Raw genomic sequence first — 72,089 nt, 5'->3', positions numbered from 1 at the left:
TGTCTCCCATATCCTCCCAGCCGTCCGCATGCATCACAAAGCTCCCGGCTCTTCCCTCCTTCCGCGTTCAAGATCCACCGCATCCGTGACCCGCCTCTGCACCCACGGATCCATCTCATCCCGTGATCCCGTTCTTCTCGCGATCAGCCCAGAAGCAACCTTCCATCCGCGACCCAGCCGCTCGTGAAGCCCGTGATCAGCGTCTCCTCCGTGATCCAAGCTCCCAGAAGCTTCACAGCATCCAGCGCCTCCTTCCTTCCGCATCAGCCCGCCATCTTCGAGCATCCACCGGCTCCCTCTGTTGGCAAGCCATTGACCGGATCCGCCTCCCAAATCACCGGAAGAAGGAAATAGGAAGCAAATCCCATCGATCCCGCTTCCAATCAAAGAAGGGAAGATCAGCGACTCCCCTCACGCGTCCGTGATCTTCTCCTCCGCATCCAAGCATCCGTGCCAGCAGCACCCTCGGATCAGCCCCTCCTCCCAGCGCCCGGATCCATCTCCTTCCTCTACGCCATCAAAATCCCAGCATCACGCAGCCATCTCCCTCTTCCGCAATCACCGGCGATCCCGCATCCCCAGCCGATCCCACTGATCCCGCCTCTTCCACATCTCCAAGCCTATAAGAAGAGGGGAGAGGCCATCGGCTGGAGGGTGTGCTCGGTTGGGGGTTGAGGCCGAGAGTCGGAGGAGAAGGAGAGCTCGGTTGGGGTGGTGGCTGGCTGGTCGAAGGAAGAAGAAGGAGTTTGGCTCCTTCGGTTTGTCCAAAGAAACAGGGGAAGGAGTGTTCGGGCGTGCCAAGATTAGAGTGCTGTTCAAAAGAAAAACAGAGCCTCCTCTGTTTTGGGGAAGAAAAGAAAAAAAAAAAGAGAGTATTTTATTTGTTTTAGTTTGAGTTTATGTATTGAATTTTTTTAGTTGTACTTTAACTGAAAGTTTTAATTGAGAAGTCATGTTTTGAGTTTCAGAGCATGTTGTTCTTATTTTTAGTTTTATTTTAGGTTTTGTTTTGAGTTTTAATTTTTGAGAGTTTATTTGGGTAGAAAGTTATATTTATTCTGCAATTTTAATTTTTCTTTCATGCAATATATAAAATCTTCTCTTATGCAATTTATGTTTCAGGTTTCAATCTCTTTAGCACTGTTTTCATCCATTTTAATCCATGCCAACGTTTTCCTTTGAATACTAAAATATTTTATTAAATTTATAAATGCTCTTCTATTCCAAGTATTTGTCTTTTCGTTATTTTCAAATGAAAAACCTTCTCTGGTAGACTAGAGAATCATTTAACATCCTCAAAGTAATGTTTTTATTCTATCATTCAAAAAATTGATTTTGAATCCGAGTGATCGTTTTAATTTTTATGCAACTCCAATCGCCTCCCTGTGGATCGACCTCTTACAACCACTATTCTTCGAGTAGAACAGGTAAGAGTAAATTAAATTAAACTGTTGTTCGTCGGTTCTAACAACGATCTGTCTAGCATATTTTTAAGTAGGCAGGAACAGGACGAACAGGACTCATTCCTCCTCTTCCCCACCAGGGGAGGGGACTGCCCCCTTTCTCCCACCGATCTCTTCTCAGGAGGGAATACCAGAGAAATAAAAAAGGAATCAGGAGAGGAAGGGAGGAAGGAATCAGGAAAGGAAGGGAGGAAGAAGATGGAAGCTCTTCGTGCTGCTGCTATTATCCACAACTATATGCAGGGCTGATTTCTTCTCTTTAGGGCTGGATGCAGCCCTAACAAAGGGACACGGGTTTTATATTTTATTTTATGTTCTTGGAGTTGTATGAACTTATTGTTTTTAATGGGAATCTTCTTTTGAATCATATTTAATTTCTGTGATTTTAAGTATGATGTTCGTACAACTGTTCTTCATGATCACTAGGTAAATATAAGATAGTCCATGCTTAGGGAAGATGCGATGTGCTACCACCTTAGATTAGGGTAGACATTTCATGCCAACCGAAGATGGATTATGCCCAAATTACTTTTGTGAATTTTTTATTTAAATGCTTATTAAGCTTGTAGCCAATTTGCATGTTTATCCAAGAATAAATTAAAATATAAATAACCCTTGTTTCGATGTTAGTGGTGAATTCCTTGCCCTAGGTTCTCCCAAACTGATATCCTTTTAATTGCATTTCTTATTATATTTCTGAGTTTAATTTTCTTCACAAACTTTTTCTTTTAAATATTTTTTTTAAAGAAAACAACTATACCCCAATCCCTGTGGATCGATACCCGTAATCACTATCCTACCAGATACGTGCTATTGCGTGGTCTTTAAAGTTGACTATCATCTGGGCTTGGGCTGTATTGGTCTGTTGTTGTTGCTTGATAAAATCTTGTTGTTGTTTCATCATATTAGCCATCATGGTTTCTAATTGTGAAGGTTGCTGTGGGATAGGGGCATTATAAGGCGGTACAGATGGAACCAAAGTTTGGTTCATTTGTGGTGGACCTATCCTGGGGAAGTTGTTCTAAAAACCTGGTGGACCACCTTGATGCTGAATAGGTTTATTTTGCTTGTATGAGAAATTTGGGTGGAACCTATTATCAGGGTGGTAAACTGGGCTGAACGAGTTGGGAGTGGGCTTCTTAAAGGCACTATATGAATTTAGAGCATTTGCTTGCTCGGCCTTTATGGTGGGTAAACTAGGACAACACTCCACTAGATGCTCAGAACTGTTACACAAGATACATAAACTTTGTAACTCATGATCCACTTTCATGATGGGATTTAACTCTTTATATGAACTTGAGCTAGTGGAAACAGTGAAAGCATCAAACTTTTTGCTTAAGTTGTTCATTCCAGTCACCAGATTGGACATGACATTTTTGAGTTCTGGGTCTGCTTTCATTTCATAATTACCCGGTTTTCTAGACCCGAACTCATCTCTATTTACTTCCTCACCATAGCTACTCCAATTTTGGGCGTTCTCGGCTAAGTCAACAAGAAATTCATAGGCTTGATCCGGGGTTTGGTCCATGAACCTACCCTTGTGCATGGACTCGATCATGTTTCTATGTGCCGGAGGTAGTCCTTTATAAAAGAAATGTACTAGATCAGCCTTATCAAGCCCATGGTGCGGGCATTTGACCAAAAGATCATGAAATCTTTCCCAAAGTTGGGAAAATTCCTCCTCTGATTTTCCTCTAAAAGTTCTTATAGCATCCTTAATTTTTTCTGTTTTAATCATGGGGTAAAATTTTGCCATGAACTTCCTAGATAGTTGTTCCCATGATGTGATAGAATTTGAAGCAAGAGAATACAGCCATGCAGCAGCACGATCCTCTAAAGTCATTGGAAACAATCTTAATTTAATACCCTCTTCATCTAAGTTTTGATTTCTAAACGTTTGACAGATTGTCAAAAATTTGTTTAGATGAATGTAGGGTTGTTCACTCTCGAACCCATGAAACTTGGGTAACATATTTATTGTTGCAGCCCGAATCTCGAATTGGGCTGCATTATTAATTGGTAAAACTATGCAAGTAGGGGGACTAGCGGATGCGGGTGCGAATAATTCATTCAAAGTTCTAATATGTTCACCCATTGTAGAGATTGACAGTTGGTTTACACTTCGCAAGTTGTGATGAAAAGTTCTGTCAATCTCAGGATCAAATGGGGTTAACTTATCCCTTAATGACCTTCTACCATGCATACATTTTCCACAACTTAATTAGACTCAATTTTTAAACGAAATCCTAAATGATAAGAAGAAGGGCTAGACCAAGATGACCACAATCAACACCACACAATAGATTGGCTCTTTAATCTTGAGGTTAAAGAAGGTTTAGTAGCTTTTAATCTAGTTGCACAGAGATTTATCAGGTTAAAAAGTTCCTGAAATTCTCTCCTAGATTAGACAGCTCCTAATCTCCCTTTCAGATTAAGCTTGAGCTTACCAGTTAAGCGATCCAGTAATCAGTGACCAGGAAAGTCCCGGGGTGTGTGGTGGTGCCAGAAGGGATACACCAATACCACAATACCCGTAACAGTTCTCACTGTTGTAAAACTTTCCTAGACATCACCAATTACTAAATCCTCACTGGAGTGGCTTTCAGCCGCTTCTTTCCAAGAGCCTAATTGAGCTCGAAAACCCTAAGGCCAACGTCTAATTTGATTTTAATTTAATTTGGGTTAGGATAAGTATGCAAGGTGGTGATTTTTGGGCTAAGGACAGGTAATGACTTCCCGACCTTATCTTTTTAGTGGGTTTTGCCCTTAAATTATTTTATGCAAATGCTTGATGCAACAAATAATCAATAATTTTTTTAAAGTTTATGCAATGTCATTAGGTTGTATTGATTAAATGAGCAAGCAAAATATATTTTTTTTACTTTTACTTTTTTTTTTATTTTTATTATTTTTATTTTTTTTTATTTTTTTTTATTTTTTTAGCAATAACTTGAATGTAAACTAAAACTAATCCTTATGCGTCACTCAATCTCCGAATGCCCGTTGAATAAGCTCTGGAGATTACTCCGTGAGAAGCCCCAATAGAGGTATGATCACCTCGGGGGATTGCACCTTATTAACTACTAGCAAAAATAATATTTTTTTTTTTGAAATTTTTTTTTTAATTTTTTTTTGAATATTTTTTATAATTTTTTAAAAAATTTAAATTTAAATTTCAAATTTCGAATTTCAAAATTCAAATTTTGAATTTAAATTTTTGAATTTTTGAATTTTGAAATATTTTTTATATTTATTTTTTTTTTGAAATTTTTTTTTTTTCGAATTTCAAATTTCAGAATTTAATAACTACGAAATTATTAACTGAAAATAATCAAAATAATAAAAATAAAAACTTACTACCGGAGTGCGTTCACTCCGGGCATCCAAAATCCAATTTGATCTTCGTGATCGTTCTTGCTTCTCGATTTGCCTCCCCGGCAACGGCGCCAAAATTCTGTTCGTCCGATTCCTGTCTACCTAAAAATATGCTAGACAGATCGTTGTTAGAACCGACGGACAAAAGTTAAATTTAATTCTACTCTTACCTGTTCTACCCAAAGAATAGTGGTTGTAAGAGGTCGATCCACAGGGAGGCGATTGGAGTTGCATAAAAATTAGAACATTCACTCGGATTTGAAATCAATTTTTGAATGATTAAAGAAAAACATTATTTTGAAGATGTTGATGGATTCCCTGGTCTACCGGAGAATGTTTTCTAATTGAAATTAATTGAAAGACAGGTACTTAAATTCGAGGATCATTTATATATTTAATGAAAAAGAAAATTCTGGCATAAAATGGATGAAAACAGTGCTAGGGATATTGAAGACTAGAACATCGATTGCATGAAGGAAAATTAAATATATTGCATCAAAGAAAAATTAAAAGATTGCATAATTTGAAGAACGTAGATTAAAAACAGAAATTACAACTTTAGCATGAATAAAACTAAAAATCCCAAAACACTTGCTCTTAAATAAAAACTCTTAATAAAACAAAAAAAAGAAAACTAAAGAAAAAAAAAACAAACAGAATATGCTCTGTTTTCAAAAGAGAAAACAGAGCATTTTTCTTCTTTTTCCTTGGACCAGCCCCAACCGAGCACTCTTCTCTATCCCATCTTGGATTCCCCCCGAGCACACCCCCTTCCCTCTTCTCTTCTTATAGCCGCGGACGGACGCCTGATGCGGAAAGGAGATGGCAGACGCGGTGAGGACGCGGTGCGGGATCGCCGGAGATTGGATCACGGCTGGGGCTTCCTTCTTCGGGTGCTGGGATTTCGGGATCACCGGATTGGAAGCTGGGACGGATGCCACGGCTGTGAAGGAAGGTGGGCTGCTGAGATCTTCCTTGCTGGGAGGCGAATCGTCCGGGATTGCACGCGGAAGAGGAAGGATGTTGGGGCTTCTTTCACGGACGCGAGATTGCTGGGAGGAGCCGACCACGGCCGCGGTGGAGACTGGGATCACGGGAAGGATTGACTGAAGATCATGGTTTGGATTCGGCTGGAGGAGAAACGGACGCGTGATCCTCTCTTCTCCCCTGTTTCCGCACGGGCTGGGATTTGCGGGATCCGTGGGGCACTGCGGATCATTTGGAGGCTGCCGCGGGATGCTGTGAGGAGGCGATGACCCGTGGGCTGGTGGGAGGAGCGGACGTGGGAGGCTGGATTACGGCTTGCATCATACTTGCAGTCCGGGTGTGGGAGGCTGGATCATGGAATGAGCTGGGGTCTCTGTGATCGCATGGACTGGCCGGACTTGAATTGAGCTCGGGCTGCCGCGCATTGGACTCAAACCCAATGTTATTGGGTCTTTTGGACTCCTTGCACTCAAACACAAATACAATGTTAATTAATTAATTTTATTATTAAAAATTAACTATAATACTAATTATGGTGGTACGATGATTGCACTTTTGTGCTCTCATCATGATCCATTAAGTATGGTGGTCCACATCTCATAGTCTTGTGCTTGGATAAATATTCTCATCCTAGCCTTCCAATATGAGTAGTCGGATCCATTGAAGAATGGTGGTCTATGGGTGGACTGGCCCTCAATATGAGAAGATCCAAATGGGGTTGTCATTTTGATCTTTTACTCTTTTGGTAAAAGAGTTCCGGCTCTGATACCACTTGTTGCCCAGATAGACAAACCAAAAGGGGGGGTGAATTGGGTTTTAAAATAATTATTGCAATTAAAAGACTTTGTGAGTAACTAATTAAAACTTTTGCAAGTGGATTAATTAGTTGCTATATGCAGTGGATGAAGGAAAAGGAAGAGACAATGAAACAATCACAAACACAAGCAATTTTATAGTGGTTCGGAGCTAACCCTTGCTCCTATGTCCACTCCCCAAGCCTCACTTGGGAGTTCACTATAATCCCTCGGATTACAGCCGATTGTTTTACAAGTTCACAACCCAACTTGTTGTTTTACGAGATCACAACGAACTCGGTCGGTTTTCACAGGCTCACCGACTAGAACCACCCGATTGTTTTCTCGGGATCACAATCAAACCCTTACACCGTTGGTTTTAACCTTGGCTCACCAACAAACCTTAACACCCTTGATTCAATCCCCTGATTGAATCAAGTAAGTAACAAATAGTTTGACACAAACAGAAAGGAAGCTTCTCAAAAGCGTATTTAAACAATTTAAGCAAGGAAGAGTAAGAAGCCCTCAAACTGATTTTGGAGATGGAGGAAGGGGCTTTTCAAACTCTTTGACTCCTCTTGAATTTGATGTAGACTTGCTGTCAGGAGGAGAGCCTTGAATGTGAGGAAGACAATTGGAGAGTCGACTTCAATGCATTTCTTCCTTCTTTTTCGTGTAATCACTCTAGAGAGCTTTTGGTTGGTGGAAATTCCTTTAGCTTCGAATGGAGTCTCCCTTTTTTTTACTCTATTACTGTTCACTCCAGCTATTTAAGCCATTTTCAAAGAAAAATAGCCGTTAGACACAGATTCAAGGCCGTTCTGCACATTCTGCAACTCCTGACAAAATGCCCGTTGGGATCGGAGTCGACTCGCTCGATCAGGAGTCGACTCGAGTGTTGCTGGAGTCGACTCATGCTTTACTGGAGACGACTCGCCCACTGTTCAAAATTTGAAATCGAGTGCCGTCCCGTTCTGGAGTCGACTCGGCTGAACCTGGAGTCGACTCGCCAATTGTCCGGAGATGACTTTCTCTTTTGGAGACGACTCGATCTTCAGGGCTTCAAAACTCATCCTCTCGATTTTACTTCCTCGAGTCGACTCGGATTTCCTTGGAGTCGACTCGGCTCTCAGAGCCGGAGAGACAGGTCTTCTATCTTTGAACTTGAACTGTCTCGGAGTCGACTCGGACTTTGCGGGAGTCGACTCGGCTCTCAGACACGAAATACCGATCTTCTGTCTTTGGAGTTGAACTGCCTCGGAGTCGACTCGGACTTTGCGGGAGTCGACTCGGCTCTCAGACATCGAAGTTGGCTCTCTGACTTTTAGCCTTGCATTTCTCTGGGAGTCGACTCTTGCTTCCTTAGGAGTCGACCTGCCAACCGTCGGAGTCGACTCGAGTTCTTCGGGAGTCGACTCGGCTCTCAGAGTCCAAAATGGCTTCTCTGTCTTTCTGTCTGTTACTCCATGGAGTCGACTCGTACTATGCTGGAGTCGACTCGGCAAGCATTGGAGTCGACTCGAATTCTTCAGGAGTCGACTCGTTGACAGGTTCTGAGATGAATCTTTCTGTCCGGCTGTCTGTTCTCAGTCGGAGTCGACTCGTAATGTGCAGGAGTCGACTCAAGCTTGTGCCAGAGCTTCTGATACGCTTGGAGTCGACTCGTAATATTCCGGAGTCGACTCGAGATTCAGACTTTGGTTCAAATTGAATTCCTTACTTATCCAAAGTGTATTAAACCAAAGCTAGAGACACTTGAACATAAATTTACAAATATTTGACTGAAACACTAGATTGAATTCATTAGTATAACATAAGATATACTCAAATGCTTTGAGCTCATCAAAATCAAATAGGGTTATAATCAATCACTCCACAGGCGTCTTGCAGTGTCGACCACGAGCCAAAGAGGCTCCCTCGACCGCAGGCAATAATGTTCTAGCCCGGGGCGCCCTGCAATGTCGACCGCGAGTCGAAGAGGCTCCTTCGACCGCAAGTACAATGATGCCTCGATCCAAGCTCGGGGCGCCCTATAGTGTCGACCGCGAGCCGAAGAGGCTCCCTCGACTACAGGTATAATGACGCCCCAATCCGAGCTCGAAGGGTCCTATAGTGTCGACTGCGAGCCAGAGAGGCTTCCTCGACCGTAGGTAAAATGACGCCCTGACCTGAGCTCGGGGTGCCCTGCAGTATCGACCGCGAGCCGAAAAGGCTCCCTCGATGACCGGTATAATGACGCCCCGACCCGAGCTCAGCGCGCCCTGTAGGGTCGACCATGAGCTGAAGAGGCCCCTTTGACCATAGGAACTTGCAACGACGCCCTGGCCCGAGCTCAAGGGGCCTTGCTGCGTCGATCGTGAGCCGAAGAGGCTCCCTCGATCTCAAGAAAAATTTGAGGGCACCTCAACCTTAGTTCGAGTGCTCAAATTAAAGCCTAAAAAGATCTACAAGGCCAAAAGCCGAGTACAAAAGGTGCCGACCTTGAGATCAGATTGAATGTAAAAATGGTCGACTACAAAAAGGCGTAAGTGGCCGACCATACAAATATGACAAAAAAAGAAAAAGAAAACAGGACAATCGACAACTCAGTTACTTCCTTTGCTCAAGCCAAAGAGCGACTCGAACTTGGAAGTTGGGGGGCAAATGATGGAAGGCAAAATGGATCGTCCTGCTCTAGCGTGGAACCACCCAATTCTTGCCGAGCAGACCTCAGAGCCGAGCAGACCAGGCCTCAGTCCCGCTAAAAGCCAGGCCGACCTTGGACCTCACCGAAGGTCGAGCCGACCTCGACCATAGGCTAGGCCGACCTCAGCCCCTGCCGAAGGCCGAGCCGACCTCGCCCGCAGCTGCACTGTTGAGGACCCCCGCAACCATGCCGCAAGCAAGCAACAACCAAGCGCCAACCAGGTGCCAAGGTGGCTAATTGATATGTCTTGTGGCTGGCCGACCCTTGGCCTATCACGAGGTTCATCCACGACTTCGGCATCGTGTGGGATCAGCCCGCGTGCCAGACCTCGCCCCATCAACCAACGGGCAGTCTCCACATACGTTCCAGGCCGACCTCTGGCCCTGCCAAAGGCCGAGCCAACCTCAGCCAAGCCAACCTCGAGCCCTGCCAAAGGACGAGCCGACCTCAGAGCTTGCCAAAGGCCAACCCAACCTCGTCCAGGCAGACCTCGGGCCTTGCCAAAGGCTGAGCCGACCTCAGTCATGCCGACCTCGGGCCCTGTCAAAGGCCAAGCTAACCTCGGCCAGGCCGACCTCGGACCTCGTCGAAGGCCGAGCCGACCTCGGCCATACTGGGACTCTCGGGTCGCGCGACTCGATCAACTGGGACACGCGTCCCATACATCCAGGATGCGCGTTCTAACCAGCCTTGCCTCCCAGCCATCTCAATCATCCATTCAGCGAAGGAAGACCAAGTCAAACCATCCAAGATGCGTGAGCCGTGCATCTGAGATGTGGGATCCATGCAAATTTGAAAGATAAAGATTGAAGATCTTCGGGGGCCTCTCCAAGCCATTGATCACATGCCAATCAACGGTGGAGAAGCATTGGATCCATGGAAAGATTATTTACCATGTTTATCTTAGGGAGAGTTACTTAATTTTGTCTAGGATCTTGGGTTTATAAATAGAGTTTTAAGAGGCCATTGTGAGGCATCTCAGAATAATTCAGAGTTGAGTTTAGTCTTGTTCTCTTATAAGAGAGTCGGTCGTAAGGCTTGGGCGGCATTTATGCCGATTTTGGTCCTTAGATCTTATGTTCTAGGACTTGGGCTAGTGGTAGACACATCAATCTCCACTATATTGGGCTAAGAAGGGATCCTTTCGATCCTTTGTTAGATTTGGGCTAGTAGAGATCCTTGATTGCTCTGCTAGATTGTTTTGCTTTTGATTGTTCTTGTTATTATTTGTTCTTCAATTTGAGTGGAATAAAATTCAGTTTGCTTCATTATTGATCTTTGTATTGAGTTGTTCCACCGATGTTACCTACAATCGGTCCACCGTCAGCGATTTTCAAAGGCGCACGCAAGGAGCACAAGGCAAAGGGGCTTGGTGAGGGGCTTTGGACCGTGAGCCCCCATCATGCACCCGCGTGCGTGCCCACGCCCACACATGTGGCCGAACATCCCAGCCTAGCCAGCCCTTTTCCACGAACCATTGCTTGCTGGCCATGCCAGGACATGCTTGCTGCTAGGGGCCATACCCTGCCACACCTATCAAGAACCATACCCTACCACAACGGCCAACACCATGCCGTGCACAAAGACTGCCCAAACCATGTGCCTCAAGCGAGTCCTGGCCTTGGCCACACACCACCTAGCTAAGATCATCTCCTCCAATGATGAGGATGGACCATACCTCTGCCACCTGGGCCCCCTTATGAGGACATAAATACGCCATATCAAAAACACTCAAGGACTTTTTTTTCCAACTCTAACTTAGCAATCGGAGGGCCTTCGCCGGAATCTCCGGCCAAGGCTTTGTGTAGGTACCCCGGAGTGCAGGAGGTGGTCTTCTTTTTCCGTCCTGGCCGGCGTCTTCTCGACTTCCTCCGGCATGGTCACCCTCAGGCCAAATTTCAACCACAACAAGACTATTTTCTATTGAGACTTTGATTCTAGATCATGAGTAGGATAATTTTGCTCATAAGTTTTTAATTGTCTGGAGGCATAGGCCACCACTTTACCATGCTGCATCAAAACACAGCCCAGTCCCTTCCTTGAAGCATCACTGTAGATTGTGAATCCCTCATTACCTGTAGGTATAGTAAGAATAGGTGTTGTATCATCTTTTTAATTTCTGGAAACTTCATTTGCAATATTCAATCCATTTAAACTTAACTCCTTTTTGAGTTAGACGAGTCAAAGCTACAGCTATAGAGGAAAATTCTTCCACAAATCATTGATCATAACCTGCCATTTTCAGAAAGCTATGAATCTCAGAAACATTGGTTGGCGAGTTCCATTGTACCATGGCTTCCACTTTTGTTGGATCCACATAAATTCCATCTCTGGATATGATATGCCCCAAGAATGATATCTTATCCAACCAAAACTTATCTTCAATCTAGCATAGAGTTTTTCAGTCCTTAAGATTCGAAGTACGCTTTGCAAATGTTCCTCATGTTCTTCTTTTCCCTTTGAATAAACTAAGATATCATCAATGAATACCACAACAAATTGATCTAGGAAGGATTTAAATATTCTGTTCATCAAGTCCATAAAAGTTGCTGGGGCATTTGTTAATCCAAAAGGCATCACTAAGAATTCATAATGTCCATAACAACTTCTGAATATGGTCTTAGATACATCCTCTATTTTGATCCTAAGCTGGTGATATCCCGAGCGGAGATCAATCTTAGAGAAAACTTGTGCACCTTGCAACAGGTCAAATCAATCATCTATTCGGAGCAAATGGTACTTGTTCCTTATAGTGATTTTATTCAAGTCTCTATAATCAATGCAGAGTCTCATTCTTCCATGTTTCTTTTTCACAAAGAGTACCGGAGCTCCCCAAGGTGACACACTAGGTCGTATAAAATTCTTGTCCAGTAAATCTTGCAATTGATCTTTCAATTCTTTCAATTCAGCTAGGGCCATTCAATAAGAAGCTTTAGAAATCGGACCCAAACCAAGTACAAGATTAATAGTAAATTTAATTTCTCTATCCGGTGGCAATCCTGATAACTCCTCAGAAAAGACATCTAAAAATTCATTCACTATAGGAATATCCTCTATCTTTAATTCATCTTGTCGCATATCAATTACTGAGGCCAGATAACTAATGCATCCTTTCTTTAACATTCATCTAGCCTGCAAAGCCGAGATAATACGAGAAGGGGCAGTTCCTTGGTTCCCCAAAAAACTGAATTTTGGTTCTCCAGAAATTTGGAAGTTTACACTCTTGCTATAACAGTCTACTGAGGCATGATAACCAGCAAGCCAATTCATCCCAGGATGACATCAAAATCCCGCATATCAAGTACAGTCAGATCAGCAGGCAGCTCCCTACCTCCTATTTTGACTCTACATGAATTGCATATTTTATCAATGCTCAACATACCTCCCAATGGCGCCTCAACATATAACTTAGTGGACATAGCTTCACACAATATACCATGTTTTTTTGACGAAGTTAGAGGATATGAATGAATGCATCGCACCAGGATCAAGTAAGACATAAGCATAAATGTCAGATACATGAATAGTACATGTGATCACCATATTAGAAGCTTATGCATCTTGCTGTGTAAGTGCGTATACTCTTCTTTGAGCCTTTGGCTTCTGGCTTCTTTTCTTTGCCTGAGTAGGTTTATTCTTGTTTTTTTGTGGGCAGTCTGCTATTCTGTGACCTTTCTAACCACAACCAAATAATAGCCAGTAATCCAAGGGCAGTTCGCAACTTCATGATCACCACTACATCTTGAACACTTCCCACTCTCATTTTTGCGATTTTTATAACCATCTGGCTTTTTAGTTGGATCCTTGTAATTCTTATTCCGTCCTTTAAATTCAGCAGATTTGTTTCATTTTTTTTGGTTTCCAGCAAAAGCTTCGTTTATTTCCATTTCAACTATTAAAGTTTTATTCACCATAGCTGCATAGGTAGTCAACTTATAGGATACCACTTGCTTCCTAATTCCAGTCTTTAATCCCATCTCGAACTTATGCACTCGATCTTGCTCATCCTCAATCTACCTTGGAACAAATTTGGCTAACTCCATAAATTTAACTTCATATTCAGCTACTGACATATCTCTTTGCTTCAAATGGATAAATTCTTGTTCTTTCTGTGTCCTCACACTCTGAGAAAAGTATTTATCATAGAATGCTCTTCGAAATTTATCCCAGGTGAGAGGTTTGCCATCGTGCTCAAATTTATATTCTAACATCCGCCACTAATTAATGCTTCGCCTTGCAACATATAAGATGCATAAATGAATTTTTTCATCATCCCGGCATCTTAGAACATCGAACGCTTTCTTCATCTCTGTAAGCCAATTGTCAGCTTCTAAAGGTTCCGTAGCCCCTTGAAAGTCGGAGGAGCCAACCTCTTGAACTCAGCTCTATTACTACACTGTTCATACTGCTCCCCTCGTCCTTGTTGTTGCTTCGTATGGTGCAACTACGCATGCTGTTGGAGTAACTACTACTGCACCAACTGTTGCATTTGCATAAGGCTAACTAGGGTCTGCATAACCTAGACTAAGCCTGAGTCTTGTCTAGCCTGAGGATCAATGACTCCCTCTTGCTGAGGGGTGCTTTCGACCTTTTGGGGTGTGCCGTCATCGTGCCAGTTTGGTGCCTCATCATCAGCACCAAAAATAGTTTTTCTCATCCGACGTGGAGGCATCTTGACCTCTCATCAAATAATAACATATCCATAAAAAGCTTACCAATTAATTGTAAGTATCTAGAATAGCTTGTCACATTCATTATAACTAACGTACTAATGTCCCTAGTGTCTACCCACCTACACTCATATTATATTTGAGTCTATCACTTATGGTTCGTCCACTTATGCTTTAATACCATATAAATTGTCAGGCCTCTGACCTGAGATCGTGAGCCGGGGGTCATGGCAACCGTTGCACACTCATAGAGAACTCTCCTAGAAGCATGCAGGACATCTTATCATGATATCAAAATCAAGCAGCAAAAATAATTTAATTAATAATATGCAAACTTTATTTCTTTAACTAACACAACTTACAATGTCTCACACTTCTAACAATAATCTAATATAAAACATCAATTTAAATAAACCCTAATCTAAGATAGTTTCTTCTAGTCGCTCTCCTATATTGAAAACTCCAATAGGCTAGTTCTCTGAATCTAAAAAAAATAAGAAATTATATAATATGCTAAATAGCCCAATATGCAATGATCACTCTAGCTAGATAAATCAGACAATAATATATAAAAAATAAGTATATAAGCAGTACTAAGATACAAATCAAATTTTTCTTAAATTTTTAAAATTCTTTTCATAGATTCGAATTCTTTCAAATATTCAATTCATCTCATCGATCCTGAGTTATGACCACATATTTCCTGTGGTAGGGTCATAATGCCGACTAATTATCTTGCGGTAAGCTGCGCATCATCTTAGAGCAAAGTCCTTCAGGACAGCTGGTATGTTGGTGGTATGCCACTAATCATCTTGGACATAACGTTCACGACAAATCATTTACCAACGTATTAGCCTCCATTAGCAGGATCCTCAACATAGCCAGGTCGAAATTCAATTAGTTCTCAGTTTCATATTTTAGTTCTAAAATTATGCAGTGTCAAAATCGAAATACCATTCATAAATTAATTTTTTTTAATTTATCAAATTCAACTCAACAGCCAAAAACTATGACCACATGTTTTCTGTGGCAGGGTCATATCTCCAACTAATCTTCTCGCGGTGGATAAGTGCTAATATATTAGCCCCCATTGGCGGGGTCTTCAACATAGACCGACTGTGAGTCCAAATCTATTTCGATTCAAATCTCTTTTTCTCACAATATGTTCAGTATCTCAAATCGAAAGATGCAATATCAAAATCAAACAATCCATATCAAAATCAATACGTTTGATCAAAATCATACAATATTCCAGGAATAGGCATATAACATCATGCTCAAATTCATAAATCAAGAATAATTCAACTCAAAGAAATATTTATAATTTGCCGATAAATCTAGAAAAAGATTACATTACTTATCTTGCAAACACAATCTAACAAACAGATTCAATTAATCCCAAAAATCCTTCTTAGAGCCTAATATTCAAAAATCATATTTTGTTTTTAAATTCATCATAATATATAAAAACTTAAATTCTAACACCCTCCTAGGGCTGACCATGCAAAAATGCCCGACACCCCGGGATCAGGACCTTTCACCAAGGTCAGTCTAACATCACCGTGAACAGAGAGAGAAAGATAGAGAGAAGAGAGGAGAGAGGAGAAGAGAGAGACCCCTCTCTTCTTCTTTTCCAAAATAGGGGATCCGTACCCTCCCTCCTTGCTTCTCGATCGAACCCAGGGACGGCCGCGGTGGCTAGCCTCGATGGCGGCAGGTGGCAGCGGAGCAAGCCCGACCACCCCCGGTGGCTGGCTGCGGCGAACAAGGCCGGCAACGAGAGAACTCGCGTTGAAACAAAGCCCCTCATTTTTGGATCAAATTCCAGCGTTTGGCTGGCTCAAAACCATGCTAAATCACGACTAAGCATCAAGAGAGGAAGAGAAGAAGGCGAGGAACACTTACCTCACTCCCGGTGAGGATCCGGCAGTTCTTTATCCGGCGGCAAATCGAGGAAGAGGAAGATCGAAACCAGAAGAAGACTTGGGATTTGGTGGCTCGACCTCGGCCAACCTCAAAGGAGGAGGAGGAGCTCCATAAATAGAGGATCCCGACCTTATTTGGCCGATATTAGTTTCACGATGAACCTCTCCTTCTCATCCAACTGGAGTCTTCTTTCTGATGCCCTCACATGCAACGCACATGAGGCCCAAGAGCTTATGGCTGGGCCGGTTAAATGGACCGGGCTCAGTCCAGAGTCTTACAATGCCAGAAAGAGCAAAAAGCATAATACCCAAGGGAAAAAAAATTATGTCAGCATCCTTATTAGTTACCAAAACTGCAACCCACCTTCCCCGCATGAGACAAAAGACGTCATTTTCGACTTGTTTTCTTGCAGAGCAGAAGTGCACGAGGACACACGAGGAAGAGAAGGCTGCGAACTCTCTGTACATTCCTTCCTGTAAACCCCCTTACCTGCACGCAGCTTTTGCTGCTAATACTCCGTGAGCCCACCGGGATAATCCCAGCAGCTCGAGTCCCACCTGTACAGAAAACTTCGCGAGCTCCGCCGACCGCGTCTCTCTTTTTATGCTCACTCATTCAGTCTCTCTGCTCTTCTCGTCTCTTCTTTGGCTCTTAAGCACTCTCCTAAGCGTTTCGCTGCAGGGAATCCTAGTTTAGGTGCTAATTCTTTTCTCTGTGTTCTTCTTTCCTTTTGCCATCTAAATTATTGCTTTCGTCTTTAGTTCTATGGGATTTATTTGCTATAGGGGAAAATTTATAGGTTTTCCGGAGTCCTTTATGTTTAATATGTGTCGCTTCTCTGCCTTGTAAATTTTATTTCTCTTGTGCTTTGTTGTTGCTTTGGTGATCTCTATTGTTTTCCCATGCGCTTTGGTTTATGTTGCTTAGCCATAACAAAATTTGTATATGTTGGATGATATTTTAGGTTTGAAGCGCAACACAATCCTTTTATGGAAAATTCTAAGAGCACCTGGTGAATTTAGATTTCTCTGGCAAGAAGGGAGAGATAGAATGATTTACTTACTCCTACTGGAGGATATTTACAAATTTTTCAACAGAGTCTGCATCTTTTTGGATTGCTTTTCTTTCTTTACTTCCCCCCTCCACCATGTATTTATTTATCTGTAAGGCCATGGGAGGTGCATGATGGTGCAGGTCTATTGCACAATACTCTTCAAAGATTTTATGGAGGTCCATGGGCGCATCTTAGTATTCTTTCTTTTTTGTTTTTATTTAAGAGGAAGGGAAGACCTGCCCAAATCACCCAGCTCCAGATACTTGGAGATGCACTACCCAAGACTCAAATTGGGAGGAGTGTGACCACTAGGATGTCACACAATTCACCTTTTTTTTGTAATTTTATAAACCAAACATCCACTTTTGTAGAAAAAGGGTCAGGTAACAGATTTTGGGATCCAGGTCTGATGTTTCCGACGCTTCAGTTCAATCACATAACTACATTTACTACTGTTGGGGGAAAAATGAACCACCCCACAAATACAATCAGAGCACCCGAATCCGACGACAAGCATGACCCCGGCAAGCATGAACTTGGCATGTACGACCTCGGCAGGCATGACCTCAGAAGGCCGAGCTCAGAAGGCCCGAGCTTAGAAAACTGACCTCATAAGGCCGAGCTCCGAAGGTCGAGCTCAGAAGGCTGACCTCAGAAGGCCGAGCTCAGAAGGCATGAGCTCAGAAGACCGAGCTCCGAAGGCATGAGCTCAGAAGGCCGACCTCAGAAGGCCAAGCTCAGAAAGCATGAGCTCAGAAGGCTGACCTCAGAAGGTCGATCTCAGAAAACCGAGCTCAGAAGGCCGACCTCAGAAAGTCGAGTGCGGAACGCCCACATAAAGAAGGGAGCACCAAATCCTCCATATTCGGAATCAAATCCCGCAGTCTCCGCCACCACAGCTGTCAAAATTTGAATTTCTACTATCTCAACCGATTGCCAGCTAATTTGAACGCCCGTGCCATCTAAGATAACTTATTTAATTCGAGATATGCGCAATCGCGATCAAGGGTGAGTAACCGCCACACCCCCTCCTATAAAGAGGGAAAAATGCTGGCGAGGCAGGGGGCTTCCTCCTCCACAAAAGAAAGGACTCTTTTCCTCCCCGGCTATTACTTTTCTCCATTACCTCTCTCCATTACTTCTCTCCATTACAAACCCCCCTCTGACTTAAGCATCGGAGGGCCGGCGTTGGAACCCTCGGCCACTAGCTTCTTACAGGTCCGCCGGAGATAGCCATCCACCGTCGTACCACCAGCCGGAGCTCCTCCTCCTCGATCCGCGGTCACCTTCGGGTCCAAATTTCAGCAACAGTTGGCGCTAGAGGAAGGGACCGAGTCGTGATCATGAGACTCAGGAGCAGAGGAGCTTCTAATGCCTCCAGGCATCATGCGCCAAGTCCTGGCCGCTCGATTCAAAATCCACCACCGATGTGGTAGGTCCTAACTGTGGAGAAGAAGAAGAGAACGATGGGAATGAAATATTTTATTCAAACCTCTCTTTGGGTGAGAGAAAACCCATGCACGTAGGACTCTTCTTCGGGCGAGAGTTAACCCAAACACCACTTCTATTCTCACGCTGCCTTTCCCTTCGCTTGTTTTCTCATTTATGGATCCCTTGACAACTGACTAGCGAAATAAAAGGCTGTCATGTTGGCACTCGAGTTCCTCTCCCTCCCACGTCTTCCGTCTAAATCGAATGCTTTCCTCGACGTGGTTACTCTCTTTTTCCTTCCCATTCTGCATGCCATCTTCCTCGTTCTGCATGTCGTCCCACTCCCCTCGTCTTCGCAACAGAATCTTCGACGAAAACTTAGCTCCCTTGCAACGGACTCCTTTGCGTGCTTGGGACTCCATCGTGTTGGATCGTGTGTTAGGGCCCTGGTCCAACGCCATCAGGTAGCGAAGGTTGGGTCTTCGAACCTGTTGCGGTCTGGTGGGTTCTGAGGGCGTATCACGATGCCTTCGGTAGATCAAGCTCCGCGGATCCACCTTGAACAGTTTGACATGGTGCAACAAGTCCAAGCACTCACTGAGGCCGTTCAAGGCCTGCAGCAAGTAAGAGACCAGCATGTACTCCCTCCTCATGGGTGCAAGTCCTCAGGACGGCGCTTGCGACGTCGCTCTCCCGCAGAGCGTCGCCATCACCGAAGCTCCCACCGAGCTCGAAAGGACGACCTCGGCAGGCGGACCTCAAAAGGCCGAGCTCAGAAGGCCGAGCTCAGAACGCCTCCCCTAGAAGGCCGAGCTCAGAAGGCATAAGCTCAGAAGGCCGACCTCAGAAGGCCGAGCTCAGAAGGCATGAGCTCAAGAGGCCTCCCCCAGAAGGCCGAGCTCAGAACGCCTCCCCTAGAAGGCCGAGCTCAGAAGGCTGAACGCAGAAGGCCGAGCACAGAAGGCCGAGCTCAGAAGGACGACCTCGGCAGGCACGACCTCAACAGACAGAGCGCAGAAGGCTGACCTTAGAAGGCCTCCCCCAGAAGGCCGAGCTCAGAATGCCTCCCCCAGAAGGCCGAGCTCAGAAGGCTGACCTTAGAAGGCCGGTGCTGAGCTGAGTCCTGAGGGACTTCGAAGCTCGGAAGCCATCAAAATGTCTCCAAAAGGTACATAACGCCATTTTGGCTTTAAATAATTTCAATATTTTACCTATTTGCAGGTCGGAGAATGCAAAAGACAACCTACAAGTATCTCTATCTCCAACGTCGCCCCGCTCCGAGTGGGGGCGCACGATCGCCAACGGACGAGGCCCGTCTCCTGTATGTATCTCCAATAATGCCCCGACCAAGCTCGGGATGCCCGACCAAGTTCGGATGCCCCGATCAAGCTCGGGATGTCCCGACCAAGCTCGGGATGCCCCGACCAAGCTCGGGATGCCCCGCTGAGTCGACCGCGAGCTAAAGCTTCCTCGATCTCAGGAACTACTCGACAACGCTCCGACTAAGCTCGGGATGCCCCGACCAAGCTCGGGATGCCCCGACCAAGCTCGGGATGCCCCGACCAAGCTCGGGACGCCATTTCGACACCATTCGACACCCTTCGACGACATTCGACGCCTTTCAACGCCATTCGACGCCTTTCAATGCCATTCGACGCCTCCTACGACAACGCGCCCCGATCTGAGTGGGGGCACCTTGTTGAGTCGATCACAAGCCAAAGAAGGCCGCTGAAGTCGACCTCGAAGCAGAGCCGCTTAGCTCGGCTTGGACAGCTCGGCTTAAGGCCGTTAGCTCCGACTGCACGAGAGGCACATCCTACTTGGCACATACATCTCCATAGATATTTGGCTATATTACAGGTTGATCGACGATTGGATTACTTTCTTCGCCAGAGCCAAAAAGCAGCTCGAACTCAGAAGTCGGGGGATAGTGTTGGGGGAAAAATGGACCACCCCATAAATACAATCAAAGCACCCGAATCCGACGACAGGCGTGATCCCGGCAAGCATGATCTCGGCATGCACGACCTCGGCAAGCATGACCTCAGAAGGCCGAGCTCAGAAAACCGACTTCAGAAGGCCGAGCTCAGAAGGCATGAGCTCAGAAGGCCGAGCTCAGAAGGCATGAGCTCAGAAGGCCGACCTCAGAAGGCTGAGCTCAGAAGACCGAGCTCAGAAAGCCGACCTCAGAAGGTCGAGCGCGGAACGCCCACATAAAGAAGGGAGCACCAAATCCTCCATATTCGGGATCAAATCCCGCAGTCTCCACTACCACAGCTGTCAAAATTTGAATTCCTACTATCTCAACCGATTGCCAGCTAATTTGAACGCCCGTACCATCTAAGGTAACCTATTTAATCCGAGATATGCGTAATCGCAATCAAGGGTGAGTAACCACCACACCCCCTCCTATAAAGAGTGGGGAACGCTGGCGAGACAGGGGGCTTCCTCCTCCACAAAAGAAAGGACTCTTCTTCCTCCCCAGCCATTACTTTTCTCCATTACCTCTCTCCATTACTTCTCTCCATTAGAAACCCCCCTCTGACTTAAGCATCGGAGGGCCGGCGCCGGAACCCCCGGCCACTGGCTTCTTGCAGGTCTGCCGGAGACAGCCGTCCGCTGCCGCACCACCAGCCGGAGCTCCTCCTCCTCGGTCCGCGGTCACCCCCGGGTCCCAATTCTAGCAACAACTACAGATCTAGTTGAGAGTGAATTTAGTTGTCACAACCCAAGACCTCACCCAAAAAGGTTAGCTGGAAGGTATTTTTTAGGTTTCTTAGTCCTGTATAAGTACCCAAGATTTTCTTGGTGAATTACGATATAGGACTAAACACACGCCGACACGGGTCCTCACATTATCTTCCCGTTTAATTTCCGATGTTCTTGTAAGGCTAAGGGCTCAAATTCATTCAAATCTAATCACAAGTACTATGATCGGCCCGTGGCTAGCCTCCATGAACTGGTGCTACAGTGTCTCCTTATCTACATAGGCTATGGGCTGAGTTCGTTCTGATACCATTTGTCACAACTCAGGATCTCACCCAAAAAGGCTAGCCGAAAGGTATTTTTTGGATTTTTTAGTCTTGTATAAGTACCCAAGATCTCTTCGACGAATAAACAATGTGGGATTAAACACATGCCCGTATAAGTCCTTACATTAGTAGACTTGAAAAATTGTGCACTTGGAGTTTCTAAGATTTCCTTCATAACTTGATTTTCTAGCATAACTTAATCCATCCCCATCCCCTCCCCTCCTCCAGCCAAGCCAAAGGCATTTTGGAGTACTTTTTCTTATCAACGAACAGCATAATATATGTTCTCAACAGCTTTATTAATGAGTTATGGTGTTCTAAAGGAGGATTGAGTTTTGGATAGTATTACTAATTCATAAGTGTCTTTCGTTAATACATGAAGAGATCACTGGTTGCATTTGTTATTCTTGAATGCATATTTATCATTCTTGGCTAGAACCTATCATTAATTTATAATAATTTGTTCATTTATCCATTTGTTTTCAGACCAAGATATGCTACTGGCCGATACGTGAGTATAGAGATTCATGATTGTCATTGCCCTTGGGATGATATCTTAGCTAATTTATTTTCATTGATGACTTACTCTGTTCCAACTTCTTATCTGGGTGTTTGATAACAAGACAATCATCTGGAGTTTGCTTATTTATGAAAAGCATTATTAGTGCCATGTACTAGTTCCCTCCTCCAAAAGTTTATTGCATATTCTTGGAGAATGTTAAATATTGACTATTTTTACCTACAATATAGAATTGGTACATGCTATTTTTTATGAAAAGGGAAAGTTCTTATTGTTCATAAAAGATAACTGCAAAACTAGTTAAGTCAAAGAGTTTGTGCTATATATAAAAAAATTGTTCCTTTTAAGGAGAATATAAAAATACTATATGAAGGTTATGTTTGCTCGCTGAAAAAGAAAAGAATAACTTTACTTTGAGCAAAAGTCTATTTGGGAACTTCAAACATTTTCAGCATATTGGAATGTTTGCCTTTTCCTCTTTTCTGTTTCTTTCAGAAAGTACATTGTTTATTATATTGTGAAATCCATCTTACAATAAGCTGCTTCATGATACCCTTGGCACAGTCAACTAATTCACTTACTCTTCAGCTCACTTCCATTCTCTAGAAAGTACATTTTTATTTCTTCTTGAGGGAATTCTTTGTTAATCATCTGATTCTGGAGGAATTGGTTGCGACAACCATGGTGGGGTGATTGCTTCTGGACATCCCAGCTATATGAAGTTTAGAATCAATCTAATAATCCTGATATGAATTCAGAAAAATCCTTCTTAGCCTGTTGTAAACCAGAAAATGATATCCAATTCAAAGATATAACCATGCTTTTGTTAACAGATCATCAAAAATACAAGGTGAATTTCCCTGTCAGAGTTTCTAAAAATGATTGTTTCAATGCCTGATTTTGCAGCATTTTTGTTTGCATCTTGAAGAGCTTGAACCAGCCAATGGCAGATTTTTGTTTGCTTTTTTTTCTTGATTATTCCATAATAATTTGTAGTTGGTCAACTTACATAATGAAAAAGTTATTCTGATCAAGGATCACAAACTGAGATAGGCACTATTTTCAAACATGGATTTGTGTGTGTATACACGCGCACACACATTCATGTTTGAGAAGAGGTAACATGGGTAAATCTCTTTCATGCATAATTCAATCTCTTTTTAACTAAAACCTATCACTCATCAACAATCGTATATTACCAACTCAAGCTCACAGAATAGGATATGTTATTATATAAGTAGGTAGCCTCTTTCTTGATTTTCTTCACTGTAATGCATTGTTCTTCCCCAACCTCAATAATTGAGTGTCGTTTTCATTCATGACTTGTCTAGTTACAAGATAATTTTCTTAAGTTGGTATTTCAGTTGACTAACAACTTTGAAGCCATTCTCTCTTACAATTGCTTTGAATTTATAGAGAGCATAGGTAATGGTTACTTATTTTTGGTTAGAAAATCATAGGTTTGGCATTTCTTATTTGTTATGAAAATACTGTATGTTGATTATTGCACTTATGTCGTGGTTTATGAATATCATGAAGAAAGTTGAATGAAAGTCTTGTAATTTTAGCTTTTGAAAAGCTATATGGTTAAAACCCTGGACTTTGAGCAATTAGATGTCTCTCATGCTCAAGTTTTTTCATGAATGTTTTCTACATAGATCCAGTTTGAGTCATTCTATAAGGAAAATCCTCAGAAAAGGATAGAAAATAGACCGAGCTTGTTTTCTGAGATTTAAAGATGAAATAAATTGCTGTGTCATTCACTTTTTTAAATATACACACACTCAAATTTTTATAATTTATAACTTCAGTCAAATAACTTTATGAAACTTTTATTTGCCTATTTGTCAGCATTCAAGGTTTTTATTTAAAATAATTTTTTCTATCTTTCGGTCAATAAATATTGGTGCATGTCCCACTTATGTAGTTGGTATATAACAGTCCAATGTCAGTGTTCAAATGTGAACATAAAATAGTTAGGCTGTGTGCATATATGCAGATTCATTCAAAGATAAAGGTTGAAGGGACAGTTAGTAACTTTACTAAATAAAAGTTTTTATTAATTTTTATTTTATTCCATTAAATATTTATTCCTTATATTTCATATGACTTTTGTGTGGTGCAAAGTTTGAGAACTTAGTTTCTGTTTTGGGTAGTCGTAGTGACTTTGAGCTTTGATATCTTCAGCTTCTATTTTGATAGTTTGGCAACAGAGATAAAGAAAATACAATAGGTCAACTTTGAAAATACATATATCATTTTGGAGTATATTATATTTTTTGTGCACTTTGAATGTTTGTTGCAACAGTTTTTGTCCAAAATTGTTATAAAAAAATAGATGACAAATCTCATCATATATCATTGATATATATGTAATCCTAGTGGAACCTTCTTTATTGTTGGTCAATCTTGTTGATGTTTAGCAGGTCTAGTAGGATTGATGGGTGACAATGGAAAAAAGACGGATTAATGAGTATTAAAATAATATGGTGATTGGTGAGACTGAGTTGTGTGCCAGTAAATACTAGATTTCTGATAGTAATGTTTGTTGACATCATTAATGCAAATATGAGAATATTTATAGTGTTTCATGGGTTTAGAAAACTCAAAGGTGTGGTTTTGTATTAATTGCATGACTATTATAACTTAATAAATGTGTTTGCCTCATGTAGCTCTAGAACAATTGTTGGTCCTGCATAATCCTGTGTTGATGCGCATGTAAGCTATGGCCAACTGACCAATATGGGCATGGAAAACTATATTGAACTTCGATGCACTTGTAACGAACAAATTCAGAAGTATATAACTTTATACTTCAAATAATCATTGTTTGCAGACTAACTTTTGGCGTTCAAGTCATGAGATCTAATTAACATTCTGAGGAAACATGTGCTCGATTTACCAAGTTATGCAAGCAGATGTCGTGCCCTGCACACATTACTAAAACTTCTAAAGAAAGCTGGATGAGCAGTTTGGAGAACTTGGTTTTTATCTTGGTATCTGGAATTGTGGTAAGTAGTAAATAAATGCTCCACAAAAGTCACCACATGGCAACATATACGATATTGTGGCATCTGAGTTTCTTACCTGATAGAAAACTGTTGTTTCCATGTTTATGGAATCTGAAGGTGGAAACTGTGTTCATGCATTTAAGTCTAGTTCCATTATTTACTTGTAGTCTATATGAGATTATTGTCTGTTTGTTTAGAACATCTGGTGACTTTAGAATAGCTTGTGGAAGTCAGAGGTAGTGTTGAACAGAGATCTATACCACGTGAACCTTGTTAGCTCCTGCCATTAAAAAAGCTCTCCATATGGGTTTAAACCATAGGATCTAATGAGCCTTTCATGACGCTAGCTAACCAGCTAACAAAAAATGATTGTTATCTAGTTGAGACTGACATGGCTGAATATATATAATTAGATCATCACTTTTTTTGGTCCATCAGTTTGAGTATAGGATCATGATATTGTTAATGAGGTCTAAAAGGAGCTTCTTCTTCATTTCATAACCATGTATTTAGCTCCCAAGTTACTTTAAGCAGTTGGAAACACTTGGATGCATAAACTTTGCAAGCAGGAAAATTTTGGTGCATCAGTAAAGGAGTACTAAGGTAGTGAGGTTATTTATTTCTTTTCACTTAAAATGAAGAAAACATATAATATTATCTATTGGAGAGGATAAAAGCTAGGGCTTTGAGTGGGTCAGTTTGGATCAGATTTTGACTTGACCTAAGTCTGCTCGGTGTCTGAATCAGGTTAAGAGTTTGAATCTGAGCTTGATTTACCTCTGTTTGTGTCAGAGCAGATTGGGTTTAATATTTATTTTAGACATCAGTTTTTTGGTTCATTTTGCTAAAATAATAACCCAAAGACAAGCCATAACACAAATGTAATTGTACGATAAACATATCATGTAACAAGTAAACAGTTTTAGCAGTATGTGGGCATTAAAAACCTATTCCATGTAAGATGAAGCAACTAGTATACACGAGTCATCATTGACAACACTAATTGTTGGTTAACTATGTAAAATATATTATTAAAATTATATTAACCTCTTAAATTTAAGTCAAGTTTGGATTCTATGGGGAAAGACATAGTATATTAGTTTCAGGTCGAATTGGTTTTATATAAGTCTGAATGATGCATATGCAATCCATATTTGAATTTTTCTTTTTCCTCTCTAGCCTAGTTCATGTGATTTTGGTTAGAATCAAGACAGGTGATTTTCATTTAGTTTCGGATTGAACATAGCTCTATTCATCCACTTGCAGCTCTAATAAAAGCAAAGTACAAGTAGAAGAATTCCAAAAGCATTTGTTGTGGTGGAACCATGGAACTTTCCCTCTCGCATTTCGAAAACTTAATATTTTTCTTGAGTTTCTTTTCATTAAAACCCTAGCTTCCAATTCCTATGTCATTTATTAGACTTGTAATTTGTAGACAAAAATTAAGTACTTCAATTTTTATCATTCTAGTTAATCAAAATTAGTTGTGTAGAAAATTATTATACTGTACTTGTTTCTCATGATTCTTACCATGACGTTTGCTTGAAATTTTAGTTCCTTTCTCCCACATACCCCTTAGTGTTGAAAAGAATTATATGTGAACTTTCCTATTTTGCTTCATTTAGTATGTCTATTGAATGTATGAATATCCAAATTCTGGCAGTTGTGAAACTTGAGAACTGGTGGCGAAACATTTCTGAGCTCTCTGTCTCAACTGTGAAGCTTATCAGGCCAGATGTTGCTACAAAGATGGCAGACATGCATATTGTTGCTCATCTTCATATTCTTCGTAAATTCAGGTGCATCAGGTAGTTGTTTAATTGTTTTTTCTTTTTCTGGGTGAAGGACACTTGTTTGACTTTATAATGAGAAAAAAAAAAGGAGAAACCTTTTGAAAAATCTTCTTCATATTAGCTCAAAACAATTAATCTCTCTGTGGAGAAAGATCAACTCAGACAGTAACTAGTTACCTTGCATCTGAAAAGCTTCTCATTTTATATCAAAATAAGACTAGTTTTCTGTTGGCTAAATACAGTTAAGTTTCCTTACAATATTTTAAAAGTCTAACATCATAATATTGCAATACTATTTACTATCTGTCTTATCATGTTCTATTGCATAAATTTCTATATCTTATTGTCTGGCTGTATCTGTATATATTCATCTACAGGCCATCAGGTAGATATAAAAATGATAAATTAGTGTCATTTCAACTGCTTTCCTGCTACTCCTACTGTTGTTTGCAGAAATAGTACTTCGGATATCCTGAAACTCTAGTTCAAAGTTTGCCGTACCGGTAGATTCTAATGTATGCCGACGGTACCGTATTATATCTATATCGAACCAGTATGCGGTACAGAAGCGTATCAACACTCAGTACACTGAACCAGCTCCCGTACAGGATGTACCGATACCGTAATAGGATGGTACCAGTACAGGGTCCAATACTAAGATGGTGAATGTTGCTCTAGCCTATCAAATTTTTTTCTGGATGTTTTATTGTATGATTTATTCGGCTCCATTTCATGATTGCTTTTTAACCTATAGTTATCCAAATATATCAGACTTTCTCTTTTTATTTGCCATTTCTTTAAATAATTTTCCTACAGTCAGAAATTCTATGCTTCTCCATTAAGTACCATACTCTTTTTCCTTGCACCTTTTTGTTATTTAATGGTCATTTCTGCAAACTTCACAGGTGCATTCGTTGGGGTTAACATTAGGACTGATGTTTTCAACTTGCAATCAGCAGAAGGTATAGTGTCAGTTCTTCAGGCTCAGCAGATCAAACATGTACGCCTGTTTGATGCTGACCACCAGATGTTGAACGCCCTTGCAAATACTGGAATAGAGGTTATGATTGGGATTCCCAATGACCAGCTACCAGTGATTGGAAATTCCCAAGAAGCAGCAGCAGATTGGATCAACAAAAACATTGCAGATTTTCTTCCTGCAACAGATATTACTTGTATTGCTGTGGGTAATGAAGTTCTCACCACTACCCCTGATGCAGCACTCCTGTTACCTGCCATGCAATTCCTTCACTCTGCTCTGCTTGCTGCTGACCTTCATTACCAAGTTAAGGTCTCGAGTCCTCATTCCATGTTAATGATCCCTAAATCTTTTCCTCCATCCACAGCTACTTTCAATTTGAAGTGGAACTCCCTCATGCATCAGTTTCTCCTGTTCTTGAAGAATACTGATTCTTCTTTCTTGTTTAATGCCCATCCATACTATGGTCATACCAAAGGAGAGGATATCTTCACCATTGACAATTCTCTCTTCCAGTCCTTCCCTTCAAACAAGCAGATTATGGAACCCAAGACACCACTAAACTATTCTAATACATTTGATGCTATGGTGGTTGCTGCTTATTATGCCATGCAAGCACTTGATGTTTATGGCATTCCAGTTATTGTGACAGAATTTAGGGGGCCAAGGCTTGATGGCCCCAAAGAGCCTGATACTATGGTGGATAATGCATTGGTATATAATAGCAATCTTATTCGTCATGTACTTGATGATTCTGGCACACCAAGCCAACCAAATACAGCAGTTGGTGCATATCTGTACGAGTTGTTTAATGAGGGTCTCCAACCGGGGCTTGTATCTGAAAAGAACTGGGAGGATATGTCTTCGAACAGGAACACTCTGTACTCTCTAAGATTTGCAAGTCTAGCAGATGCTGGCACTAACTTGCAAGGCTTAGTGTTCTGTGTGGCAAATTCAAGTGCAGACACTGATGCATTGACACTTGGCTTGAATTGGGCTTGTGGGCCTGGTTCAGCAAATTGCAGCGCTATACAGCCAGGTCAACCTTGTTATGAAGCCAACGATTTGGCAGCCGTTGCTTCTTATGCCTACAATGATTACTACCAAAGAATGAAAGCAAATGGTGGGACCTGCGACTTTAATAACACAGCCATGCTCACAACTTCTGATCCTAGTAAGTTTTGATTCTGCTCTTTCTTAGTGCCCTTTTTTGAGCTTTGATTTTATGAAACTGAATTAATCTCTAGAAAAAGGGGATCAGGTTGAGCTTGAAGGAGCTTTAATGGTTAAGTAGGTATTGCTTTCCAAGATTGGCTTTCCATATATGGAACTCAAGAAAATCAGATAATGAATAAGAGATGCTACTTTTTCTTTGATGCACTAGATTTGGTCCAAGAAACCTAGTGATAATATACTAGATATGGTTAGCCAACTTGCATTAAAGCACCGTGGAAGGAAAATGGATCACTTTGGGAACCTTTGCTTCTAGATCTACGATTCTCACCAGATTTATGGTTTTAGTTCTTAGGGCAGAAGGAGAGACAAAATGATGAGAAACTAGGAGATCTCGTTGATTCTTCCGTATACTCATAGCTCGGCACTGTTCTTTTCCAAAGGCGAACATTATTTCTTATTACTGTCTATAATGTAGTGTCATTTTACAACTATATCATCCGAACGCCCACATACAACTTTAAAAAAACTACTTTGAGTTTTTCAAAGTATGCAGTTAGCCTCAAATTTCTACCATGACTGCTTGTGGCTTTGAGATGAAGCCCAAACGTTTTTTTTCCCCTTTATCGCGATCACTTCAAAATAAAAGTTCCTTTGGGATGACATGATTTCATGTTATTAAAATATCCATCTATGTTGTGAAGGAGCGAAAATAAATCTACCACCATGAAATTGTTCAGGTGATTGGCCGAGTGTATTAATTCAACTGGTTGTGTTTCTGAACTTCAAAATCAGCACGTTATGCATTATCCTTTCCATTGCTTAACAAAATTGGTGATCAACGTATCTTATGGTACAACATAGTGTCTGCCAAAAATTTAAAGAAAGTGAACCATGAATCACATGCTAGGTGTAGATGGATCTCTTGGCTGGATAACATCTTTCATATGCACACTGACTGTGATAGGCCATCAAATGATTGTCCATATCTAAATCATGATAACTGCTGGAGGGGTATTCTCTGTTTGAAAATACCAAATTTTCATTCTTTGGTCTGATAGAAGTTAATTTTATGTCTGCAAGCTATCTTCTTTCTCCTTGTCATATGAACACTGATCTATTTACTGGTTTGCATTCTCCAGGCCATGGTTTGTGCATCTTCACAGGAAGGTCAGTAATTTTTTATAATCATCTGATATTTATTATTTGAACTGAACATTTTTGTGCTTCTTTTAAATGACATTCATTTTTAGGGACAGCATAGCACCAAACCCGAGTCCGAGCAACAGTACAACTGTAAGTCCTGGTAGTGCTGGATCGGGCGGCAGTATTGCACCATTAAGCCCTTTTGACGGTGTTGCAAAGCTGCAAGTTCTTAAGATCACCTATCTAATTCCAGTGATATTGTACTTATGGTTTGACATGTAGAGAATATTGGGCACCTCTCCAATGTTTCCAAGAGAGAGTACCATTTAAGGCAGGGAGTGCGCTCGCCATGTGATTATGAGCTTTCAGAGATATGGCATTGATAGCTTGTTTTTCATCTCTTCTAGATAGTTATTTATTTTTCTCTGTTTTTCATTTCCTTCTTTCATTTTTTTTTTCTTTGTTTCATCTATGATTTGATGATGTACTAATGTGTTAAATTAAGATCTAGAAATCTGCTTAATTTTCCTGTAATTAATAATACCAGGAATAAAGTTCTCGTAGAACTAGAGCTCTGATAGTTCCAACTATAAAAACTCAAATTTTACTTGCTGTAACTGGAATTAGTGCTCAACTTCTTTCATATATTACCTGTAATTTTGTCATCTCTTGCTGCCAATGGGACTGCCATTCTCTCAAAAAATATTAGGGCTGCCTTATGAACCTAAAATTGCAAGTGAATTTTCGCTGATAGAAACGAATGAAAAAATGTCAGTTATTGTAACTAAAATTGTAAGAGAAAACTATTGTAATTTGATCCGGATTTTGATTTAAGATAAGCCTTCAATATGATTGTCACGCCTCCGATTTGAGATCGCGAATCGAAGGTTGTAGCAACTGTCCCATACTTATAGGAAACTTTTTTAACAAGCATGCATGTCAATTCATCATAATATTATAACAAGCAGCAGAATAAATTTAAATAATTAATATTTAAATTTTATTCTAAATAACTAATTTAAAAGTAAATGTTTTACAAAATTTAATAATATTTTAAAATCTTGTATTAATTCGAAAATAAAATCTAATGTAAATAAAAATGTCAAAATTTTGTTTCTGGTCACTCTTGTCTCACAAATAAAGATGTAAAAACAGTAAAACATAGATTCATATTTCATAATAAAGTTTTTTTCATGAAAATATTTTTCCAACTATTTTTCATAATAAAGCATGATTTTTATAATACATACGCTGATCCATTATTTTAAGAAAAGCATGATATTTTTACAAGTAAATTTTATGCACAAAAAATATGATCATTATAAGATAATAAGGGGTACAAGATCTACTTACAAGTTCAAAAACTAGTAAAGAGTATAATATTTACCTCTTTTAACTTAGACCATCAATCTTCACTAGCAAATTCAGTTAACCTTATAAAATTATTAAAGACAAAATTAATTTCTGTTTGATGATTTTAATCAAATTAAAATAATAAAAAATAGGAACAAGCATTTGACGATTTTGGGTTGGTCAGGCTTGAGCAATTTGATCAATAATCACAGGGCAAAGACTCGATCAAGGCCAAAGTCGTTTAATATAGTTGATCATCAGTAAGTTCCATAGACACTTGACAAGGCTGGTTTCAATAGGCGATCCGGGCACTAGGGTAGTTGAGGGCCTCATTCCAAGGGTCAACTCGGGTTCATAAATTGGGTCGTCAGGACCCGAAATTAGGTTCCTTGGACATTCTAGGCAGAAAGTAGAGAGAGAAAGGGGAGAGAGGAGAGAAAAATTAGAGAGATAAGAGAGTGGAAACAATAGAGAGAAAGAGAGGGATGGTTTTGTCTCTCCTCTTCTTCCTTCTTCTTCTTTTCTTCTTTCTTCTTTCTTAGCAAAATAGAAGAGAAAGGGGGTGGTTGGTGGCTAGGACTGCAATGGTTTAGCAAGGTGCCAGTGACAGGCAGCAGAAGGTAGTCGGCGGCAGTGGCTGATCGGTCAAGTTTGGTAGAAGAAAACTGAAACAAAGGTACCTTGTTTCAGAGTGACTCCGACGATTGCCGGCCCAAAACTATTAGGAATAAGAGCCCAAATCATAAAGGAATTAAGTGAAAAAGATGGAGAGCTCGTACCTCAATCCGGCGACCTTTCTCAATGGAAAATAGAGGAAGGCATTCGAGAAGTAAACTTGAATTTGAGAGCAAAATATTCCTTATTCTTTGACGGATCTCAAAGGGGAAGGAGATTCCCAGTCGGAGTCTTCCTCTCCCGATCATCGAGGTTGGGATGGCGTCTTCAGGCCGTCCCATAGGCCCAATTCTAGTGTGGGCCAGTTAGTGGACCAGACCCTCACATTCTTTCTCTTTAAAAAAATTTCGTCCTCGAAATTAACATATCTGAAGTTTTGAAAAACTATGGATACTTGGCTTTCTCTCATCTCTTCTAGATAATTATTTATTTTTCTCTGTTTTTCATTTCCTTCTTTCATTTTTTTTTTCTTTGTTTCATCTATGATTTGATGATGTACTAATGTGTTAAATTAAGATCTAGAAATCTGCTTAATTTTCCTGTAATTAATAATACCAGGAATAAAGTTCTCGTAGAACTAGAGCTCTAATAGTTCCAACTATAAAAACTCAAATTTTACTTGCTGTAACTGGAATTAGTGCTCAACTTCTTTCATATATTACCTGTAATTTTGTCATCTCTTGCTGCCAATGGGACTGCCATTCTCTCAAAAAATATTAGGGCTGCCTTATGAACCTAAAATTGCAAGTGAATTTTCGCTGATAGAAACGAATGAAAAAATGTCAGTTATTGTAACTAAAATTGTAAGAGAAAACTATTGTAATTTGATCCGGATTTTGATTTAAGATAAGCCTTCAATATGATTGTCACGCCTCCGATTTGAGATCGCGAATCGAAGGTTGTAGCAACTGTCCCATACTTATAGGAAACTTTTTTAACAAGCATGCATGTCAATTCATCATAATATTATAACAAGCAGCAGAATAAATTTAAATAATTAATATTTAAATTTTATTCTAAATAACTAATTTAAAAGTAAATGTTTTACAAAATTTAATAATATTTTAAAATCTTGTGTTAATTCGAAAATAAAATCTAATGTAAATAAAAATGTCAAAATTTTGTTTCTGGTCACTCTTGTCTCACAAATAAAGATGTAAAAACAGTAAAACATAGATTCATATTTCATAATAAAGTTTTTTTCATGAAAATATTTTTCCAACTATTTTTCATAATAAAGCATGATTTTTATAATACATACGCTGATCCATTATTTTAAGAAAAGCATGATATTTTTACAAGTAAATTTTATGCACAAAAAATATGATCATTATAAGATAATAAGGGGTACAAGATCTACTTACAAGTTCAAAAACTAGTAAAGAGTATAATATTTACCTCTTTTAACTTAGACCATCAATCTTCACTAGCAAATTCAGTTAACCTTATAAAATTATTAAAGACAAAATTAATTTCTGTTTGATGATTTTAATCAAATTAAAATAATAAAAAATAGGAACAAGCATTTGACGATTTTGGGTTGGTCAGGCTTGAGCAATTTGATCAATAATCACAGGGCAAAGACTCGATCAAGGCCAAAGTCGTTTAATATAGTTGATCATCAGTAAGTTCCATAGACACTTGACAAGGCTGGTTTCAATAGGCGATCCGGGCACTAGGGTAGTTGAGGGCCTCATTCCAAGGGTCAACTCGGGTTCATAAATTGGGTCGTCAGGACCCGAAATTAGGTTCCTTGGACATTCTAGGCAGAAAGTAGAGAGAGAAAGGGGAGAGAGGAGAGAAAAATTAGAGAGATAAGAGAGTGGAAACAATAGAGAGAAAGAGAGGGATGGTTTTGTCTCTCCTCTTCTTCCTTCTTCTTCTTTTCTTCTTTCTTCTTTCTTAGCAAAATAGAAGAGAAAGGGGGTGGTTGGTGGCTAGGACTGCAATGGTTTAGCAAGGTGCCAGTGACAGGCAGCAGAAGGTAGTCGGCGGCAGTGGCTGATCGGTCAAGTTTGGTAGAAGAAAACTGAAACAAAGGTACCTTGTTTCAGAGTGACTCCGACGATTGCCGGCCCAAAACTATTAGGAATAAGAGCCCAAATCATAAAGGAATTAAGTGAAAAAGATGGAGAGCTCATACCTCAATCCGGCGACCTTTCTCAATGGAAAATAGAGGAAGGCATTCGAGAAGTAAACTTGAATTTGAGAGCAAAATATTCCTTATTCTTTGACGGATCTCAAAGGGGAAGGAGATTCCCAGTCGGAGTCTTCCTCTCCCGATCATCGAGGTTGGGATGGCATCTTCAGGCCGTCCCATAGGCCCAATTCTAGTGTGGGCCAGTTAGTGGACCAGACCCTCACATTCTTTCTCTTTAAAAAAATTTCGTCCTCGAAATTAACATATCTGAAGTTTTGAAAAACTATGGATACTTGGCTTTCTCTCTTCTTTGAGCTCCCAAGTAGCTTCCCTTTTCGAATGATTGCTCCACTGGATCTTCACATACAGAATAGTGTACTGCCTCAAATCTTGCTCCTTGCGATCAATAATACATATGGGAATCTTTTCGTAAGTCAAATCTTCTTCAACTTGCAAGGGTTTATATTCCATCACATCACTTGAATCCATAATGTACATTCTCAGTAAAGAATAAATCAATCTCATTAATATTGATATGTTATATACATGTAAATCTTACCAAATGCTTCAATATTTATCTATACAAGTCAATGCTTTATTACTATAACATCTCTAATAGTTGCACACTTGACCTTCCTCACTTTATTGTCTCTTGGTTCATTAAATCTTGCTTCATGAAAGCCTAAAGATTCCGTTTGTCCCATAATTACCAAACAAAGAAAGCTATGGTCAAACTTTCTTTTCTTAAGGTAATCTTGCCATTGGAGAAGAAAATGTTAAATAATCTAGGTTTTATTTAAAATTATTACTACAAGCCTGACTTTCCACAATCAATTATTCTAAATGAATAAGAAGAGAAGATGATCAGGACTGTTGCAGAGAAAATTGCCATGTTTTCTCCAAACCATGGACTTATTTCTTACCATATCATTTACCCGGGGCAACATTTTGAATAGCAAACATGTCAAGGCTTTAGATTCAAGCTATATGCCCATACAAGTATGTACATACTATACAAACTAGGATTGCCATGGGAAGGCCTAATATGCCCTAAATCATGGTAAATCAGGATGAACCACCCAACTCAACCTAGAAGTGGTGGATAGACGATACACTATTTTGTTTGGCCCCCTTTCTAATCTGCAGGTGATTTGAACAATTCTACCTAATATCTCTTGGAAACCTATGTTTGGTAGTTAGAAGCTTGTTTCCCATCCTTTTATGATGGGAATAAGAAGAGAGAGAGTTAGAGTACATGATCACCTCTCTCCTCCCCTTTTTTCATTTCTTGAAAATTCTGAGTTATATTAGATATTCGATTGAATTAAGTGGGAATTTTGTTTTAGGTGTATCTAGTGGGCTTTTTTTTTTTTTTGCTAAAACAATAGGAGGGGAGGGGGAGGGACCAGCCCACCCGCGTAGCAGCCCCATTACTGGGCCCCCCTTCCACTAGGGAATGTTCGATACAGGTCGCAGGTTTCGCGTGCCTTTCCCGACCCGTGGGCTCACCCCACTGGGTTCACCGCCTCACGTGTGGGTACGTCACCCCAGCGCCACCTTGATACAAGTGGAAGGAAAGCATAACCGCCAACAAGCCAGCCGGGCGTGGGGCATCCGGTCCTCTAATTTAATCGACGCCCCCCATTTTTGATTTCTTAAAAAATCCATGTTACATTACGTGTTTGATCATAAAATTATATAGAATTTTGTTCTTATTGTATGTGTCGGTTTATGATCATTGGATTCATGCCATAGGGCAAGAATTCAGCATCAAAATTTGTAACAACCCAGGACCTCACCCAAAGTGGCTAGCCGGAAGGTATTATTTGGGTTCCTTGATTCTGTATAAGTACCCAAGATCTACCCAGCGAATAACCGATGTGGGACTAAACACACACCCGCACGGATCCTCATATACTCCCCCCGTTCAAGCCCTGACGTCCTCGTCAGGCTAAGGGTTCAAATCTATTCAAATCTAATCACAAACACCATGATTGGCCCATGGTCAACCCCAATGGATCCGTGCTGCAATGTCCTCTAATCCCATAGGTTATGGGCCGGGTCCGCTCTGATACCATTTGTAACAACCTAGGAGCTCACCCAAAATGACTAGCCGGAAGGTATTGTTTGGGTTCCTTGATCCTGTATAAGTATCCAAGATCTACCCAGCGAATAAACGATGTGGGACTAAACACATGCCCGCACGGGTTCTCACATACTTCCCCCGTTCAAGCCCTGACGTCCTCGTCAGGCTAAGGGTTTATATCTATTCAAATCTAATCATAAATACCACGATTAGCCCGTGATCAGCCCCAATGGATCCGTGCTGCAGTGTCCCCTAGTCCACATAAGTTATGGGCCGGATCTGCTCTGATACCATTTGTAACAACTCAGGACCTCACCCAAAGTGGCTAGCCGGAAGGTATTATTTGGGTTCCTTGATCCTGTATAAGTATCTAAGATCTACCCAGCAAATAACCGATGTGGGACTAAACGCACACCCGCACGGATCCTCACAAAATCAATATAAATATGCACCCATTTCAATTGTTAGTGCTAATACATTTGTACTCAATGCATTTAATTGAAACTTTTACAACAAGAAATATAATAATTAGCAACGCACTTTTGCTAGCGCGTACTATAAACCGCTACCATATGACACTTTAGAAAGTATTAATAAAAAAGAGCTGATCTAGTATTATGGGCAGGCTATTTTTGTACAGTTTTCCCGCCAATTTGATTACCACTAGGAAAAGTTCATATTAGTCCAGCAAAAGTTCAGTCATCCGCGCATGAGCGCGGGAGTTCATTTTGTTCAGTCATCCACGCATGAGCGCGGGAGTTCATTTTGACATGATTTTTTATTTGAGTTGAGTTAAAAAAAGAGTTATTATTATTAGCCGACCTTAACCTGAATTTCAAGAGGAAGGACAGAAGAAAGGGACATCAGTTAAGAAAGACTTTTTCGACTAGAAAGGTCCAGTAACCACTCTGAGGGGGCGTAATCTGCTATGCCGAAACGGATTGATCCTTAATATAGTAACAGAGCAAGCACATCAGCACAAGACGGCGGACATCGGCCCTGCAACGAGCAAGCACCAACAAAGAATAGGTTGAATGAACCGGACACCGTACCTCACCCGAAATCCCGCTACAAAAAAAAAAGGAAAGCACCTGCACGTCTTGGGGCGCGCTAGCGCGCGTACTCTTCTTCTGCGAGACTCCATCCAAATCCGCCACTCACTAGTTGGTTGGTGTTCCATTCTGTTATGTTAGACTATGCCTTCTTCAATTCCATTCTTCTATGCTAATAAAGAACTCTGTTCCGTTAGCAGAGAGCGAAGTAAAATCGTCCTCCCCAGCCCTCTTCGACCACTCCCTTCTTCGAACCGAATCTCATCGACCATCGGAGCTAACTTCTCCTTCCTCTCCGTCCCCAGTTTACCTTGGTTATCGACATCCTTCTCTGCATCCCTTCGCCTTCGCGCCCTTTAGCAAGTCCTAAGACATTATTCTCCCAGCAAAAAAACACCTAACCAGCCATCAGGAAACCCTAGAAGTCCTAAAAACCCTTTCTCCTCTCCATTCCCGTCGCCTGCTTTCCCCTCACCCAAAAACCCAATTTTGAAGATCGGTTGGAGATTATCGCCCAAAAACCCTACTCTCGTTTGCCTTCCGATTCGCTGGTATGTTTCTTTTTCTTCTTCTTCTTCTTCTTATTTTATTTATTATTTATTGTTTTTTTAACTATCTGTTCGTGGGCTTCAGAGCTCGTGCTCTTCTCTTAATTTTTGAAGCATGGTTGGATCAACCATTTCTGTTGAACGGGTCAAATGCAACCTCTTCTGGTGATCTAATAGACTCTCCCTTTTTCAGAATTAAACATTAGAGTTCAATTCTCAGCACCGTCTATTAGAATTTTGTCTGGGGTGCTACATCTTGTCATGTTGATTCGCCATCTTAGTCTCTGTCTCAAGTATCTCTACTAGGGACTATTTTGCATTCGTTTCTGAATTCTGCTTAGCTTATTTTAGTTCTTGTTCAACAGCTCATTTATTTCATTTCTTAATTTTTTTAATCTTGGATCTGATGTTGTTCTGCATTTGAATCATCATGCCTCTTTGATTTTCTTTTTGTTATATTTTTATTGTTTGGAGGATTCAATTGAAGGGAAAGTGTGAGGTTGGTACTTGTTCTTAAGTCAGCGTTGATTTCTTTGGAGATGGAGTGGGAAGTGGGAACTGTGCTGTTGATGGAGCCGCTGTTTATTATTTTTAGATTTCCTTTTTTTGCAGTGACTAAGGTATGCCTATGCAATGATTTCTTTCTTTTGCATCTCTTATGTGGTTACAACTACTGAAATTGGTTTCTTGAGTTTTCACTCCTTTTTTTATCCATGCATTTGTAACAGAGCTGCGAGTGTAGTTCTTTCTTTAATTTCTTATTTCTTTGATCCTTTCTTCTTTGGGTTTCTTGATGGTTGCTTAAATCTCTCTCTCCCTCAATGTTCTTATTTTCCTTTCTACTTGTGCTCTCTCAATGTTCTTATTTTCCTTCCCTACTTGTGTGTTTTTAGACACCTTTCATGGTTCTGTTTTATTTTATTTTATTTTTTATTTTAATAACTTCATTTCAGTAAAGATTTCTTCGAAGATAAACTTATAATGTAAAACTTTTTGCATCTGAACGGACATTCACCTTTTCTTTTTATTGGATGAAAGGGGATTCAGTTTTCTATACATCTATTCTGAGAAAACCCTTTTGCTATATGACTCTTTTTTGATAAGCATTAAAATTTAATATACCTAGTTATCCCATTACTGCTGGAATCAACCATATTCTTTATATATATATATAAATCTTTTTCAAGCAGTGATTAATGAGTTTCTTTCCAGCTTAGATGACTGCTCTATTAAAGAGGATGCTCTTTTCTTTTTCCTTGTTCTTTTTGATGCTTTCTCTTCTAGTAGTCTTGTAAAATTATAAAAAGCAGTCCTGTTCATATCAAAAAGTTTGTAGCTTGTTGATCAAACCTGTAACTGTTCGGATGGAAATGCAATCGGATAATTGTATTCCGTACCATCTCCCAGCAATTGTTTGAGAAATTGATTTAGATTTCTTATTCTCGGAGTTGTCTAACTTCGTGAGTTCACATTGCATTGTTCAAGGTGTTTTGTTGTCCGTTTGAGATTGATTGCATAGGCCATTGCTGAAACGTCAAATCAAATTTCAGTTTGAAGGCTAGCAGGTGTTCTTGCTTTGAAGTTCATGTTTGGTATATTTCGGTGCAGTTTATTTCTTCTACTGGTTTAGAGCTATGAATCTTGTTCTTCACAACTAGGAACAATTTTTTGCTGGCTGTGAGTCAAGGCTTTATAGCTAAATCTATCACGCCCCCGACCCAAGATTACGAGTCAGAGGTTGCGGCAACTGCCGCATACTCATAGAAAATTCTCCTCACGAGCATGCAAGGCATCTTATAATGATATCATAATTAGGCAGCAGAAATAATTTGAATAATAACGTTCAAATTCTAATTAAATAATAGAATTAAAAGTTTTATGATGCAGCGCACATGAGCCTAAGCATGGGGCATGCGTGGAGTTTAAGTCCTTTCTTCCCAATTTACATTGAGTCCTTGGGTTCAAACGCCAAGAAACATTAAGTCCATAAGTCCAAACGTCAAGCTATATTGAGTCCATGAGTGCAAACGTCAAGCTACATTAAGTCCATGAGTCCAATTGTCAAGATACATTGAGTCCATGAGTCCCACCATCAAGTACATTGAGTCCATGAGTCTTTTGAAGAGTCCTAGTTGGTTTGGAGCCTTAGTCCATGTGTCATTTGAAGAGTCTAGTTGTGGAGTGATTGATTATACTCCTATTTGATTTTGATGAGCTCAAAGCATTTGATTATATTTTAAGTTGTACTAATGAATTCAATCTAGTATTTCAGGCAAATATATGTGAATTTCTGTTTAAGTACCTCGAGCCTTGGTTCAAAGTAATTCGGCTAAGTGTTGAACTCAATTTGAACCAAAATCTGAAGCTCGAGTCGACTCCGAAAGATTACGAGTCGACTCCATGTGTTTCAAAGGTTCTGGCACAAGCTCGAGTCGACTCCGGTACACTACGAGTCGACTCCAACTAAGAACAGACAGAAAGAAGAATTTCAGACCCTGTCACCGAGTCGACTCCAATAGGTTTCGAGTCGACTCCGATGCTTGCTGAGTCGACTTCCGACGGTTCCGAGTCGACTCCAAAGGACAACAGACAGAAAGACAGAACGTTGGATCTTAGACCCTGTTACCGAGTTGACTCCAGAAGGTTACGAGTTGACTCTGAAGTTTGGCGAGTCGACTCCTAGTTATGTCCGAGTCGACTCCTAGAGGAAAGCAGTCTGAAAGGCAGAGAACCAATCTGAGAGACCCTGTGAACGAGTCGACTCCAAGAGTTCCAGAGTCGACCCCCAAGTCAGCCGAGTCGACTACAACAAGGCGCGAGTCGACTCCGAGGCAGTTCAGTTCAAAAGACAGAGAATCAGTTTTTCGGCCTCTGAGAATGAGACGTCTCCAGAAGATCTCGAGTCGCCTCTCAAGACAGTCGAGTCGACTCCAAGAAAATCCGAGTCGACTCGAGGATGAAAAACAGAAAGATGGGTTTCTGGAACCCTGAGAACGAGCCGACTTTTAAGTACCCAAGTCATCTCCAGAAGTTGGCGAGTCGACTCCAGTTTGGTCCGAGTCAACTCCAGGACGGGACAAGCACTTTAATTCAAATCCTGAACAGTGGGCGAGTCGTCTTTTGTAAAGAGCAAGTCGACTCCAGTAACAGCCGAGTCGACTCCAGATGGCACGAGTCGACTCCGATCCCAACGGATACATTATCAGGATGTGCAGACGGAACAGAACGGCTCCAAATATGTTTCTAACGGCTAGCTTTCGAAAGGAACCTCTTAAATAGCCAGAGTGAACAGTAGTAGATATCAAGAGAGCTATTCCATTCAAACAAAAAGGCATTTCCACCTACCAAGAGCTTCTTAAGAGTAAATACAAGAAAAAGAAGAAAGAGGTGCATTCAACTCAATCTGAGAAGTACTTCCTTCGCATTCACGGCTCTACTACTGTCCTCCAATCTTCAGTCCTTTCAAAAGGAGACTCAGAAATCGAGAAGTCCCTACTTCTCCATCTAAAATCTGTTTGAGGGCTTCTAACTTTACTTTGCTGATATTGTTCTCGCACTTATTTTTTTTAGAAGCTTTCTTTGTGAACTCCCAAACTTTGTTTGTCTTACTTGATTCAATCAGGGGATTGAATTAAGGGTTGTAAGGTTTGTTGGTGAGCCAAAGATAAAACCAATGGTGTAAGGTTGTGGTTGGTGAACCAGGAAAAACCAACTGGGTTTGATTGTGAATTCGGAAAAACAATCGGATGGTTCTAGTCGGTGAACCTGTGAAAACCGATCGAGTTCGTTGTGATCTCGTGAAAACAACAAGTTGGGTTATGAGCTTGTAAAACAACCGGTTGCAATCCTAAGAATTATAGTGAACACTCAAGTGCGGCTTGGGAAGTGGACGTAGGAACAAGAGTTGGCTCTGAACCACTATAAACTTTTCTGTGTTTGTATTGATTGTTGTCTCTTTCTCTCTCTCCACTCACTGCATCTAGTAAACTAACTAATTTGCTTCCAATAGATTTATTTAATTACTCATTATACTTTAAATTGGTCATAATTAATTAAAACCCAATTCACCCCCCTCTTGGGTTGTCTCCTTGGGCAACAAGTAATATCAGAGCAGGTGCTCTTATATCGATTGGTGTTCCAATCCCTAAAAGAGTAAAAGATTAAAATGACAACCTCTTTTGGATCTTCCCTTAGTGAGGGGCAATCCACCAATAGGCCTCCATTGTTCAATGGAACTAACTACACCTATTGGAAGGCTAGAATGAGGATATTTATCCAAGCCCAAGACTATGATGTTTGGAGCATCATAGTAAATGGACCATATACTCCTTCTATCTATATAGATAACATTGCCATACCCAAGCTTGAAAAAGATTGGGATGATAACGATAGAAGGAAGGTACAACTAAATGCCAAAGCAATGAATGTTCTTTATTGTGCCTTGGATCCTAATGAATTCAATAGAATCTCTACTTGCAATTCTGCAAAAGAGATATAGGATAGACTTGAAGTGACCCACGAGGGCACAAATCAAGTCAAGGAATCTAAAATAAACATGCTAGTTCATAAATATGAACTATTTAAAATGGAATCTAATGAAACCATCTCTTGCATGTTCACTAGATTTACTGATATTGTCAATGGCTTAAAAAGCCTTGGCAAAAGTTATACTAACAGTGACCTTGTTAGGAAAATTCTTCGCTCTTTACCAAGGTCATGGGAAGCCAAGGTCACGACAATCCAAGAAGCAAAAGATTTAAATAAGTTGCCACTCGAGGAGCTTCTTGGATCTCTAATGGTGCATGAGCTTACAATGAAACAACACAGTGAAGAAGAATCCTCCCATAAGAAAAAGGTAATTGCTCTCAAGTCTACTTCTTCTAACAAGGATCTTTCTTGCAGTAGCAGCACTGAAGAAGAAGACAATGAGGAAGATGAAGAAGAGGCTCTCCTTGTGTGAAAATTCAGAAGATTTATCAATTGGAAGAAGCCCTTCCATAAGAAGAGAGTTCCCTCGAGTTCCTTCAACAAGGATAAAGGTAAGGAAAGGGAAAGTGAGGGAATCGGATGTTATGAATGCAAGAAGCCGGATCATTTCAGAGCCGACTGTCCCTTGCTAAAGAAGAGCAACAAGTACAAAAAGAAGAAAGTTCTTATCACCACCTGAACTGACTCCGATAAATCATCATCATCATCGGAGGAGGAACAAGAGGAAAAGGCCAATTTCTGCCTTATAGCAAACGAAAATAAGGTAATATCTAAAACATATTTAGATTTGACATTTGAAGAATTGTATGATGCCTTTAATGAACTAATGGATGAATATAAGTCAATAAACCTTAAAAATAAAGAATTGAAGCTAACTAATCAATCCTACATTCATAAAAATGATAAATTGATTAAGGATAAGGACTCCATCGTCAAAGAAAACTTAAAACTTAAAACAAGTAACCAATTGTTAACTCAAAAAACTGGTACCTTAATTAAAGATAAAGAAAGACTAACTAAGAAAATTTCAGAACTTAAAAACAGTAATCAAACTCTAAAAGATAACCTTACAAAAGATTTAAACTTACTAAAAACAGAAAAACTAAACTTAACAAAAGAACTTGAAAAATATAAACCTATAGTTCAGAAGTTTACCTATAGTTCTGAAAAACTAGAAATGATTCTTAATAGTCAAAGAGCTGTATTTAATAGAGTTGGTTTAGGGTATAAGCCTAAGAACAAGCAAAAATTTCTTAAAAACTTCTTTGTAAAAGCCGGTGAAAGTAAAACTAAAAATGTAACATGTTTTTGTTGTGGTGGAGTAGGACATAAAGCTAATGTATGTAACCATAGAAAAACTGAAGCTAAAAGAAAGATTAAAAAGATTTGGGTTCCAAAAGGAACCAATATAACTAACCTTGAAGGACCCAAGAAAACTTGGGTACCTAAAATTGTATGATTTTTTTTGTGTAGGAGTGTCTTGCAGCCAAGCTCAATAAAAATTGTTGGTAGTTGGATAGTGGCTGCTCAAGACACATGATGGGTGACAAGGAGCAATTCTTCACCCTAGAGTCTAAAAAAGAAGGTGCGGTGACTTTTGGAAGCAATAATCAAGGTCACATCATTGGTATCGGTAAAATACAAATCACCCCTTTAACCTTTGTTGATAATGTTCGGTTTGTAGATGGTCTTAAGCATAACTTACTTAGCGTTAGTCAATTATGTGATAGAGGTTTTGATGTTCTATTTAAGCCATCTTTATGCATCATAACCAACTCAATTGACAATAGCTTAGTGTTCAAAGGACTAAGATGCGGCAATGTTTATGTAGTAGATCTTGAAGATCTTGCCAAAAATAGCCGCTGCTTAGTAGCTAGTGATACTAAGGTCAATGATGCAAGTTGGTTACGACACCGTAAATTAGGTCATGCAAGTATGGATACTATATCTAAATTAGTTAAAAGAGATTTTGTGATTGGTTTGCCAAAGCTAAAATTTGAGAAAAATAAAATTTGTAAAGCGTGTCAATTTGGCAAACAATCTATAAGTTCTTTTAAATCTATAAATTTTGTCTCTACTACTAGACCCCTTGAGCTACTTCACATGGATCTTTTTGGACCAACTAGGACCACAAGCCTTGGTGGAAACAAGTATGGTCTTGTCATTGTAGATGATTTCTCTAGATACACATGGGTCATGTTTTTAGCTCATAAAGATGAAGCATTTTCAGTATTTAAAAAATTTTATAAGGAAGTGACTAACGCAATAAATGCTTCAGTTATAGCTATTATGAGTGATCATGGAACGGAATTTGAAAATCATCTATTTGAAAAATTCTGTAGTAAAAAGGGGATAACTCATAATTTTTCTGCACCTAGGACCATGCTATGTGAAAGTGAGCTCTCAAAGTATTTTTGGGGTGAAGCTATTAACACATCATGTTATATATTAAATAGAGTTTTATTGAGACCAATTATTAAGAAAACACCTTATGAACTTTGCAGAGATAGAAAGCCCAAAGTAAACTATTTTCATGTTTTTGGTTGTAGATGTTTTGTTCATAATAATGGCAAAGATAACTTAGGAAAATTTGATTCAAAATCTGATGAGGGTATCTTTTTGGGATACTCTACATCAAGTAGGGCATATAGAGTCTTCAACAAAAGAACTCTTGTTATTGAAGAATTTATTCATGTTGTTTTTGATGAGACTAATGATGCTTCTTCTAGCAAGAGAGTAGCTTTTGATGATGAAACATGGATACTTGAGGAAAAGATGGATGACATGACCTTACAAGAGGATGAACCGAAGCAAATTAAAGAGACTTCAACAAGCCAAGAGGTAATTGCTGAATATGGGCTTACAAAGGCTTGGAGGTATGCTCACGGTCACCCTAAAGAGTTAATCTTAGATGATCCATCTCAACCTATTAGAACTAGAGCCTCTCTTAGAAATTTAAATAATCATCTAGCATTTGTTTCACATTTAGAACCTAAAAACATTGAAGAAGCTGAAAATGATGTAAATTGGATTAATGCTATGCAAGAGGAACTAAACCAATTTACAAGAAACAAAGTATGGAACTTAGTAGAAAGACCCACTAAATATTCAATAATTGGAACTAAATGGATATACAAAAATAAACTTGATGAAAATGGAGTTGTGGTTAGGAACAAGGCTAAACTAGTAGCAAAGAGTTATAATCAAGCAGAAGGTATAGATTTTGATGAGATCTTTGCTCCTGTGGCTAGACTTGAAGCAATTAGACTGTTACTAGCATTTGCATGTTTTAAAGATTTCAAATTATTTCAAATGGATGTAAAAAGTGCCTTCTTGAATGGATATATTAATGAGAAGGTTTATGTAGAACAACCTCCTGGTTTTGAAAATCATCAATACCCCAATTATGTTTATAAACTAAATAAAGCACTTTATGGTCTAAAACAAGCCCCTAGAGCATGGTATGAAAGACTTAGCAAATTTCTATTAGACCATGAATTTTCTAGAGGAAATATTGATACAACCCTATTTTTGAAAAAGAAAAACAAAGATATGTTAGTAGTGCAGATTTATGTAGATGATATTATTTTCAGTGCTACTAACAATCGTCTTTGCGAAGAGTTTGCTGAATTAATGCAGAGTGAATTTGAGATGAGCATGATGGGAGAATTGAACTACTTCCTCGGACTTCAAATCAAACAATATAAGGAAGGAATTTTCATCAATCAAGCTAAATACATCAAGGAAATGCTAAAGAAGTTTGATATGGATGGAAACAAGTCAATTGACACTCCCATGAGCTCATCATGCAAACTAGACAAAGATGAATCAGATAAATCAGTAGATCAAAAGTTGTATAGAGGTATGATAGGATCATTATTATATCTTACAACAAGTAGACCTGATATCATGTTTAGTGTATGCATGTGTGCTAGATATCAATCTAATCCTAAGGAATCACACCTAATTGCAGTTAAGAGAATTTTTAAATATCTAATAGGAACAAAAAACATAGGTCTATGGTACTCTAAAGAATCAAGCATAAACTTAATAGGGTACACTGATTCCGACTTCGCTGGTTGTAAACTTGATTAAAAAAGCACCAGCGAGTAATGTCAATTTTTAGGAGAGAACTTAATTTCATGGTTTAGCAAAAAATAAAACTCGGTTGCACTATCTACGGTGGAAGCCGAATATATTGCTGCCGGAAGTTGTTGTGCTCAAATTTTGTGGATCAAGCAACAACTTGAAGATTATGGCATTAAACAAGATAAGATTTCCATAAATTGTGATAATACAAGTGCCATAAATCTAACTAAAAATCCAATTCAGCACTCAAGAACTAAACATATTGAGATAAGACATCACTTCATAAGAGATCATGTGTTAAATGGTGATGTGATGCTTGAATTTGTTTGTATTGATGATCAACTTGCTGATATCTTCACAAAATCCTTGAGTGAAGATCGATTTTGTATTCTTAGAAGAGGGTTAGGAGTGATTGATCCATTCTTGTGAGACTCTCCTCTAATTCATTGATTTTGATGATTAGCTTATGTTGGATATAGGATTTCTCGTCTATGGTCATCAAATCATTCCTTAAGTTCTAAAGATTTCCATATCTCTCTCCTTTGGCACGGAATTAACTGAGTTTTTGGTTATGTACCAGAGTTCGAGTCGACTCGAATGAATCTAAGAGTCGACTCGTGGGCGAGTCGACTCGCACTTTTTTCAGGAGTCGACTCGAGGTCGAGTCGACTCGCGCTTTACTGGAGTCGACTCGAGGTCGGAAATCCGTTTTTTAACCCTAATCGAAACGTGTTAGGTCGAAAATGCCTAGAAAAGCTGTCCTTTCTCGCGGGAAGAGACCCCTTGCAGCGAGCGGCGCCGAGAGAAGGTCCAAGGCGCGGAATGAACCTGTGAGGCCACCACCTCCGGTTCCCTCTCCGCCTAGTTCGACTCCCTCGCGTTTGTGCGCCGGGAGGGTTGTCTCCACCGGAAGGAAGGTCAACTTTGACTTCCTCTTCCGGGAAGGGTTTACCTTAGGGCATTGCTAAGTACTAAATAATGCATAAATTAATATCTTATTCATAGCACTTATCATTATTTTAATTCACATAGTTTGTAAATTTAACTAAAAAATGTGTTACCTTCACCATTGCATTTTTATAAATTATCAAAGGTAATTCAAGTTTGATTTGATTATTTATTGATTGAGCTTTATATATGCAGGTCAAGTCAAATCCAATTGAGTGATGCCTAAACCCACACTGCACTTCATCAAATTCTTTTCACGTTCACCCATCAAGTTTTTTTTTCTCAGCATACGGCCTTCCCATGTCCACGTCATCTTGCTCGTGTGCACCGAGCTTTCCAACTTAGCAAAATAAAGGCCTTTCCCATTTTCTCCCCGTGTCCAAGTCTAAACCCCTCTTAATCCCAGCCTACCCATGGATGAGGTCACACATCACCGAATCCAAATTTTTCCTAACATTTCTTACCTTCCGCGATGCACCTCACGCGTTCTTCATCAACATCCAAACTCCTCCACGACCTTCCCAGTTGACAAATCTCACAAACCGAATCCAAGAACAAAGCTCCCCTTCTTACACAGAATCTTCCAACGTTCACGCTGCTTCCCTGCTTCAAGATCAATTCAAATCCTCCCCATTCTTAGCGATTTATCCTCATCTTTTCTCTCAATCGTGTTCGTCTTCCCATCGACCTACGCTCCCACGTCATCCGTATCATCCCAGATTTCATCCAAGAGCCATTCAAGCCTTCTCCGCATCATTCCAATATCCCAACATACCTCCCCCGTTCCGCGTCCAAGCCAATCAACAACCCAATCCCATGCTCTCCGCGTTCCTTCCAACGTCTTCCCATCCAGCTCTCATATTGATCCCATGGAGTCATCCTCATCCCGTGAACAGATCAGCTCCATCCTTGCTATCTCCACGGAATCCAGCCATCACGATGCATCATCCTCCCCTGTTTCGAAATAGCAACAATAGCAAGATCTCCTCCCAACCGAATCCATTCCTTCCCCGTGTCCACCGTCTCAGGCCAATCCTCATACGATTCATCATTCACCCCATGTCAAAGATCCTTCCACGTTATTCTCCCAAACAGAGCCGAGACCCATTCCATTATCCTCCGGATTCTCCCCAGCAGAACAAGAGATCATCCACGGATCATCACCTTCTTCTTGTTCTGGACTCTTTCCATTCACAAATAAAATCCCAAAATCCCCTGTTCCGCATGAGAACCAGCAACCACCCTCTTCTTTCGAACTCCCAGCTTCTCCCGTGATGGATTCTCCCCTATTTCAGAACAAATCCCAGCTGAATCCAAACCCCTCCCGTGATTCAACCCAGCAACAGCATTCAACCATCTCCGCGATCCCATCATCCCTTCATCTCGGGTCAAGCCAACAAATGCATCCTTATCCCATGGCCAGCCGTTCCCAAGCTTCCAAGCAAGCTTCATCTAAACTGCCAGCCGAATCCAAGCTTATCCCCTGTTTCCAGTGTTCATTCCCAACCAAGCCCAAAGCATCCGCGGATCAGCAGCAACGGCTCATCTCATTTCTTCTCAGCCTTCATCCCGTTAGTAATCGTCCTTATCCCATTCCCAGCCACGTGCGGATTAGACCCATGCATTGATCTAGCTTCCCAGCCTCAAAACAGAGCAACCCATCTTCCCTACAAACTAGAATCTGTCCGCGATTCAAGGCCCTTCCGGATCAGCTCCCAGCCGTCCCAGATCCCGTTCAGAATCCAAACTCCCACGTCTCCATATTCATCCTCATCCTCCCGAATCATTTGATCGAGCTTCATCTCCCAGCTCAGCCTCTTCCAAACGCCCGGATTAGCTCATGCCTTATCCACCCATTCGGAACAGCTACAAGCAAGAGAGAGAGAGAGATGGGCTGCCTATATAAGGGAGGACTTCTGATCAGAGTGGGCATTCCTCCTTCCCCACCGGGGGCCATTCAGCGGCGGCTCAATACATTCTGGGGCCTAAGGCGAATCTAATGAACGAGGCCTTTTTTTTTAATAATAATTTTTTTTAATAAATATAAAATATTTAAAAAAATATATGAAAATAGATAGCTATCAAGTACACTATTTCAATAAAGATACATGAATCTAACAAAGATAGACAAGAAGCCTTTTCAATTTAATATAATTCTTGAATGGAAGCATATAAAAATAATTACCCTAAATGAAGGGCCATGAAACTGATTAAATAGCCAAGATAATGCTTGGCAATACAGTTTACCATGTCAAGCAAGAGCTGAATAGGAAAAAGTCATCCCATGGCACTTCATGGTCAAGGTAAAGAAAAAAATTTGTCCATAAAGGAACATTTCTATAAGAGAAAGTAGGGTTATTATGGGAAATTCACTTCATCTAATTAATAAAAGTCCCATCCCACCATCTTCCCCTCAAGTGAGTACCCAAGCGGCAACTGCAACATCCCAACACAGCACCCATTCGACCCCCTCCCTCCTTTTCTCTCTCTACCACCCAAGAGGGGAGAAGAAACCGAGAGAAGAAAACTAAAAGAATCTCCACCCTCCAAGAAATCCATCTCCAATCCCCCTATCTTTCTTCCGGATGGCCCAGCTGGATCAGGAGTAATGTGAGGGAAGGAAAACCAAGACCAAAACCAAAAAAGAGAAGGGATGAAAGATAAGAGTGGCTTCAGGCGTCTATCAAGCCAACCAAATCCCTCCTCTCTCTCTCTCTCTCTCTCTCTCTCTCTCTCCCCACCCAAAACAAAACTACTGTCCCCAACTTCACAAATTGCCCCTCTGCAGGCCAGGAAACTCTCCACCTCCCTTCCATCAAGGGAGAAGACTCATAGCCGGCTCCTGATCCCGTTTTATATGGGGCCTTTGCTTCCTTTATTTTTTTTTTTTTTAAATTTTTGCTTCCTTTTGGTCAGCCTCCCGGGGCCTTCCATTGGCCCGGGGCCCTAGGCGACCGCCTCAGTCGCCTAGGACTCGGGCCGGCCCTGGGGCCATTCCCTCTTCCCCCACCGGGGGCTGCTTCCAACTTCTCTTCGGCAAGCTTTTCTCAGGAGAAATCCCACAGAAATAAGAGGAGGGAGAGACGTTTGGGTATTATGGGAAGACTTCCCACGGAAAGAAAAGAATGAAATGGGAGAATGAGGGGAGGGGGAAACAGAGCTTTTTCTACCATCGCATCATCACGCTTCCTTCTTCGACTGAGGACACCAGCCATGCTGTCTTCATCCTTCTCCACTGTCTACCACTGCATGGAAGCCTGAGCTCTTCTCCAGGGCTGGATGCAGCCCTAACAAAGGGACACGGGTTTTATATTTTATTTTATATTCTTGGGGTTGTATGAACTTATTATTTTTAATGGATATCTTCTTTTGAATCATATTTAATTTCTGTGATTTTAAGTATGATGTTCGTACAACTGTTCTTCATAATTACTAGGTAAATATAAGATAGTCCATATTTAAGGAAGATGTGGTGTGCTATCGCATTAGTTTAGGGTAGACATTGCATGCCAACTGAAGATAGATTATGCCTAAATTACTTTTGTGAAATTTTATTCGAATGCTTTTTAGGCTTGTAGCCAATTTGCATGTTAATCCAAGAATAAATTAAAATAAAAATAACCCTTGTTCCGATGTTAGTGGTGAATTCCTTGCCCTAGGTTTTCTCAACTGATATCCTTTTAATTGCAATTTTTTATTAAATTTCTTAGTTTAATTTTCTTCACAAACTTTTTCTTTTAAATATTTTTTTAAGAAAACAACTGTACCCCAATCCCTGTGGATCGATACCCGTAATCACTATTCTACCAGATACGTGCTATTGCGTGGTCTTTAAAATTGACTATCAGGCATCGTCTTAGGACCCAGGGCTTAGAGTATTTTTGTTCACTTGACCTCCCTACATACCCAGGGTTAGTTAGGGAATTTTATGGGACCGTCACACGGGGTGGCGGTGGTATCCAAGGGACTGTAGCAAATGTCCCTATTTCCATTTCGGAGGATTTCATTGCTCGAGTCCTCCATCTCTCTCGAGAGGGGATTGCTCCCACACATCCCACTGATAGGACTGAGGCCCTTACGGCCATCTTAGGGAGCCCACCTCAATCCTCCATAGAGGAGGTGTTTGCAAATCAGCTTTCAGCTGAAATGCGACTCCTCCTAAGTATCATTTCTAGGACTCTCTTTCCTAAGACCGGTAGGTTTGACTTCATTTCTGAGAGAGACTTAGGCTTGATGTTCCACATTCTACATGACACTCCCATCAACTTCTTCAAACTTATCTATAGCTATATCTGTGAATCCCTAGACAAACATAGGTTGAGTCTCCCCTATGGTATGCTTTTCACACTCATTTTTAGGGAGTTAGAAGTTCCTATCCCTGAGGGAGAACCCTCTCGCTTCCTCAGACACACAGACCACATGGGTGAGGAGACTCTCCACCAAATGGGTTTCCACAAGATGGAGGGTGTTTGGGTTAGGAGAACATCCACATCTACGCCATCTGACCCCACTACTCATCACTCACCTATCTCTAACCATGACCAGGACCACTCCACAGATCCTCCACCTTCCCATCCACATCTGGTCCTTCATTCCCTGCTGAGCCATCTACTTCAGCTGGACCCTCTACAGTACCACCACCTCAGCAGCCCCTAGAGACCAGGATTAGCCCTGAGCAGCTCCGGGAGTTGAGAGATGTATAGTGAGGGAGCTGAGAGGTACATCCAGTGCACCCTCCACTGACCTCACTCCCTCCACAGTAGCAGTTTCCATGATGGTAGCTGAAGTAAAGGAGGAGCTGTCAAGTCTGAGAAGTCTAGTTCAGGATCAGTACTTGAGCCTCACAGCTATTAAGGAAGACACGAGGGAAATGTGCGACTCTATTAGAGTTGAGCTGCTAACGCAAAGTCAAGGTGCAGAAAGGCTTGCAAATGTATTGATAGACAAGCTTGACACAATCAATGAAAGTGTGACCCAACTGACCCAGACACATGCTACGGTGACCTCAGAGATTATTGCACAACTAGAAAATGTGTCTGAAGGAATAAGCTTGGTTATGCAGGCTCATCGGCGGAGTATGGGCACATCATCTTCTTCTACTAGACGCCCTTAGATTTATGTTTTTATGTTATTATGTAAAGTCCTTTTGGACTCTCAATCAATGTACTCAAATTTTGTAATCAATGAACTGAAGTCATTTTCTGAAAAATTGAGCATTATGCCTTTTGTGTTATGACTTTGTGTGCCTCTACATTGATTCTTTGCTACTTCACCTTTTTGCTATGATGACAAAAAGGGGGAGAAAATATGATACATTGAATGTAAAGGAAATCGCTAAACAAGAATATTCTTAAGCAAAAAGAAAACTAAATGTGATTTGTTCTTAGTGGATTCGATACCTCGAGGCTCATTATCTCTCTGTTGGGGCTCCTCAAGGAGTAATCTCCAGAATCTATTCAAAGGATATTCGGAGATTAGTTGAATCATATTTAAGAATAAATTGTCAGATTTTTCCTTCTATAATTAAGAACTTAAGCGCAAGTTTAAAATATTAAAAGAAAATTCAGAAAACTTGAACAAAGTTCAAACAAAATTGAATGCACATGTTGAGGGGGAGAATCTGAAATTTTAAGAAAGCAAATTCTTAAATCTGTTTGAGGGCTTCTAACTTTACTTTGCATTTATTGTTTTCACATCTGCTTTTTTAGAAGCTTTCTTTGTGAAATCCCAAACCTTGTTTTTCTTACTTGATTCAATCAGGGGATTGAATCAAGGGTTGTAAGGTTTGTGGGTGAGCCAAAGGAAAAACCAACGGTGTAAGGTTGTGGTTGGTGAACCGGGGAAAACCAACTGGGTTTGATTGTGAACCCGGAAAAACAATCGGGTGGTTCTAGTCGGTAAGCCTGTGAAAACCGACCGAGTTCGTTGTAATCTCATGAAAACAACAAGTTGGGTTGTGAGCTTGTAAAACAACCGGCTGTAATCCTAGGGATTATAGTGAACACCCAAGTGCAGCTTGGGGAGTGGACGTAGGAGTAAGAGTTGGCTCCGAACTACTATAAACTTGTTTGTGTTTGTATTGGCTGCTGTCTCTTTCTCTCTCTTCACTCACTGCATCTAGTAAACTAACTAATTTGCTTTCAATAGATTTAGTTAATTACTCATTACACTTTAAATTGGTCATAATTAATTAAAACCCTATTCACCCCCTCCTCTTGGGTTGTCTCCTTGGGCAACACTAGTCGATTGGGAGTCTTAGTAATTTGTTAATTGATTTCATCAAATTAATGAGTTTAGCAAAAAATTTGGGAGTTTTCTCTTCTTGAAGCGAGACGTTTCTCCTTCTTGGTGCGACGCCAAGTCTCTTTGGAGAAAGTTGAGTGGAGGTGGGACTCCTCCACCCTCTTCACGCCAAGCCCTTGGAAGTTGTGTGAAAATGTGGCTCTTTCACCCAATCTGCTAGTTATCCTTTCCTTCCCCACGCCCCATCCTAGCCAATTCATCACGCCACAAGTTCAATTCCGAATTGAGTCCAACCTAATCCCACCATGTCCTCAATCTCCTCAAGCATGACTCACACCCAATTGAGCTGTTTCCATGTCCAATTGACCATCTTCCCTTATTCCTAACCTAGCCATCCGCCAAGGAAGAAATCCTAGCCTAGCTAGCTGCCAAAGAAGGAAAAAAAGGAGCCGCAATCTTCCCCAAGTCCGGCTTTCTTCCCATACGCCACTGCGTCATGTGGTATCGGAGCAAATTTTCTGCATTAACTTATGTACTCTACCATCATGAGTCCGAGAAGCGGCCCCTATAATTCCAAGCGACAATGAGATAAGATGATGGCTGAAATTGCCAACCAAGTTGCTGTTTTGGCACAAAAGATGGAGGCCATTTGTTAGCAAGTTTTTTCTAGAGCCGAGAAACTATGAAGATGATCATGGCATCCACTGCAACCTAGAAAATTCAGAAGTACCAGAGGGAGATGACCCTGAAGCCGAGATTCGTCCGCCTAGGGGTCCTCCACTCCAGCGTCCGCCAAGGGGTCCCTGTGCACGACCTCCAATTAATCCTTGCATGGGGGTTAACTTTGGGAACCCTTATTGGCAGCAACAACAGTGGGATCATGATGACTTTGATGACGCATTGAAGTGGGTTCGTGTTGATGTTGCTGACTATAGCGGGAGCCTAGATCTAAGTAGTTATTAGGACTGGATGATGTCGCTCGAAGATTACTTCACTGGTATAATATGACCAGCAAGAGGAAGGTTCGGTTCATGAAGATGAAGTTGAAGGGCCAAGTGCGAGTTTGGTGGCATAGCATGGAGAAGAAGCTTCATCGTCTTCGTCAGCCTCCGATAACCGATTGAGAAGAGATGAAGCTTTGGCTGAAAGAGAAGCTCCTACCCTTGGATTATGAAGAAACCCTCTTTGAAGATTTGCCGAAGCATCGCCAAGGGAGTTCATCCGTGAAGGACTACATTGCCTGATTCCACGAACTATCTATTCGCAGCCAAGTTACGGAGATGGAGAGGCAAACCTCGGTACTGATCCGGGCTACAGGAGGACATCCTAAGAGAGTTGGTAACATCTCGGTTATTCAGTTTGGAGGAGACGTATCAACTTCTCTTCATGTGAAGGCACAACTACGACAACGTTGCCCTGTCAATGCACAAGTTGGGCGACGCTCTCCAAAACGCAGCAACAAGGGCGTTCCTTTTCCTCGAGGTCTTTCTCCTTTCACGAGGCCTAAAGTTTCTGCGAATCGGAGTATATATTCGGAGCAAGGAGCAGCATGGTCCAGCGAGAAAGAAAAATGTCTCATGCTGCAAAGAAAAAGCCAATCTGAGTGCTACAAGTGCGGTGACAGAGGGCACTTTGCTGTTGTTTGCCCCACCAAAGACAGTGCTTTGCACTGTTTTGTGAAGAAGATGAGATAGTGGAAGCATTTGAAGTTCAACCTAAAGCCACTGAGATCAAAGAAAAGGAGAAAGGCAACGAGGAAGAAGCCGACATGGTGGAGCTAGAAGGATTAGATTTACTAGTCTGTGTTGTTCACAGGGTCCTTTTAGGTCACAAGCAAGGCGAGGACTTGGAGGAGAACTGGCTGCGCACTAATATCTTTCACACCCATGTCGAACACAAAAACAAAGCAATGAACCTCATTGTCGACAACGGGAGTGGGATGAATATCATCTCTGATGAGTTGCTGAACAAAATGAAGCTGAAATTGGAACAAGATGAAGCATCACTCTTTTCCACCAAAAATCTGGCAAGCTCCGACCGGAATTGGGCTTCCAAGGGTCATTGAAGAGGGAGAAGAAGGTAGATCTACTGATTAGATCTACTGATTTCGAGTCCTTTCCTGGTTTTTGAGGATGATTTATATATTGCAGTCATGGTGCTAGTAGCGGTCAACGATTGGGGAAGAAAAACAAAGAAATTCAGCAACAACTTTGATAAGGGGTTGGGGTTCTCTGGTGAAATCAAAGAGGAGGTCAGAGGGGCTCTAAATAGGGCCAAAGAAGGCTTCCAGTGAGGTCGATCAGAAGAAGACTCCCTCTCCCCACGTTCCACGTGCGAGTTTTTTTCTCTTTCGGTCCAAATCTTTCTCAACTAGGCTGGTCAAATGGGCCAGGCCCAATTCACAAAAAGGGCCGGGTATTACAAAATCTACCTCTGCTAGATGGTTGGGGTCTTCTGCATTAATGTGCTTTTTAGATGCTGTGTCTTTTAAATGTTAACTTACTGACAAGAGGAAATAGATACGATTGGGTCATTCAGAAGGACATATCCTATTTAGGAACCATCCGTTATGTAATGCGAGTGCAAGGAAATACCATGTCTGTAAACCTTGTACCCGAGCATGTATATCGGTACCTCTTTATCTATAGTTTAGACGGACATATTTAATATTTGCTGATATTAGTGCATCACCATCACTTTCACTAATTTGTCCACTTCCTTTGCATTTGATAGCTCCTCAAATCCACAACAAAACTTTAGCTGCTACTTCAACTGACCAGTTCCAGCTCAATGCAGACCCCAGGACATGCTAGCACTCTGAGCTGATGGTGACGGGCTAATGGCACTTTCCTCGAAGCTGCTCTGAAAGCAAGATAAAGTCTGAAACGGAGGTAAAATGGTGGAGTTAGTTTCCATTGGCTGATCCCTATCTATATCACTTTCTCCAGCTAAGCTCCAAGTTGGTCTATTGAGTTGGCATAGTTACTTTTTTCCAGGATGAAGCCTCTCTATTGGTTGAGATACTTTGTTTTCATTAATAAACTTTAATTAGTTCTTTAATTTGTTGACATCGATTAATTAAAGCTTAAAGATCCATCTGTTGCACATGAAAAGATCCGGTTTGCGTTGTAGAAAAAGGCTGACATTGTGATCTTTCACTGTCAGGAGTAAATATATGTAGTGAACCTTGAGTGGTTAGACGGGAAGTGTTTAAATTTGTAGTGAAAGGATAGGTTCTATTGATTGAGGGCTTATAATGCAAACCACCCTAGGGTTCCGTCCAGCTACATTGCTCTAAACATGATGGAAGTTTGATTAGACTTCTAACTCTTTTGAACCATTCTGACCTTATGTCACAACTGAAAAAAAAAAAAGAAAAAAGAAAAAGAGAGAATGACAAAAAGGTCACAACATTGATGGTAATAGGTAGAAACAGCTTGATGGTTTGAGCTCGACAAGTTGGCGTTTTGTTACATTATTGGTTTTAGATGTTAATTGTACTACAATTTTGTGACTCTCAATTATTTTGTAGTTTTCTTAAAGCTGGGTCCATGGTCGCATTTCTTCGTGCTTACTGTATAACCTACTATAATGATTCGATCAAGGAGAAGAAAAAATATACTCAATCTACTCAACTTGGATCTCTCAATAGAAATTTAAAAGAGGTGGAAAAATTGGTGAAAGCAGGGTTTAGGTCCCTGTTTCTTTCATTGATGATCCTAAGAACTAAAGTAAATAGCTTTTATTTATAATAATGAGGTCCATTCTTTTATAATTCAAGTCAGATTTCTTTTCTAGTTTGAATAAGACTAACCTTCCAAAAGTAAACATCACTAGTAGAAATAAATATAAAAAAATTAAAATTTTACGAAAGATAGATCTCAACTCCTATATCAACTGTATCTTATGTCGCTCTGCATAATTCTTCTAGGATTAAAAGACACCTAATCAAACTATTTGGTGAAAAGGAAACTTTTGGTTTGACCAGCTTGTTTTGGGGCTCAAACAATAAAATTTTAACCTATTTTAAACTCCTGTTGACCCAAGGGATTGATTTTAATGATTATAAAATAATTAAGTAAGTTACTAATACTTGTATGTTTTCGAGCAGTTTAAGTTGTCTTTCAAGGAAGCTTTAGAAGGTCGAACATTTAAAAAAGTATGAAGAAGTTCAAAAGGTCAAATTTCAAAGTTGGAGACAATCTCAAAGGTGTTCGGAGATTTTTGAAGCATTGGGAGCTTACCCCAGTTAGCTAGGAGTCGACCTGTGAATTTCTACTAATCAAAACGATAAAAGCTCAACATTGTAGGCATCAAAAGTCGACCACAGGGGCCTAGGGGTCGACCTTCAAGTCGACTCCAACACTTAGGAGCCGTTTGGGATGCTTGGAATAGACCAGGAGGAAACCTAGGGTTCGACCCTTGATATGCCACAAGCAATAAAAAGAGAGGTTGTTTTTCTGGTCACTCCAGGAGTCAACCTCTAGACTAGGAGTCGACCTCTTTATTTTGTTAAAAGCTTATAGCAGCTAGTTTTTCAGCACGAAGAAGGTGCATTTAGTGAACCTTGACCACTCTCCAATGGTCTTCAACATCTAATATCCAATTTCTAGCATCTCTTCTTTATAAAATGGCTTTCGAAAGGTGAAGAAGCAAGCCAAGTGTTGAGAGATTGAACACATTGAAAAAAAAAGCCTCATTCATTGAGAAGCATTTAATATAAGTTTGACCATCATTTCAAGAACATTTATTGAAGATCTCCACCTGAAGTGCACATCAAAGAGGGCTTCTCTCAGCAAATCTACAATGGCTATATTGGTTTTATTTTTATTAACTAAGGAGCATTTATTCTACAAATTGTTCATTTATTGATTTGATTTGTACTTAAAGGTGATAAGTGTATTGAAACTTCGAGATAAGTTGATCCGTATCTTGAAATGGAGCATATAGAGCTTGCTTGGACCCGAGAAATGAGTGACTTGCTTTGAAAAGCTAGGGTTGTTGGTCGGTGATATCCGACGTTTATAATCATTTGTGGAATATTACTAGATTGAAATTGCTAAGTACTAAACTCAGGGAGTGGATGTAGGTACTGGGTTTGGTACCGAATCAATATAATTTTCTTGTATTTGTGGTGCCCTGATTGTTTGTTTTGTACATTTCAATCTTTACTTTATTTACCGTTTATACTTGTCACATCACTTACACATTCGAAAGTTATTTTTTTGTTGCACATTATCATTAAATTTTTTAAAAAATCTAATTTACCTCCCTTCTTGGGTTGCTTCGCTAATTAAAAAGTAGTATTAGAGCTTGCTATTCTAGCCTCTCATTGATCTAATCGTCAAGAGTTAAAAGATCAATGATTGTCTTGTTGAGCGATAATCCAATTATAGACCTTCTCTTTTCAATGGCACAAACTACACCTATTGGTAAGCATGCATGAAAATTTTTATTCAAGCACTCAATTACGATATGTAGGGCATCATAATTAATGGACCACACATACCCACAAAATTAATTGATGGTATGCACTCTCCCAAGCCCAAAAGCAAATTGGATGAGTTTGATAAGAAAATAGGCCAGCTTATTACAAAAACCATGAATATCTTGTAATGCTCTTTGGATGCAAATGAATTTAATAGAATTTCAACTTATAATTTATAAAAGAGATTTTGAATAGGCTAGAGGTAACTTACGAAAGCACTAACCAAGTCAAAGAATCAAAAATCAATTTGTTTGTACATAAATATGAGCTTTTTAAAATAAAATCTAATGAGTCAATTATGGAAATATTTATTTATTTTATGATATTATCAATCGTCTGAAAAGTCTTGATGAGTCTTACTCTAACATTGATCTTATGAAAAAAATATTTGGATCATTGCCAAGATTGTAGGAGGCAAAGGTTACGTCAATTCAAGAAGCAAATTATCTCAACAATATACTATTGGAGGAGCTCTTTGGTTTGCTGATGACGCACAAGCTAACCATGAAGCAACACCATGAAGATGAATCAGAGAAGAAGAACATTATTTCTCTAAAGTCCATAGAACAAGAAGAGGATGAAATAGACGAATCTAAAATGGAGATGACGACAAAGAAATGACACTAATTACCAAATTTTTTTGAACATTCATGAGGAGAGAATGGCAAGGAATGAGGAAGAGATGAATGGTTAAGAGGAAGGCTAGCAAAGAAAAGGAAAAGGAGGAGCCACTTGTATGCTATGAAATGTAAAAAGCTTGGTAAGTTCAAAGCGGACTACCCACAACTCAAGAAAGCTCCTAAGAAGCAAAGAAGAAAGGAATGATTGTTACATAGAGTGATACTGATGATTTGTGCTTGGATGATGACACTCATGATGTAGCCAACTTGTCTCTCATGGCCCACAAATATAAAATAAGTTTTGAACATATAAATGATTTTACTTTTGATGAACTTCAAGAAGTCTTTTATGATATTTTAGATGAGCTAAAGAGGCTAGGACTAAAGAATAAAGATCTGAAAATGAAAATCTTTATTTGCCTAATGGAAATGAAGAAATTTTAAAGGAAAAGATGCTATTAATTGAAGAAAATCAGAATTTAAAGAAGGGATTAGACAGGTTGAAACCTTTTATGGGTAAATTCACTTTAAGTTGAAAAACTTCACATAATTTTACATAATCAAAGAGTAATATATTACAAGGCTAGTACTAGTTATAACCTGTAGAAAAAGCAGAAATTTCTGAAAAATATTTTTGTTAAAGCTTTCAATAATAGTTTGTTGAATATTACTCTTTTCAGTTGTGGTACATTAGGATATAAATCTAATGCATGCAATTTTAAAAGTTATAGTAAAACTCTTATAGAAAAAGTATAGGTTCCAAAATGACTAACCAAAAAACATTCAATAAAGCTTAGGTATCTAGAATTAAAACTTAAATTTTTGGTTATAGGTGTGTCTTGTAGTCCATGGGATGAAAAGAAAACGGTATCTTGATAGCAGTTGTTCAAGGCACATGATAGGTGATGGATTTCAGTTCATCACTGTTGAGATAAAAGATGAAGGGATGGTCACCTTTGGCAATAATGACAAACGAAAAATTATTAGAATTGATAACATTGGTATGACTCCCTCTACCTTTATTGATAATGTTTTGTTAGCAGATGGTCTTAAACATAATTTATTTAGTATTAGTCAATTATATGATAAAGGTTTTAATGTTGTATTTGAATCTTTTATTTGTATTGTTTCTAGTTTTTTGTTAATGGCATAAAGTTCATTGGATATAGACATGGCAATGTTTACAAGGTTGATCTAGATGATCTATCCGTCTAAAATATGCTTATTTGTATTGTTTCTAGTCCTTTTTATTAATGGCATAAAGTTCATTGGACGTAGACATGACAATGTTTACAAGGTTGATCTAGATGATATATCCGTCTAAAATATGCAATGTCTAGTTACAATAAATGACAAAATCAATGAGAGTAGTTTGTTATGGTATCGTAAATTATAAGCATGGATTTAACTCTAAAACTTATCAAAAAGGATCTTATTGTAGGATTATCTAAATTGAAATTTGAAAAGATAGAATATGTGATGCATGTCAATTAGAAAAATAAACTAGAGTCTTTTTTACAGCAAAGAGTATGACTTCAACTTGTAGACCATTGCAATTATTGCATTTGAATTTGTTTGAACCCATTAGGACCAGTAGCATAGGGGTTAAACATTATGATTTTGTGATTGTTGATGACTTTTATCGTTTTACTTAAATTTTGTTTTTAATACATAAAGATTAAGCATTTTCATCTTTCACTAAGTTATATCCAAAGGTTTCAAATTAAAAAGGTTTATTACTGATTTTAAGTATTTGTAGTGACCATGGAACTAAATTTGAAAATCAAGATTTTGAAACGTTTTACAATGAAAATGAAATTGAATATAATTTTTCTGTACTCAAAACACCTTAACAAAATGGGGTATTAGAAAAAAAATAATTTTAGAGAAAATGGCTTGTACTATATTGTGTGAAGCAATCTTCCAAAATTTTTTTGGGCTAAGGCAATTAACACAGTATGTTATATTTTAAATCATACTTTGATCCGACCGATTTTTAAGAATATACCCTATGAGCTTTGGAAAGGTAGAAAACTATTATATTGGGTATTTTCATGCATTTGGTTGTTGATGCTTTATTTTGAACAATGTCAAAGAAAGATTAGGAAAGCTTGATGCAAAATTCGATGAAGTAATTTTTTTTGGATATTCGTCCCCTAGCAAAGCATATAGAGTATTCAATAAAAGGACTTTGTCCCCTAGCAAAGCATATAGAGTATTCAATAAAAGGATTTTAGTAGTAGAAGAGTTTTTCATATCATATTTGATGAGGCTAATGACCTTCTATCAAAGAAGAAAGAAAGCTTTTGATAATATTGAGATCCATTTGAGAAAGAAATGAAGGAGCTCACATTGAAGGATATCACGGTGCAAGATAAAAAAGAACATAAGGATAGAAATGAAAATGAAGATAAAGATAATGAAGATCAACAAAATCAGCAAGAACAACCTCAAGATAGACATGATTTAACTAGCAAATGGAGTTATGTGCATATTCACCCAAATGAATTTATTATAGGGGATCCATCATATGAGGTAAGGACTAGATCTTCACTTAGAGGTGTATGTAATCATTTAGCTTTTGTTTCTCAAATAGAACCAAAGACTATAGGTGAGGCCGAAAAGGATCATAATTGGATTAATGCAATGCTAGAGGAACTTAATCAATTTGAAAGAAATAATATTTAGACCTTAATAGATAGACCTAAAGACCATTTGGTAATTGGAACAAAATGGGTATTTAGAAATAAATGGGATCAAAATGATAATTTAATAAAAAATAAGTTAAATTAGTTGTTTGAGGCTATAACCAAGAAGAAGAATGGATTTTGATAAAATTTTTGCTTCGGTTGCTGGATAAGAAGCTGTTAGATTGTTGCATGCTTTTGCATATTACATAAATTTTGAATTATTTCAAATGGATGTTAAAAGTACTTTTCTAAATTATTATATTTGGTGAAAAAGTATATGGAGAACAATTTTCCAGCTTTGAAAATCATGAATTTCCAAACTATGTTTTTAAATTGAACAAAGATTTGGATAGTTTGAAACAAACATCTCAGGTATGGTACGAAAGATCAAGTAAATTTTTGTTAGAAAATGAATTTGCAAGAAGTAATGTAGATACAACACCTTCCATAAAAAGAAAAAAATATGATATTTTGATCGTACAAATTTATGTAGATGATATTATTTTTGGTGTTTCTAACGAAGCTTCGTATTGAGATTTTGCTAAGCTCATGCATGAAGAGTTCGAGATGAGCATAATGGAAGAAGCTACTTTTTTCATTGGGGTCCAAATCAAATGAAGGAAGGGATCTCCATTAGCCAAAGCAAGTGCGCAAGAGAGAGTTTGAAGTAGTTTGGCATGGAGAAGGACAAGCACATTGGCACTCCGATGAGCCCTTCATGTAAGTTAGATAAAGATGAGCATGGTAAAAGTATAGATTTAAAATTTTATAGAGGTATGATAGGTTGTTTACTTTATTTTATTGCTAGTAGACAAGATATTACGTTTATTGTTTATATGTGTGCTAGATTTTATGCTAATCATAAAGAATCTCACTTAATTACTGTTAAAATAATTCTAAGATATTTAAATGGCAATCAAAATCTTGGTTTATGGTAGTCAAAGCAATCTTTAATTAGTCTAATTGGAAATTCAGATGCAGAATTTGTTGGTTGAATAATAGATAGAAAAAGCACTAATGCAACTTGCCAATTTCTAAAAATTAACTTAATCTCTTAGTTTAGTAAGAACTAAAATTTGGTTGCATTGTCTACGACCGAGGCCGATTATATTATAGCCCGAAGTTGTTGTGCTCAAATTTTATGAATTAAGTAGCAACTTAAGGATTATGGTATTAAACTTATTAAACTATCTATAAGATGTGATAATATAAGTGCAATAAATTTAATTAAAAATTTTATTCAACATTTAAGAACTACATATTGTGATAAAATATTATTTCATAAGAAAAATGATGTATGACTTTGTTTGTACCGATAGACAATTAGCTGACATTTTTACCAAGCCCTTTAGCGAAGATAGACTTAGTGAGATTAGAAGAAAATTAGGAATTTGCGATCCATTTGCCTAACCTCAATCTCTAGATATTTATTCAAACTTCTTCTTAGTTCGATGAAAATTAAGCTCTTGGACCATTTCTCTTTATTTAGATCTTTATTTTTGAGGTTTCCTGAGCATAGAAAACCTTATTTGTTGACCTCGGAATGGTAGAATCAACCTCTGGCACGGGGGGTCGACCTCATGTTCTATGGAATGTTAGGACTCGACCTCTAGATCCACCCCTAGTAGGCAGCAAGTGGAGGAGTCGACTCCTACTTTCCCGCCAATTGGGGGTCGACTTAGGGGCCGACCCCTCATCTTAGGTCGAATCCTCGTGGGCGATCGACCCCTCATATTAGGTCGAACACTTATAGGTTGAGGCCTCATTTAAAGCCGAGCCGACCTTTCTTCCCTCATTTCTTTCCTTCCCAAACTATTCCTCTTTCCCTCCAAATGACCAAAATCGAACTCCTCTTCTCTCTATCCTTCAGATCTATCATTTCCATCTTGTTTTCTTGGGCTTCAAGCATCCGATTAGTTTCCCATGACTCTGAAAAAGAAGATACCTCAAAGAAAAAAGTCTTCCCAAGCCCATGAAGACGAGACGAGAAAGAAGAAAATGGCTAAGTGTTCTTCACCTCCTCGAGTTGGACTTCATTTTTCCTACCATTTAGAGCCATGTCCCTTATAGAAGATGCATAATGAGGTTTCCCTTGCTACTTGTATACTATAGGTAGGAACATCGATTTTGCATTTTTGGAGAGTGAGGGATTCACTATTAGGGAGGGAATTAGGAGTCTAGGAGGGAGTATATGTGTAGCCTTAGGGTGCCTACTTATCCAAGCCTTGTACATGAGCTTTACCACAACCTTAAGTTCGGGATAGGTAATGTGGTCCTAGTTAGGACTCGGGTTGAGATTGAGCTAGATAGCCATGTGTTCGGATGCCTTATCCATATGCTCGGCCGTGGCCCACTCTTGGACAGGTTGGAGAAGAGGGGCATTAGGTTCAGTTTATTTTGGGTAGGGAGGATGTCACAAAATATGAGAAGGTGGAAATATTGAGATGAGACTACTCTACTATGTTGTTAATAGGATCTTCTTCCTAAAGATAAGAAGATTTGAGTTTGTATCTGAGCGGGACATACGTGTTATGTACCATATTATTAGAGGGAATCCTCTGAATTTACACGCTCTGATGTTGTAGTAGATGCATGAGGCTCTGACTCGGTCAAAAACCTCGTTGTCTTCCCGTATAGTTCTCTCCCTAGTATTCAAGCAGTATGATGTTGATTTTGAGGGGAAGACCACTCATGAGTTGATGTATTCTAATATATAATGATCGTACACTACGTCAGATGGGATATAGCAAGATAAATGGTCATTAGGTCAAGAGGAAAAGATTTGGGCGACATAACGAAAATGAGGACAGGGTTGAGGCGGAGACACCACCATCTCCTCCTAGAGAGGGCAGATCCAGCGGACCCAATCATGAGTTCTATTTTCTACAAAGCAGGAGGTTGGAGTTTCCACCATCAGAGGTGAGTCAAAATAGTAAGCGACAACAGAGTTGTACCCTTTAATACTTTTGGAAGAGATTTTGCTGATGCTTTTTTAGTTTGCATTACAAACTCACCAGCTAGAGAGCATCTCATGACTGACATCATTCAGGCTGGATGATGATTAGCTTAGGACCATAGGTGACTGCTATTGTGCCAGTAGCTAGAGCTCCAACGTAGGGGGAGAGTGCAAAGGGTTCTTCTATGGCTCTTTCATCGAATATAACTGTTATGCCTCATATTTCTAGTATCACTCAGATGTTAATCAAGTAGAACATTGAGCTTTCTTATCTTTAGACTTTGGTCACTAGATTATGTGGGAGAATGATGGATCTAGAACATGGGATGAGAGGACAAAAATGAACAGCTTGTTCTAATCAGGATGAGAGCATTCAGTTATCAAAGCTAATTATAGAGGTTGGGAGTCTACGAGGCTTGATGGAGTTTGGCAGTTGGCAGCGATGAGAAGATATGAGAGGCTATGAGAAGATATGAGAGGCTCGAGCAACTCAGTCACATCAGATATTGCTTTTCTTCTTCAGACTATGGGTAGATTGATCGGACAACTTTAGGCCATTAATGCTTCTGCTAAAGTTTTTGCTGCACCTAGGATCTCTACTACCACCATTAGGCCTCCTAATCAGCCTAGTCAACCTAGTTACTATCCGTTCCAGGCATCATCTTTCGGAACTTTTTGTCCCTTCACCAGTGTTGGGTTTTCTACTAGGATTGTAAGTGAGAGAGCCGGTACATTGTCTATATCATCTGCTTATCAAAAGATATATTCTTTATCTAATGAGGATTAGAGCTTCTTTTGCTTCTAGATTTAAGCTTTATATATCTTGGATATATGTGTGTTATTTGTGTGACTTTTTGTTGGCGTCATGTTTTGGATATGTATTATGGATGATAAATGACGCTATAAATGATATGTATTATGGATGACTCTATGGTCTATGTACCATCTTTTTATCCTTTTGATGTGACTCTACCTGCCGTGGAATGGATTTATGCACATAAGAAAGGAGAGAAAAAGAGCGAACATTGTGCCTATTTACTTAGCATAGGTCTTCACTGAAGTTAAAAGATAATTTGGTGCTATTGAAGGAAGAATGGTGAATTTAGTTAATCTATTCAAGATCTTTAAGGATATAGAAAATGATAAGGCCATGGTAGAATCCTATTATGGTTTCCTCCACCACTACTTGAGCTTAAATGCTTGCACATACCTTGTTATTATCTACTTTGAGAAAGTCTACAGTTAACTTAAAGATAATTTGGTGTATGCAAAATCCGAAGGATCTTGAGGTATGCCATTTTCTCTCTTACTCTACTATACATAGCTTTGTTAGATTCCTATTGTTTCTTAAAACTCAGCCTAACTTAGGCATCGGAGATCTCCCCACTGAATCAAGTCTAGCAACATTCAGTATTTCTCTCCTATTTGTAGGTCGGATTTTGACCTCCAACCAAACCGATCCGAGCATACTTATTCAAGTAGAAACTAGTCACTCACTGTTCACCAACTCATCCAACTTGGTCAGAAAGGATTTTGGCTGAACAATCAAGTTGATCAAATAGAATCGTGTTTGGCTTGTTTCCGAAGTAAGCTCAAATGGAGCTTAAAACAATGGTAAACAAATTAAGATTTTTCCCAAAGTTCAAGCTAGGAGTACATTTCAAACCAAGCTTCATCCAGCCTGATCTCAATCAAGCTCAGCTTAGTTACACACCATAGGTGCATCACGGTAGAGCAGTGCACTCATCAGGTTACATAACTACTAATAAATCTTTATCAAAAAATGCTACATGGTGCCAAAACACCATGCAAAATTTCTTTGTTCTGTCGCATAAAATAATTATTGTAGATCACAAAAGGCAGTAAAATTCATGGAAAATAATCTAAATCATAAAGTGGCACAACAATGCTAGATTAGCTTGAGGACACTGATTAGACCTCTGACAATGTCAATGCTTCAAGATCTTTATGCACATACAAAAAGATATTAGGTTCATGACTGTTGATTTGATAACTCTGTAATCAACTAATCCGAAGTTTGGCAGCAAATCCTGCAAATCTCATCAATCACCTCTTGCCTCATGGTAAACGAATCGTTCGACTGACGCCCGAAGCATATTACTCCTCCCTTGGACGGCTATCTGCTTATATTGTCAGCCTACCAAATCCTGACAATTCTGCTTCAGGTCCTCCTTAGGACGCAACCAGAAGCTGTGCCACTGTCCTGCTCACTGCACCACCATTATCATCAGAAGACAACGGATACGGTTCTGCCCCTTGGATCTCACGTGTTTTTTCTCTTTTTTTTCCTCTTAATTATCACTTCATTTAAAGTCAATTCTGTATGCGTTACCTTCACAGTTCCCCTCCATCCATAGGTGAGTCACCAACTCGTCACAGATTCTCCCTTGAATCTGTTGGCCAGCCTCACTTTCCGTTCCCAAGTCATTGAAATCCCATAAGATTTCTCTCCTTGCGCGGCATCTTTCCCTTTCCCTTCCCTCAGACGCACCTCATTGAGTCACCAATTTTACCAAACTCCACTCCACTCCACAACCTCCGTTACATTATTACCAAGATTTCGACCTCTCGCCCAACTCCATGGCTTTGCCTGCCTTAAAAGCCCTCTCTTCTTATCTACCAATTGGACCCCACCCTTCTGTGCCCCAGAAAACTCCCCCCTCGTTCCATATAAGCAAAAGAAAAGCCCCCAAGCCTGTGACAAACAGGGAGCAAAGGAGGGGACCGGTCACCTTCCAATCATATTCCTATAACAACCACCGCAGCCCTTCCAAGTTCCAGTTCCCATAGAGAGAAAGGAGATAGATAGATAGAGAGAGAGAGAGAGAGAGAGAGAGAGAGAGAGAGAGAGAGACGACCAACAAAAAGAAGAGCAAATGGCCCGGCTTGCTCCTCTAACAGAGGAGCCCAGTAGCGAAGAGGACTCCAAGAGCTTGTCCAAGAGGAGCCACTCCTTCCACAGGTGGCTAAAGAGCCATTTGCCCCTCCTATCCCCTAAGAGATCCGATCTCAAAATTCTCCTCAGCGTCCTCGGCTGTCCCCTCTCCCCCGTCTCCATCCTCTCCAAGCAACCTCACAACGTAATCTTTTTGATACACAAATTGTATGCAATTGTTTGTGGTCATCTTTATTTATTTCATGGGTTGGTTTTAATGTTCATGAAATAGGTGGCCTCCTCGGCCCAGTACATAATCCAGCAATTCCGGGCGACGACCGGGTGCGCAAAGATAGAGGGGACCGTGAAGAGCATGTTCGCTTCCGGCAGAGTGAAGGTGGTCATGATGGACGAGAACGGGCTGAGCTTGGCGGCAGGAGATCAGCACAAAGGATGCTTCGTTGTGTGGCAGCTGGTCCCCGACATGTGGCTCGTCGACCTCGCGTTCTCAGGCCACCAGATCGCGGCAGGCAGCGACGGCGAGGTGGCCTGGCGCCGCACCCCGTGGCTCGGGGCTCATGCGGCACGGGGCGGAGTTCGGCCCCTCCGGCGAGCACTTCAGGCAAGTGGGCAGCTTTTTCTTTTGATCTTCTTCTCTTTTTTCTCGCTGCTTTTCTTTTTACCTATTCTGCTGGCTTTCTGGCCGAGTGCTATGCAGCTCAACTGGATTCTCGCACGATGGTAGGAGAGCTTTAGGTTAGAAAGTATGTAGGCATGTGAACTATCATTCTTTTCTTTTTTTTTGTGACAAAGCGTTAAAAGATCATATGAACTATCTTTACGAGATCATATTCTTGACTGCTTTTCATAAAGTTATGCTAGGATTTGCTTTTATTGTATAGTACTCCATCACATGAGTCTCTTTTATGCTAACTATTGTACTGGTTTCCACCAGGAGTGCCATCTGTGGTTTTTTCCTCCTTTTTATTTAGTTCAGATATTGTAATCTTCCCAAAGAGCAGTGTTGTTTTCTGTCTCTATTTTTCTTTATGAAGATCGAAACAAAGCCTTCATCTAACTAGTGCATGTTTATATTAGTTCATGTACTCTGTTTTCTCTTCACAGGAGAGTTTAGGTGACAGTTCCTTCAAGCATAAAATGGATGAACACAGGATCTAGAGGTCTCTAGTCGCTTAAGTAATTTTCTCTCTCTTGGGAAGCAACTTATTAAATTAACCACTGCATACAAATATCACAAATATTTGCTAAACATCATTTTTTTTTCTTTATTTTTTCATTCTTTTTTTATGCAGAGAACAACCTATGATTTCTGAATAATTTTCTGCTAATCATTCACTGAGATCTGGTCTTGATTTGTTCAAAACTTACCTACTACAGGGATTAGACCCCGTGACCATTGCGGCAGTGTTCTCCCCTTCCGAACACATTGGAGAGAAGCACATCGGTGACGAAGAATGTTTCGTGCTGAAATTAGAAGTCGACCGTTCGGCCTTGTTGAATCGGAGCGATAGCACTGCAGATATCGTCAAACACGTAATGGTGGGGTACTTCAGCCAGCGCAGTGGCTTACTAGTTTATCTCGAGGACTCCCAATTGACACGGATCCAAACCCCGGGATCCCAAGCAACGTTTTGGGAGACCACCATAGCATCAAGCATCGAAGACTACCGAGCGGTGGACGGCGTTATGATCGCCCACTCGGGCCGGACCACCGTGAACTTGGTGAGGTTTGGTGTCGGGGTGAAGGACGACTCGGTGGTGACGAGGATGGAGGAGATGTGGGGAATTGATGATGTGGTCTTCAATGTGCCTGGCCTGTCTGCCGACTACTTCATCCCTCCAGAGGAGGTTAAGAGGAGCTACTACTATGACACTGCCTTCGGTCAGCACTAGCCAAGCCCATCCAAGAACCGGCAGTGGTAAATCCTTTTGTTCTTTCTATTAGGTAGTGACATAGATTAACTATAATATTCCTCGTATGGAGCTATTTGACTTATAATTGCTCTCATGAGATGTGTGTGTGTGCAGTATATAGGATATGTGTGTGTGTGTGTGTGTGCGTGTGTGTGTGTATGTATACTGCACGTAGATGCAATAAGGCATTAGTCTCTATCCAAGCAATTTTGTCTGCTTCTCTTTTCCCCTATCTGAATTGTCTAGCTGTGCATCATATGCTGCTGTGCTCAGATGTAAAATGGTTACTGCTACCTAATGGATTTGGTTTATGTACATGCACGGTTGTCCCTTTTGTGGAGACTGAGATTGAGAGAATCTTGCTTGGGTGCATAACAACTATGTCAGAGTCAGCTTTATAAATTATACGGCTTCAGTCTGTGTTGGCTGAACGAAACAAGGCTACGGTGTGCTGGGAGGGTGAGGGTGAGGGTGTTATTTATGACCTAGGAGAAGAAGAAATAATAATAAAATAATAAAAAAATTAAGCGATACGGCACACCAAATTTTATCTGGTTCGGCAAAATTGCCCATGTCCATGGGACAAGGCCTCAACTCTGAGAGGATTACAAGATATTAATAAAAACAAAGAAGGCTGCTCAAATTTGGTGGTAGAATGCTCCTTATGAAGCTAAAGAGAGCCTGTCGGTGGTAGAATCTATGCTCCAATATTCTAGGTTTAATTTAGCCAGAAAGCCGTCGTAGCAGCACACCTCAACGTGCCAAGCCCCGAGCACCTGTCAAAATCTGTCTCCTCTTCCATTCGTGAGCACCTCCTCACAATCCCTCTATTTATAGAGCAACTCATCACTCAATTTATTTGAGTAGAAAGCATGCCAGACTGGGAAGTCTATGAGAAGTAGGAGTGGGGAGGGAGAATTTTCTCATCCCGCTAGGACCTGAGTGAGTGGAGCAATGCCCAACTCTTCCAGTCTTCATGCCCAACATTCTCCTACTTGAAGACTTGCTTCAACATTTCTTTGAACACATCAAACACCAAGAGTATCAAGAGACCCCAGTCCAATCTCACCAATAATCAGGCAAGCTCAAGCTCAAGAGAAGCTCTACTCCACGTAAACTTCTCTAGTGACGGGCTTAGTGAGTATAACAACTAAATTATTGTTAGAATGGATCTTCTACAGAGACCATAATGTCCTCTACAACATCTCAAACAAATGATACTGTTATGTGCTTCATCCTCGCATGAAACATTATATTCATCACCAAGCATTACAAGAAAAAGGGGTAATGACGACGTATACATGCCGACGCTAGGTAGAAGCATCAGTAATTTTAGCTCTAGCGCCGAAATTTGCCGACGCTTCTTAATTGCGTCGGCAGAAATGAAACCAAGATGGGGCAACAAAGTGTAAGACAACGCTTTTAAGCGTCGTTGGAGGCTAGAAGCCGTAGACGATGCTTTTAAAAGCGTCGTCGGAGGCCCAAAAAATAACCTAGTGATACTTGGGAGACAACGCTTAAAAGCATCGTCGGAGTCCCCATGATGCCTTGGTAAGTCCCCTTATAAAAAAACCCACTCCCTCAGCAATGGAAATCTAGCTGCAAGGAAAGAGAGAGGAGAGGAGGAGGATGGAAACCCTAGCCCCGGATCGCGCCGTATCCGATGCCGCGGTGGCGATCCACGCCCCAGAGGCCGATCCCGCCAGCGAGGAGCACCCCTAGTTCATGCAGATCCAATCGGACGCGCGAAGATAAAGAAGTAGGTAAGCGAGGCCGAGGAGGCGGAGAAGGCAGAGGTGGTTCCTCGGCCAGCAATGGTGAGGCCAAGGACTGGGCGGC

At 40.2% G+C, this 72,089-nt stretch overlaps 2 protein-coding genes and 1 long non-coding RNA gene across 9 annotated transcripts; all 3 read left to right on the top strand.

The window, feature by feature from the left end:
• The first annotated feature begins 16,342 nt into the window (after positions 1-16,342).
• Positions 16,343-30,614, top strand: LOC103697069 (glucan endo-1,3-beta-glucosidase 4-like). Of its 6 annotated transcripts, none has more exons than XM_039116085.1 (6): positions 16,345-16,600; positions 24,778-24,952; positions 26,616-26,760; positions 27,651-28,898; positions 30,040-30,067; positions 30,151-30,614. In XM_039116085.1, exons 3-6 carry the CDS (start codon positions 26,688-26,690, stop codon positions 30,323-30,325), a joined length of 1,524 nt encoding a protein of 507 aa, XP_038972013.1. In that variant the 5' UTR covers positions 16,345-16,600; positions 24,778-24,952; positions 26,616-26,687; the 3' UTR covers positions 30,326-30,614. The 6 variants fall into 6 exon arrangements, with proteins under 6 accessions (XP_008777062.1, XP_008777063.1, XP_038972013.1 ...); XM_017840587.3 differs by lacking the exon at positions 24,778-24,952 and adding an exon at positions 16,869-16,935; XM_008778840.3 differs by lacking the exon at positions 24,778-24,952 and having other exon boundaries at positions 16,343-16,600; positions 30,157-30,482.
• A 6,746-nt stretch (positions 30,615-37,360) lies between these two features.
• LOC113461288 lies at positions 37,361-56,945 on the top strand. 2 transcript variants are annotated; one of them, XR_005507007.1, is made up of 3 exons: positions 37,361-37,900; positions 37,983-38,062; positions 56,399-56,945. It is a non-coding gene; the product is annotated as an uncharacterized LOC113461288 (long non-coding RNA). The 2 variants fall into 2 exon arrangements; XR_003383463.2 differs by lacking the exon at positions 56,399-56,945 and having other exon boundaries at positions 37,363-37,900; positions 37,983-39,344.
• An 11,198-nt stretch (positions 56,946-68,143) lies between these two features.
• Positions 68,144-70,478, top strand: LOC103696394. The gene is made up of 3 exons (XM_039116084.1): positions 68,144-68,520; positions 68,608-68,937; positions 69,714-70,478. The coding sequence occupies exons 1-3, from the start codon at positions 68,317-68,319 to the stop codon at positions 70,227-70,229; spliced, it is 1,050 nt and encodes a 349-aa protein (XP_038972012.1). The 5' UTR covers positions 68,144-68,316; the 3' UTR covers positions 70,230-70,478.
• Positions 70,479-72,089: the final 1,611 nt, after the last annotated feature.

The sequence above is a fragment of the Phoenix dactylifera genome, unplaced genomic scaffold, assembly GCF_009389715.1.
Source record: "Phoenix dactylifera cultivar Barhee BC4 unplaced genomic scaffold, palm_55x_up_171113_PBpolish2nd_filt_p 000051F, whole genome shotgun sequence".
Classification (NCBI taxonomy): Eukaryota; Viridiplantae; Streptophyta; class Magnoliopsida; order Arecales; family Arecaceae; genus Phoenix; species Phoenix dactylifera.
This window is presented reverse-complemented; position numbering and strand designations above follow the sequence as displayed.

What these genes read in the sequence shown, in the direction of transcription:
- LOC103697069 (XM_008778839.4), top strand. Translation starts at nt 26,688, where the DNA reads ATGTTGCTACAAAGATGGCAGACATGCATATTGTTGCTCATCTTCATA. An exon ending in CGTAAATTCAGGTGCATCAG is followed by an intron (nt 26,761 to 27,650) that starts GTAGTTGTTTAA and finishes CAAACTTCACAG; the next exon opens with GTGCATTCGTTGGGGTTAAC. An exon ending in GCTCACAACTTCTGATCCTA is followed by an intron (nt 28,899 to 30,039) that starts GTAAGTTTTGAT and finishes TGCATTCTCCAG; the next exon opens with GCCATGGTTTGTGCATCTTC.
- LOC103696394 (XM_039116084.1), top strand. Translation starts at nt 68,317, where the DNA reads ATGGCCCGGCTTGCTCCTCTAACAGAGGAGCCCAGTAGCGAAGAGGAC. An exon ending in TCTCCAAGCAACCTCACAAC is followed by an intron (nt 68,521 to 68,607) that starts GTAATCTTTTTG and finishes TTCATGAAATAG; the next exon opens with GTGGCCTCCTCGGCCCAGTA. An exon ending in CCCTCCGGCGAGCACTTCAG is followed by an intron (nt 68,938 to 69,713) that starts GCAAGTGGGCAG and finishes TACCTACTACAG; the next exon opens with GGATTAGACCCCGTGACCAT.